Source organism: Phragmites australis, chromosome 2 (assembly GCF_958298935.1).
Source record: "Phragmites australis chromosome 2, lpPhrAust1.1, whole genome shotgun sequence".
NCBI classification, from domain to species: Eukaryota; Viridiplantae; Streptophyta; class Magnoliopsida; order Poales; family Poaceae; genus Phragmites; species Phragmites australis.
In genome coordinates, this window is record NC_084922.1 from 31,467,217 (window position 1) to 31,539,305 (window position 72,089).

The 72,089-nt window shown below is 44.4% G+C and overlaps 2 protein-coding genes and 1 pseudogene across 2 annotated transcripts; all 3 read left to right on the top strand.

Moving 5' to 3' along the window:
- The first annotated feature begins 24,949 nt into the window (after window positions 1-24,949).
- On the top strand, window positions 24,950-28,283 carry LOC133908382 (GDSL esterase/lipase At1g28600-like). The gene is made up of 3 exons (XM_062350379.1): window positions 24,950-25,545; window positions 26,785-27,432; window positions 27,883-28,283. The coding sequence occupies exons 1-3, from the start codon at window positions 25,278-25,280 to the stop codon at window positions 28,089-28,091; spliced, it is 1,125 nt and encodes a 374-aa protein (XP_062206363.1). The 5' UTR covers window positions 24,950-25,277; the 3' UTR covers window positions 28,092-28,283.
- A 163-nt stretch (window positions 28,284-28,446) lies between these two features.
- LOC133905426 (probable long-chain-alcohol O-fatty-acyltransferase 5) lies at window positions 28,447-29,909 on the top strand (annotated as a pseudogene).
- A 5,527-nt stretch (window positions 29,910-35,436) lies between these two features.
- LOC133910010 (phospholipase A1-II 3-like) lies at window positions 35,437-38,673 on the top strand. The gene is made up of 2 exons (XM_062352532.1): window positions 35,437-36,270; window positions 37,909-38,673. Exons 1-2 carry the CDS (start codon window positions 35,587-35,589, stop codon window positions 38,539-38,541), a joined length of 1,317 nt encoding a protein of 438 aa, XP_062208516.1. The 5' UTR covers window positions 35,437-35,586; the 3' UTR covers window positions 38,542-38,673.
- The last annotated feature ends 33,416 nt before the right edge of the window (window positions 38,674-72,089 follow it).

The following is a 72,089-nucleotide window of genomic DNA, read 5'->3' on the forward strand; positions in this document are numbered from 1 at the left end:
TTATTTGAGAGTTTTAGGGTGAAAGCTAACATAGTGAAAGATTCATAGACACCAGATACGGTGCTCGGACATGAAACAATACCCATTGAATCGGTGAAGTCGTCCTTGCTGAGCCGAGCAATGCACCGAGGTGAGGGAAGGTAGCCCTTCATCGATCATTGTGAAGAATGTTTTTCTGCTTGTAAGACATAAAAGTTCAGTACTCAGTAATGTTAAGGCTATAGACATCATAGGTTGGTTAAGATTGGTAAAACAAAGTATATTTTACCAAAGGTACATTGTGAATCTTGTACATTGCGCACATCCTCTTTAGCATTTCTTAGGTATTTATGGTGTAGTTATGGCTACAGATATGTCAAAAACTTTTGTTTTCAAGTAAAATGCTGACAGACAATATGTAATTTATTGGTAACCGAAAGTTATGAACCATTGAGCTTGATACCTTTTTTGTTGGTGAATCATTGATGATGCTTCTTGCGGATCCTTGATGAAAATGAATTAGAAGATCTCTTTATATACAATGTTTTTGGCCATATCTTCACTTGGACATTCTGAGTCGTCGATTAGCAAGGAAGCTCTCATCCCAACAAGAGTAACAAGAACAAGTCAAGTGAGTCAAGTAATGATGATATGCAAGCATAAGAAGAAGAGTCAAAACAAGAAAAAGAAGGAGCTCTTCAACAAGAAGAGTGGAGGTCATCAAGTCTACATTGTTGGTGAATGGGTCTTTAATGAGAGCTCAAGTGATAGTTCAAGTGATAATAACAATAAAAAATTTATGGGCCTCGTCATCTCTGTCACATCCGGTTTTAATGGATAAAACCAGATGCGGCTTATGTACACCTAGGATGTTTAACACATATAAGAATGTTACAGATGAAGTAACAAAAGCAATACCTTTAAGGAATAAATGTTAACTCTTACAATAATTGACATATATTATCTTCTATATAGATATCTACAACAGAACAGAAGCACTGGTGCCCAACAACACCGCAGACAACCAAATGGAGACACGTGCCTAGAACATCATAACTTCATCTTAATAATCTTCAACATCTTCACTCACTGAGTAACACCAAATATATCGCATGGTATAGGAAAACTAGCAAGTGTGAGGACATGACGCGCTCAACAAGTGTATAGGAGAATATTGATATGCAGGCTTATATCAATGATAGGCTAACACAAGAGTTTATTTGCATAAATACGAGTAAAGTAAACATTTGAACTTTATAATCATTGAGCAATCATTAATTGAATGTAACACAAGTAATCAAACCATTAAACATCACCTAAGACTAACCACCTTGCAAACCATAACCATCACTACACTGTAACCAAAACCATATCCATAACCATGATCACTTCACCACCATAACCAAAACCATCCAATCATGTGAGGACCTAAGTCTCTAATGACCGTGAGCACGACTCATATATCAGATTTTACACTCTGCAGAGGTTGTCCAGCTTTTCCCACGAGTCAGTGAATTCCATGTAACCATGTTTGCAAGACACACGTCAATGGTGTGCCGCCAAGAAATCACTATATGATATTTTCCACTAACCATGGTCTAATCCAGTATGCATCTACCCATTAGGTTTCACCGCTAGGGATTATAGAATTTCCTTCCAACCTAGAAGCCCCTTTTTGTGCTGATCCGACACACACTGGATAGAACTCTAACTAGTATCTAGTATGTCACGTCGTACCTATATCAATCTTGTAGTTGGCACGATTCTTCTTGGATTATCGCCCTACAAACCAGTCCTTACCTAGGTTACTTGAGCAAATACTAACCAACAATATAACCATGATCACTATCACCAACATCACTATGCTCAAAGCCTAAGGTTCCATATTGCTAACCATTAACAAATTAATCATCATCGTTGCTTATGTTCATGAATTAGGTATAAGATACTTCCCAACATCCTGGAAGCATGGCTAAGCACTTCTACCCACAAAAGACTCCTAACTATAAACCACCTAGGCTTCAAAGGATGATAAGGGAAATATCGAGGTAAACCCTAACATAGGTGACTACCCATCAAATTAATATTGCATACAATTTTATGAAACAAAAAAATTTAAAACATAGGAACAATATGATCAAGGAGTACACTTGCCTTTTACCCAATGCTGCTCAGTGTTGTTGAAATCTTGGTCTTGGAATCTCTCGAACAGACCCGAAGCGTTATTGACTAATCATGGATTCTATAGACAAACAAAAGCAACATCAAATAAACACCAAGTAAACTCTAAATTGCAAAAATAATAGGAATAGAATGATAGACTAGAATCTTGGATTAGGCTGGACAAGGAAAACATAATCGATTGAACTTCTTTCAAAGAAAAATAAAGATATAGGAACTAGGGTTAAGGTTTCACAAGAAATGATAGAAAGGATTAACTAAATCATTAACATGTGCGACTTACAAATTAATATATTATTTTAATATCATAAACCTATATTTGTGGTACAATGACATGTAGATCCGGCTAACACCTATATGCCAATGCAATAAACATAAATTTATTAATCAAAATAATATCCTCATGTTGTAGGGATCTAGATGTTAATAAGAAATAACTACTATAAAGATGTGATAATTAACACCTAAAACTGGCATGGTTGGTGGTGGTGGATTTGTTTCGGACACGACGGTGGCACGGCGTGTCTGGGCTGGAGATGGAGATGGTGAAGCCAAGCGCTAGCGGGCTGGCGCAGGAAGCAGGCCAGGGCGAGCGAGGAGGCGGCTAGGCGTGCGCGCGTGCGTGGCCCAGGCGGGAGAAGGAAGGAGAGGTCGACTCAGCTGGCTTGGGGTGGGAGGGAGAAGTGGGCTGATGAGTTGGGCTGACTGGCCAGCCCAGAGGGGATTGGAGTGCTAGGTTTACTAAGTTTAGGATTTTTTTAGGAATACAAAAAGGAAGAAGTAAATAGAATTCAAATAAATAAGAAAATAAAATCCAAAAAACCAATTAAAGCCTAAAAATTCTAGAAAAACTCCACCAAGCTTTTGAAAACATTTAGAAGCCAAATAAAAATATTTTGAGCTTATGAAAATATTTTGATATTTGAAAATTAAATATAACTCAAATAAATTCTAATAAACTCCAAATGAGCTTGAATAAAATCCAAGAAAATCCAGAGAAACTCAACAACTCAAAATAAAACCTAAATGCCTATTTCCAGGATGAATGCATTCAATAAATAATAACCCTAAGTCAAATTTGAATACAAATTTAGAAAATAGGATTTTCCTATTATAATTATTCAACCTATAATATAATCCTGGAAAATTTTAGAAAATTGTGAAAATTGAAAATTAGGGTGTGACAATCTCTAATGAGCATCCACCATATATATGCCTCATAGCAAAAGGTAACTACAAGGTGAGTAGTGAGGAAGATGATAGTAGTAGTTATGATGGTTGTCTTTCACCTAACGATCTATCCAAGCTTATGAATGACTACGCTACTATTATGGAAGAGAAGATGTCTTCCCATGAATAAGGTGCGGCGAGAGTCTCTTCTATAGAGAAGACTCAAGCTTGGAGAAGAAGTAGAGAGGAGGAAGAACTAAAAACATGTTGATCGTCCAAAAGATTTGTTCCCTAGCCTGATAATCATGGGTCTGTATTTATAATGAAATTCAGGGTGTAAATGGGCAAGCATGCCCTTATAGAGATAGCGATACAACCTATTACTATACCATAGGGGCCTAGAGCCAATCAAATTGCACATCATGGGCCTAGGTTGGATGCATTTACCCCTAATCAGAAGATATTATCTCGTAAGACAATGCAGTGGTGCAATTGGCCCTAAGGGCGTGGCACTCAGCTGGTTGTCTATTGCGGCGTTGCAGTGTCCAAGGTGTTAGCATGGCTCCCACTTGAACTGGGATGTTAGGTGGCCACCAGTTGCCTTTGGTGTTCTCCTTTTGCTAATATGGCTTCTAGAGGGTAGCTTCTTCCCCTATCTCGAGAGGCAGTGGCCGGAGGGGTTCACAGCCTCTGGAAGCCTTAGCTTCTATAGGGAGTCTGGAGCCCAAGAGCTCCGGAGAAGCTCTTTACAGCATCACCTTAATATTATCTGTGGATTGGGAGATTCCCAATAGGACCCCCTTATCTGCTGGCCCCGAAGTGTGGAGGGGCGGGTAGATGTAGAAGAAACTATCTTTAGACTAGCCTCATAGTTAGGATATTCTAATATAGCTTAGTCATTGAAGAGCCTCTCGGTGATGATCATAAGAGATTGTGAAGAAGCCAGATTGATATGGTGTAACTCTGAGGAAACTATGTGGTCTAGAGTCCAATGATGAGAGTTAGAGACATGGTAGATGTTGGAGCCAAAGGCCGTCGAAGTTTGAACGAACGCGATGCACTCCGGAGCCCATGCTGAGGCCGGAGATGTAAAGGTCTTAGAGCTGAAGGTCGTCAAAGTTTGAACAAAGGTAATACGCACCGGAGCCCATGCTGAGGTCGGAGGTGTAGAGGCATTGGAGCTAAAGGTCGTCAATATTCCAACGGAGATAATGTGCTCCAGAACCCATACTGAGACCGGAAGCGTAGAGGTGTTGGAGCCGAAGGCCATTGAGGTTCGAGCAGTGACAATGTGCTCTAGATCCCATGCTAAGGCCAGAGGCGTATAGGCGTTGGAGCCAAAGGCCATCGAGGTTCAAGTGGAGGCAATGCGCTCTGGAGCCCATGCTGAGGCTGGCAGTATAGAGGCATTGGAGCCGAAGGCTGTCGAGTCTCGAATGGAGATAATGCGCTCCAAAGCCCATGCTGAGGCCAGAGGCATAGAGGTGTTGGAGCTGAAGGCCTTCAAGGTTTGTGTGGAGGCAATATGCTCTGAAGCCCATGCCGAGGTCGGAGGCGTAGAGGTGTTAGAGTCGAAGGCCGTCGAGGTTCGAGCGGGGGCCATATGCTCTAGAGCCCATGTTGCGGCCAGAGGCGTAGAGGTGTTAGAGTCGAAGGCTGTCGAGGTTCGAGCAGAGGCCAAGTGCTGCAAAGCCCGTGCTGAGGCCAGAGGCATTAGAGCCGAAGGCCGTTGAGTTTTGAATAGAGATAATACGCTCTGGAGCCTATGATGAAGCCCGAGGCCTAGAGGCGTTGGAGCCGAAGGCCGTTGAGGTTCGAGTGGAGGCAATGTGCTCTGGAGCCCATGGCGAGGCTGGAGGCATAGAGGCAGTGGATCCAAAGGCCATCGAGGTCCAAACGGAGGCCATGTGCTCCGGAGCTCATGCTGAGGCCAAAGGCTTAGAGGCATTGAAACCGAAGGCCATTGAGGTTCAAGCGAAGGCAATGTGCTATGGAGCCCATGCTGAGTCCGGAGGCATAAAGGCATTAGAGCCAAAGGTCATCGAGGTTTGAGCGGAGGCCATGCGCTCTAGAGCCCGAGCTGAGGCCAAAGGCGTAAAGGCGTTAGATTCGAAGGCCATCGAGGTTCAAGCAAAGATAATGTGCTCCGGAGCCCATGCTGAGGCCAGAGGCATAGAGCTGTTGGAGCCAAGGCCGTTGAGGTTGGAGTGGAGGCAATGTGCTCCAGAGCCCATGCTGAGGCGGGAGACATAGAGGCGTTGGATCCGAAGGCCATCAAGGTTCCAGCGGAGGCCATGTGCTCTAGAGCCATGCCGAGGCCAGAGGTGTAAAGGTGTTAGAGCCGAAGATCGTCGAGGTTCGAGCGGAGGCCATGCGCTCTGGAACCCATGCTGAGGTTGGAAGCATAGAGGTATTGGAGCTAAAGGCCATCGAGGTTCGAACGGAGACAATACACACAGAAGCCCATGTTGAGACCGGAGGCACAGAGGCGTTAGAGCTGAAGGCCGTTGACGTTCGAGCGGAGGCAATGTGCTCTGAAGCCCATGCAGAGGCTGTAGGCTTAGAGGGCGTTGGAGTCGAAGGCCGTCGAGGTTCGAGCGGAGGATATGCGCTTCAGAGACCATGTTGTGGCCGGAGGCATAGAGCTGTTGGAGCCGAAAGCCGTTTGAAGCCATGTGGTGGCCAGAGCTAGCTCTTTAGCTTCTCTAATGGCGAGCCTTTTCACCATTTGAACCGTCATAATGGAGATCGCATGTAGAGGCAAGATATTCTCCTTGTTTTTTGAAGCGCTTAATGATGCGTGGTAACATCAGTGCGTCTGACAGGGTAATACGTCGGTTCTTGTAGGGTCTTGTGTCAGTTGCCCTTGCATGCGCCAAAAGGGATTCATCTAATAAATGCGACATGATGTGGATACATGAAACTAGTGCTCTATCGCAGGGAGTTGCCGCTTGTGCGTGGGATTGATCTGGATGTGGCCACGACCCCTTAGGATAATAATTGACAAGGCCATGGGACATTACCTGTCACGCTTCCGTTTCCTTCTCTAGGTGTACGCAAATAATTGGCCCCGCTATAAAAGCTAGGGTCAACCCAGTTGATCCTACATTGTTGTGTAAGGGAGCAATTCTTCTTCAGCTTGATTATGACATCCTCCTCCTCATCATCAAAGATATCGATGATTTCAACTGGCTCAACTAGAGCGGGGTCACCTTTGAAGCTGGCGCCAGTTTCACCTGTCGTGGTGCCTCCGGGGGCGAGTGGTACTGTAAGCATATTTGCAAGGTTTGAACCGACCACCATCGTGCTTCCATCCTTGCATAGAGAGTGTCCCCTGTCACTCCGTCTCAATCTCCAATCCGCTTGGTCGCTCTAGAAGATATTATCGATATCTCTGACGATGAAGAGGATGTTGATTGGGATCTTTTAGAGAAGGAGATTGATGAGGAAGAGAAGGAGGAAGCGAAGAAGGAGGCAGCCCAGGCAGAGAAGAAGAAGGCCAAGGGGGAAGGAGAGAAGGTCGTGGAGGAGTCCTCTTCATCGTCATCCTCGTCCTTTGACAGCGCGGGGGCTGGCTACTTCATCAGCCTCCACAGCGGTAGGCCGCAAGTGAAGCGCATACGCTGCTTCATGTGCCACTGTTAGGGCTTGTAGTTTTCTCCCCCATCTTTGGTTAGTGCTTTTGGCCCCAAGTAGTCTAGATACTAGGAACTCAGGAAGGCATGTAAGCATCTTTTGGATGTGAATTTTATTAATATAGCTAAATCCTTGGGTCCATTTAGCGTTTCTTCTTCTCTTTTTTTTATCGAAGTGTATGACGATCCTCCAAGCATGCAGCTAGACATGTTTTTTTGTGTGTGTACCTAAGCTTCAGTGCCTTACCTTCCTCGACCCCCTCACACGCAGCGATTGTTAGTGGTCGGAGAGTGTGATTGTAGGTTTTTTTTGTGCTTTAATGGCAACTAGAGTGACAAAGTCTTACATAGGTTTAAGCCTCAACGCAAACAAGGTATGTGTCATTGACGTGCGAAGGGTTTGGACCCCCCCCCCCACACACCTTTGGCGGGGGATAGTGACCTCATTGTTCCTGGCGGAGGAGGTGTAGCTGATAGTGAGGCCATGAGACAAGCTCTTTGATGGAGGTGAGGTAGTTTTGGAGTCTAGTGGCGGCGGATGGAGGCGAAGCCAACGATTAAGGCCTAGGGAGGAAGTTGCGACCCCCTCAGCCCTGGTCACCACTAGGTTCTAGCATGATATAAATATTCTTCTATCTGATGCCAGTACAGACTCCTCTCCAAATTTGTTCCAGATTTCTGACTCAAAGCAATCTATTCAAAGCTCGACGGTAGTTGGAGGAGGTGAAGCCGATGGCTAGGCTGAAAGAGGTAGTGTGCAACCTCCTTGACCCTTAGCCGCAGCGAGGCTCCAGAGGTAATGCCATCTAGAGCCCAACGGAGATTGCCAGAGGTGACACCAATGGCTAGGCTAAGGGAGGCAGTCCGCGACCCCCTCGACCCTTAGCCATGGCAAGGCTCCGAAGGAAAGACCATCAGGAGCCCAGCAGGGGTTGCCAGAGGTGAAGTCGATGGCTAGGCTGAGGGAGGTAGTCTGTGACCCTTTGAGTCGGGCATCCCCAAGGTGAGGAGCTCAGACGAATAAAGCCTTTCTCAAGTAACTCCTTGAGTTGTTTCTTTAGCTCCACCAATTCATTTGGAGGCATCCAATGTGATCTTTTAGATACCGGGGCCATTCCGGGTACTAGATCAATAGCAAACTCAACTTCCCGGTTGGGCAGCATTCCCGGTAATTCTTCTAGAAATACATCTGGGTACTCACACACCATGGGAACTACATCAATCTCTGTAGTTGTGATGCCCTCCAAGACATAAAGATGGGAACCGCCCTTATCAGGCTTAAGGGAAATTTGAACACTAGACAAATCCTTCAGTGTGATAACTCTTCGGACACAATCGATGAGGGCCCTATTCTTGATTAGCCAATTCGTCCCTAATATGATATATATCCCTCTAGTGTCAATCATGATTAAGCTCGCAAGAAAGGTGACCTCATCGAGCAGAATCTTTGCTGTTGGAATAAATTGGTGGGCGTGTAGTTTGGTTCCTGGTGCTTCTCTGCGGAAATGCGTGGGCAGCAATTGAGTGATAAGATTATGATGCATGACATAATATTTCTTGATAAAAGAACGAGATGCACCAGAATCAAAAAATACGGTTGCAGGATGAGAGTTCACGAGCAACGTACCCACAAGAACGCTACCATCCTCTTGAGCTTCTTCAGCGGTGATGTGATTAACCCGGGCCTGAGTGTTCTCAGGTGCTTGGCGTGGTGGCTATGCTGGAGGTGGTGTTGGCTACCTCGGGGCATTCACCATACCGCCTTGTTTGGGGAAAGGACACTCTCGAGTAATGTGTCTGGTATGACCACAATTGTAGCATGGGCCCCTTGGGCCACTGCCCGGGTTGACTTGATTCTCAATGGGCCTTTGTGGTTGTCCTTGTTGAGGAGGAGGGTGTTGAAAAATCCACATAGGCTATGGAGGAGCCTAAGACGATGCACGGGTTGGAGGAGGAAACCCCGTGTGTGGACGTTGTGAGCTACCGCGTGCCGGAGGAAGCGGAGCTCTCTTGCGCTTCTTCTCCTCTTGGTAGTTCTTCATTTTGTACTCCACTGTGATAGCCGTGTTCACCAGCTGGTTGAAGTCGGTGAACTCACGAACCAAAAGCTTATCTTGCATCTTGCTTTATAGCCCATTTATGAAGTGACCTTATTTCTTGGCGTCAGTGTTAACTTCCTCAAGGGCATACTGAGCTAAGTAATTAAACTCTCGCCTGTACTCCATCACGAACTTATCCTTTTTCTAAAGATCCTCTAATTCGCGCCTCTTAATATCCAACACCGCGGTAGGGATGTTGTAGGCAAAGCTTCATAGAACTCTGCCCAAGATACACTATGATTGGCCAGCTGCATGGTGAGAGTTTGTCCACCATGCCCCAGCTGCTCCCTGAAGTTGGTGCGCAGCATAAAGGGCCTTCTCATGGTCCTCACACTGAATAAGGGCAAGCTTTTGCTCGATGGTGCAAAGCCAGTCATTAGCATCGAGGGGGTCCTCGGCGCGAGTGAAGCTGGGTGGATGAGTGCGAAGAAAGTCAAAGTAGTCGTTGTGACGATTGGCTCCACCTCCACCATGAGGAGCCGTATTCTGAACCAAGCTTTGAGAAGTTGGGTTTGGTCATAACTGTTCTGTTCGATTCTCATCAACACCCCCACCATGGTCGACGGTGGGGGTGGGTTCTGTTCACCTGAGCCTTCTGGTTCATCATCCTCAGAATTGTTGTGGGTTCTCATCCTGTCGCCAAATCCCAAGTTAGTGGCAATGAGGACGCTCTAAAGGGTCGGTATAGGAGAAATAAAAATAGTAACCAACAAGTGGAAGAATCATTCCAACTTGACAGTTATGCATGCATGTACAATGAGACATGAAGATGATCATGACCCTAAACTATGCATCACTCACATATCGATAAGTTTACGAATATGTTACACTTAGGGGCATAAGATAATGGATTTAAGCATTCGACAAGTTTTCCTTCTCGATCTATTTTTCTAAATAAAAGAGCTATACACCTTGGGAATATACCCATACTTATCCCATGAAAGAAAAGGTGAGTCAGAGATCGACTTTTCCATATTAAGGGTGAAGCAATAAGAGGAGAACAACTCTAGAATAGAGAAGGAATAAAATAAAGCAACCATGCTAAATTTCAAATTTTAGCTCTGGTTTGTGAAGTTGTCAAATTTTAATTAACCCACTTACTAACTATGTTATGGTTAACTGTATCCACCTTGGTTCTGATACCATACTGTCAAACCCGACCAAATTACACCAAGTTTAATCGACAATTAAGTCGATTAAAACGGAAATAATCTTGGCAGTCTTGATATATACTCAACAAAGCCCAAGATCACAGCATATACCGTTTACAATATAGTTTCATCATAAGATATGAACAGAGTACAAAAGTTTTAACTTTTATTACATATCTTGTTCCGAGTTCCAGTTTCTAGTTAGATCAAAGGTTTCATTACGTAGCAGAAAGATATTAAGAAAACAAAAGAACAGTGTCACCATTGCCCATAAGGCACCACCGAGACTAGCTCAGATGTTCGATCTCTACTCCTGGCCATCTCCAACATTGGCAGGATAAAAATACTCGTATACGAGTTCATTGTTACATGCATCAACTTAAAGGCAGCACCCTGAGTACGAAGGTACTCGCAAGACTTACATAATATGAGTATATATATTCCCGACTCCAAGGATAATACTTTGAGTTGGATAGCAAGGTATAGTCACAAAGTTAAGTTGACTCAGCGAAAAGCAATTTAACCAATGTAATGACGTGAACTGCTAACAGAAACCGACAATAAACATAAACTTCAACAAAGTAAACTTGACTAACTCAACTTAGTACCAGCACAGCTTCTCCTGAAAGCCCACATACTTTCCATTTCTTTTTTCCAAACTGAATCGAAACTCTACGACTGATGCGGATGAAACTCAAGATGCTCATAACCGAGAGCACAATAATTCGAATTAATCTTATACCCTGCAGGGGTACATTTTTACCCATATGACTTAGGTCCATCCTCTTGGCCCTCGAGAAAACCAATCTCATACCCGCAACTACCCACTTATACTTGCCCCTATGGCACAGGGGTTACCGCGAGCGTGTCCAGGACACCTCTAACTCCCCACCACCTTGCATCTCCTCGTACTTTTTCTACACGTCATAGGGACACAAGGCAAGCGTCAGCACAGTATACCATAATCGGCTTATCTTACCATTACATTGACATGTGGAAATACGGAAAGTGCTCAAGACAACGGCACCAACGGACGGTGCTTAAATGATGCAAGCGGTTTATGGCACCCAGGTCTGCTCTCCCGAAATACCCCTAATACCCGCTCACATATCGTCTTAATTTTTTCCAACTCATCATCCCAACATACCATTCTTTTGTAACAATAGTTGAATTTCCTATAACTCGTGAATGATGGTGACTTCCATCGCTCGACTTCTACTGATGACCTATGCAAGGCTAAGCAATTATTGTATCACTTTTAAGTTGGACCATATCATGAAAATACCTAGGCTACAAGGATCAGGATTAATAATTTTATCAAGGTAGGTATGATGCAACAAATAAGTCCTACTCGATTCCTGACATCGACTCCTAATCACATGCATCTACGACATATAGCAAAATCTAACATATTGACCAACTGTTCACCAAAATATAGGAGAGATATGATAGATGCTTGTCTGGTGCCTACCTGATGCTTCCTGCGCAACACTCACAAAATTCTGCTTGTTCGTTCTCAGGTTCGATCACATGACATTTTGAAGCATCGGTTTCTAAATAAAGACGACAGTGCATCGCAATGAGCATGATGACATGCAACGAAAGGTGCTCCACAATGAAAGACCAAGGTGGAGAGGCAATGTACCAAAGCATGAGTTTAAAGCAGTAGGGATTTCCTTAATTTAAATTATTGTTGAATATTTAATAATTTATGGATTTAATTAAGCTTAACCAAGCTCAATTCCATTTAGAAAATGAACTATGTTTAACATGAGTGTGAGTATTTTTTATAAACAGAGCACATTATAAGAAGATTAAAAAAAATTGGATTCATCAATTATGGAGGTGCTAATAATTAGTTATGAATTAATGAAGCTTAAACCCATTTCCTTAATTGAAGAAAACAAAGAACATATTTCATGACTCATTGTATTTTTTAATATGTAGAGCATGATAAAAAAAAAATAGCAAAATTGGTTTCACTATTTTTAGAACTCAACATAGTTTTCTATGTATTTTACAAGTTTCAATTGAATTAATAGTTGAACAATAAACTAATTTTGCATTTTTTGATTTAACCGAATATTTATACATCCTAAATCTTTTTGCACCGGGGCGAGGCTAGACACAGTGGATAACAGCGGGCCCGAGCGCGCTGACTCTGGTCAAATGGCCTAGAGGCCGAGCTACACAGCGATGACAGCTTGGCTGGACTCGCTGGTGGTGAGCAGCGGCGATCTCGGCCTGGCTGAGGCTACCACAAGAAAGAGCACGACTCACGGAACTCATCTGAGGCACTCACTGCAACTGGCAACAACCGAAAGATGGCCGGCGATGGCACACGGCGACGAGGTCCAGCACGCCGGTGATGAGCAGAGGTGCAAATGGGCTAAACCAAGGATACATAGGGCTTATACGCATGCTAGCGAACTCAACGGCGTGACTACTAGCCGATGAGTCCGGTGGCGTGCGCAGCGGATCAATAGCGCACGGTCGCGCAATGGGAGGCATGCCGGCCACGGGCTAAGCCCAAATTAACATGCGCGAATGGTAGAAAGGGCAGTGGGGAAGCTCACCATGGTGTGGATTTTGGAAATGGAGCAGCGACACGGTGGCTCGATGGTGAGGTACGGAAGGAGGCCACCGAAGAAGAAGAAGAGGACGGCAGCGTGAGCTCAAATCTGGTGGGGAAGAGGGCAAAATCAGTCGGGAAACATGGCAGGAGCATAGGGAGTGCCTCCACGGGGCTTCACACAGCTGGCCTAGAGCTGAATGGAGCTCAGGCAAGGTGGATTTAACGTCGGCGGTGCTGGTGTCCTGTGCTCTGCTCTTGCGAAGCTCGGTTGAGTGGGAACAGGAATAGAGAGAGCAAGTGAGGGAGGGAGACAGAGATGAGAGGGAAGGGGATAAGGCGTGGCTGACATCTCTGGAACACGCTCGATGGGCAGTGATGTGGCTCAGCTACCAGCCTCGTCAGTCCACAAAAATGGCGGTGACGCGAGCAAAGAGAAAGATGAGGCCGATGAACATTAGCTCCAATCCAATCTCCAACTCAAAAATAGGTCTTCCTAAGGTCCGAAAATTATGGGAAAAATTTTGTGTGAAACTATAATTCATTTTCAACCCATTTTAACTTGTTTGACTCAAAAATCCTGAGCCAAATATGAATTAAAATTCTTTAAAAATTCAACCTTTTCTAACTTGCCAAAAAATTTATGCCTTTAAAATAATTCCAAAATTTTGGGGAAAATTCACTAATATTCCTCACATGGTATGGACAAATTTCTAAAATTATTTCCAACCCTATGTTGCATAGAAATTTATGAGTTTCTTTACAGAGTACCACTTGACATTAACTTTAACAATTTAGGTTCAATTTAAATTATATGCCAAAATTTGCTTAAAACAAATAATCATGATGCTAATGATGCTCATTTGTGATTAATGACAATTTAAGTATTGTGGGCTATCACAGCCACCGAGGCTTGGCCATCGGTGGGGAGGTTTTTAAGACGTCTCCGCCACTGAGGCTAGGCCATCGGTGGGGAGGTTTTTAAGATGTCTCCACCACCGAGCCTAGGCCATCGGTGGGGAGGTTTGTAAGATGTCTCTGCCACCTATGCTAGGTCATCAGTAGGGAGGTTTTTAAGACGTCCCTGCCACCGAGGCTAGGTCATTTGTGGGGAGGTTTTTAAGATGTCTCCGCCACCGATGGTAGGCTATCAGTGGGAAAGTTTTTAAGATATCTCCACCACCGAGACTAGGCTATCGGTAGGGAGGTTTTTAAGATATCTTCACTACCAAGGCTAAGCCATCGATGGGAAGGTTTTTATGATGTCCCCGCCACCGAGGCTAAGCTATCGTTGGGAAGGTTTTTAATCTCTATGAATTATTTCAACGAAGGTATAACTTAAGTTTTAACTATATATATATATATAACTTAGGTTTTATTGTTTATTGCTAAATGGAGATATAACCTAAGTCTTATGATATCCTATTGCTACCTAGCAACTACCTGTCGTAGAGACTTTCAATCAAATAAGCTAGCTACTTTCAGAATACGCTAACTTTGTCGTATAAATACTAACTAGTTAGGTAAGCTGTTGATAGGTGGCCATAAGCAGGTGTACCTTTGCCAAAATGAGGCCTCTATAGTAAGGTTGAAGGCCAAGAAGAACTCCCCAGCTTGAAGGCGGTGGAAGGCATCTCCAGCCTAGGCTACCTGCCGAAGGGTCTAGGCTGCGTGGGCATCCAAAGGACTCAGAGCCCTATTGCCGAAGCCCGGCACCTCTTCACCATAGCCAATCCCACCAGTGTTGAACCCAGCGGGGAAGGCATGTTGTGGGCCCCAACGGATCTGGATGCTCAGGCGGGGCCCCCTACGTTGGAGGCTTGCCAGACTCTGTTTATGTCTACGACCTTTTCGTGACTTGGTCCTCATAACGGGTCGAGGGGGCTTGGTAAAGCCTGGCCGCTCACCTGGTGGCCCGTTGCAGGCTTGCGAATCTTGGGTCGCCTGTCACTGGCTTTTTTCCCTTACTGGGCATCTCGTTTGTTTCTTGAGGTAATCCTCCCGGAAAGCTATGACGGTTCGGCAACCATCTGTATTGTGGCCATGTCCAGGTTCGTGCAAGATGCACCAGTACCCTTTCAGTGGTTCCGTAGCTTATGGTTAGTGCCGAGGATGTTGGCGGGATCTGCCCCCCCCCCCCTAGACCGATGGTCTCCATGGAGCATGCTTCCTTGCGGGGAGGCTGTCGGGGCCACCGAGCAACTAGGCTCTCAGAGGACACTGGCTCGGTGAAGGTGTCCAGAGTGTCGTCATAGGAGGCGTATAGGGGTCAGGCCCATGCATGAGTGCCCTTGGGCTCGAGTGTCCAGAACCATTAGAAGGCAGCCTTTTTGGCTACGGCCTTGGCCATAACCCCCTGTGGTGCGACGGGGTCCTTACTGTGCCACTATTGGAACGTCCCTGCTCTGGCTTGGGCCTCTATGCCAACCCAAGCTGTTGGGTCAGCAATGGTTGGATGGTCGCTCCTCCGCCCAGCCACGGGGCTGGTGGGTGCACATGGTGTGCCTGGTCATGACTACCATACATACATTTGCATCGATGCGGCGATAGAAACGGCTGTTTGGCGTAACACCTTAGTGGTCTTTGGTGGTGTCCTACATCCCCTTGTACTTCTATGTTCACCCTCCCCCCCCCATGGACGGTGCGCTGTTGTAGGAAGATGAGATATCTTCTTACGAATAAGGTGCAGTGAGAGTCTCTTCTAGAGAGAAGACTCAAGCTTGGAGAAGAAGTAGAGAGGAGGAAGAACAAAAAATGTGTTGATCATCCAAAAAATTGGTCCACTGGCCTGATGGCCATGGGTCTATATTTATAGTGACGTTTAGGGTGTAAATGAGCAAGCATACCCTTACAGAGATAGCGATACAATCTATCACTATACCACATGGGTCTAGGGCCAGTCAAATCGCACAGCATGGGCCTAGGTAGGATGCATTTACCCCTAATCAGAAGATATTATCTATTATGGCAATACAGTGGTGCAATTGGCCCTAAGGGCGTGGCACTTAGCTGGTCGCCTATTGTGGCGCCACATTGTCCAAGTTGTTAGTCCGGCTCCCACTTACACTGGGATGTTAGGGTGGTCACCACTTGCACCGACATTAACTGTTGGTCACTTCGTGTCAGGCCAGTTACCTTTGGTGTTCTCCTTTTGCTAATATGGCTTTCGGAGGGTAGCTTCTTCCCCTGTCTCAAGAGGCGGTGGCCGGAGGGGTTCATGGCCTCCGGAAACCTTAGCTTTTGTAGGGAGTCTAGAGCGGAGAAGCTCTTGGCAGCATCCCCTTAGTATTATCTGTGGGCTAAGATATTTCCCCTAACAACTACCGTCATCAAGAAGCAAAAAGCTAAACTCAAATCCCTTGAAAATGTACATGCTAATCTTAGCTCTAGCCATGATGAGTTACTTGCTAAATACAATAATTTTCTCAAAAAGCATGATAAAGTAGTTGTCCTTAGCAAGTCACTTAAAGAAAGCAACAAGAAGATTAAACTTGAGCAAGTAGATTAAAAGTGCAAATACCAAGAGATTAGATTTGCTTATGATGCCATTGATCCTAGTAATAATAAGTTTTCTAACATTGATATACTTAAGGTCAATGCATCTACTTCTTGTGAAGATCTTCTAGATGTACCATGCTCTCTTTCATGTGATATTATTGCATCTTCTAAGACTAACCATTCATGAGAGTAATCAAAAATGAGGTTGCAAGACTCAATTCTTATGTGGACCGGTTGATTAAGTGGGAATACAAGCACAAGGAAATCCTCATGAAAAATATGATGTACTTCAACAAGAGAGGCCTTGGGTGCTTCCCCGAGCTCGTGGAAAACATCACCAAGTCACCGAAAATCAAGGATTGCTTCATCAAGAAAGTTGGTTCATATTGTCAATAATGTGAGGTCACCAGCCATCACATAAGGGAGCGTCCAATTCTTACTCAACCCCTCCCTACTTTGCCTCCTAACTACAAGTCCATTTTTAATTAAAATTATTTCTTGTTGCATAAGCTTAAGAGTGGCAAAGTTATGACAAAGTTTATTGGCACTCAAGCTAAGAGTAAGCTTCCTAGGTAACTTTGGGGTGCCTAAAGCTCTTGTATCTCACATCAAGGATACCAAACTTGTTTGGATACCTAAACAACAATCTTGATCTCCGATGTGTAGGTGAACTACATAGCCAGTGCCAAGCTTTGGGTGCTTGATAGTGGATGCACATAACATATGACCGACAAATATAGTATGTCTAGGGAATTCAAGATGTCGATGATTGGCGCGCTCAACTACTTCATTAGATTTCAAATCAAGCAATTAAAGGAAGGAATATTCATCCATCAAGAAAAGTATATGAAGGAGATCCTCAGGAAGTTCATGATGGATAATTGCAAGCCAATCAAGACTCTCATGCCTACAAATAAATATCTCTACAAGGATGAAAATGGCAAATCGGCTAACCAAAAGCTTTATCGTTCTATGATTGGGTCACTTCTTTATCTTACTATATCTAAACATGATATTATATTTAGTGTATGCATATGCGCTTGTTTTCAAGCTAATCCTATCTTAGTGCAATTAAGAGGATCCTTAGATAACTAAAGCATACACCTAGCATAGGTGTGTTCGTCTAGAAAAGGTTCCACTCCTTTGTGACAAATATTTTAAACGTCATGTGATGCCTTGTCATATAGGTTCTTGTCTAACCATCTAAAGATAGTAGTGGACATGGGTTTTACTTGAGTTGGTGGCCTCCTCGTTTCACTTAAGGTATGTAGTTGGGTTCACCATGAATAAGTTTAAGAAGGGAAGTAATATGATAAGATAGATTTATTTTATGTCATGCATTCACTTGTCATATACCTTGCACTCATGTCTACCTTTATGTATTTGTTTGGCATTGCTTGTGAATTCGGTAGTAAGATCACAACGTAGGATATCACTCTTTGAGAATGTTGTTTGCTCTCAATGAGAACATACAACTCTACAAGTGTACTTAAATCAATATTTATGCTTAATGCCAATTGAGGTATGTCCTAGCAAATTTATAGCTTCAATATTTTTAAGTTCATAGGCAATATGGCTCATACATTTTCTTAAATTTTTCCTCTCCTCTAGCCCCGATGGCTTAGACAACTTCCTTTTCAGTGCTTTGATGCCAAAGGGGGAGAGAGTTAGGGGGTTAAATTAGGGGGAGTGGTAGTAGAGGCAGGGGAGCTTGGGAGTATGTTGGATCTTTATGGTTTTTGATGTAATGAAAAAGTCTTTTGTTATCTCTTTTGGTGTATTTTGCTTGCCATATCATTGTGGTTTAATTCATACTTGGCTTAATTCTCTTTAAAACTAGCATGATAGGTTGTTCTAGTGCTAGGTTTTTCCTTGCTTATCGTTCTATGTCATTGTATGCCTAGTATGATATGATGTATTTTATTCAAATTTCTCTACTTATTTGTGTTATCATCAATCATCAAAATGGGGTAGATTGTAGCATCTAGGCCTCTAGGTAAGTGGTAAGTATTTTGGTGAGGACAATAATATCATTGCAACTAACAAGTTTGTTTTGAAGGACAGTTAAAAGATTAGTTCACAATATTGTTGGATGATCTTGGTCCCTTAATTGAATAGTTGAGCGATCAAAGATTAAGGACCTTCTAGTTCTAAGTGTCATAAAAAGATGAAGAACACTTAGAATAGCATAGGCTCTCTTTTGTTCTTTAACCATACTATAAAGAGGAGCTTAACCTAGTTGAGTCTAGATTTAGTTAGATGCACACTTGTGAAATTATAGTACTAGGTTGCTCAGATAATCCCATGAATGAGTTATGCAAAAGATAGGACTTAAAGAAGTTTGAATTGGATAAGTTCTAAAAACTCTAAACTCATCGGGTGGTCTGACGATGAAGGTGTTATACATGTCAGAGCTTTTATCTCAGCACTCTTGTACACGCTAGATGATCCAGTGAAGAGAAGTTGGCAATGCCAGAATATTTTTCAAGTTGAACACGTCGGACGATCTAGCGTACCATCAGAGGATTTGCCATAGTAAAGTCCAGAGGGTTTCTTTGTGTTCACTGGAAGACAGACTTATACACGCTGGATGGTCCGGTGCATATATCGGAGGCGTCGCCAGAGTAAAGTCTAGAGGTTCTATTCACTAGAAAATGGACATATGCATGCAGGATGGTCCGACGTATACATCAGAGGTTTCGCCGGAGCTTTTAGTGCAGTAACGGCTAGTTTTGGGTGGACGATTCACATTGAATGGTCCAGTGTTTGGAGCCTATGCACGTCGGATCATCCGGCGTTCACAAAAAATGTGGGTGGTTAGGCAATGGCTAGATTTGGACCTCTAGCCTCTATATACCCCCTCATTTCATCTCATTGGGTAACCTTGCGATTCAAAAGAGCTAAAACACTTAGTGTGTGATTAAGAGGAAAGTGAGTGCACTAGAGTGATTTGCAAAGTTCTTCATTGAAAATTAAGGACATCATTAGTGCAAGGAGAGTAGCAAGTGTGCATCTAATTGTAGTCTAGGCTTAATTTGGGTCAAGTAAAGCTATTAGTTTGTTACTCTTGGTGGTTGACAACATCTAGCCGGTCTTGGTGATTTGAGATATCTTAGTGAGCTCTTAGAGTTCTTATGGGAGCCTCAAGAGGAAGCTTTGTACTTGGTTTGAAGGTCGCTAATCCAGAGATGTGAAAGTGCATCTAGCTCTTATGTATGGTTTTGATAATTAATGATAATACCTATGGACTAACAATATTATTGAGTTTATTAGTAAGTTATTCCATAAGTGATATATGGAGAAGACATATGCTTCAAGATGAATGAGCTCTTAGTGTTGCTCATAAGAAGAAAGAAAAACTCATATAAGATTAGGGATAACGTGAATGCTAAGTTACTTATGGAGATCAAGTAACTAAAAGTATGTTATTATCAATAGATTTTTATGGACTAACCTGCGTGCTTTATGCTTAAGAGTGAGTTGGGGTTCGAATACATAAGAATGCATAAGTTGAATTGAAATCTAATATGCTAAGAGTGAAGAACAAGATTTGACTCTATATATGATAAAGTGAATTTATTGAAGATATCGAATACAAAATGGTTTTCTACGATAAGACGGTAAAGGGTAAGCAAGACTCAGCTGCGATGAACCATCCGATGGTGATGGGCAAGCAAATGGCTTGGTGCCAAAGGACTAAGGCGATGGTGAAGAGCGAGTCAAGGATTTGCGCCAATACTGTGCAAGGCCATGGGAAGCTATGGGTGATTCAAATCAATCACATAAAGAATCAAGAAGAGATGGAGTGAATACGATATAGAAGTTGGCAACCCTCAAGGTTTGAAAGAAAGAAGCGGTACTTGAAGGTATTCAAATGCTCAAATTGGTTCAAACGAGTTTTTAATTTGAATTTGAGTATAGGTATGCCGCACTATTAAGAGAGATGCAACGTAGAGGTATTTATCATGTCTCAGTGCTCAAGAGTTTCAAATCAACCTAAAGTGAGAGTTCGCTTTAGGAATCTGGTGTAGAAAGTGTAGAAGTGTTTGAATTGGGTTTTAGAGTATTCCTGGTTTGATAAAATATGTTTGGGATCATGAATTCAGTTGGGATGTGTAGCCCTCTGAATGAGCTTTCCGTAGAGTTCAAAATTGTCGAAATCGGACTTCGAGATCAAAAGTTATCGCCGTTTTCAAAGGGTCAGCTATGCTGAACTCGAATACTCCGGGTTGACCCGGATACTCTGAGTTGGCTGGAGCCTCCGAGTTTAGCTCTGAGCCTGATAGTCTGTTAGGGCATAAGTGTTTCACCCAGATACTCTGGGTTGACCCAGAGACTCCAGGTTCTGATAGTTGTCCGAACCCTCTGAGTTGTACTACGACCAGGGTTCTCGGTTACACGTTCAAGTGCTAACCCGGATACTCTGGGTCGATACACAAAGCTGTGTAACAGATAATTTTTGGGAGAAGGATATAAATAACCCCTCACCCTCACCCTTGTTTGTCGCTGCTTGGGCACGAAAGAAAAATATTCTAGAGCCAAAAGAACTCCTTTCCACTCTATTTTAGTGTGAGATTTGAGAAGAAAAATGAGTTGGGATGAGAGATTGGAAGATTGAGTGCAAATGAGCTAAGTCCCATCTTGAGTACTTGAGTTTATCGGTAAGAAGTTTATCGTCGCGTTTGTTACTCTTGGGGATTCAATCCCCTAGGCGGTTAAGCGTCACCGACGAGCACCCAAGGTTGTGGTGTGCCACGAAAAATTTATGAAGGCTTTGATTTCATCTCCGGAAGGAAGAAATCAAGAGTGAAAACACAAGCTCAAGTGTGACCGAGCTTAGGGAGGAAAAGGGTTGAGAGAGACCCGGCTCAAATGTGACCGAGCCTCTCAACGGAGACGTAGGAACCTCTAGGGGAGGTATCTGAAGTTCGAGAAATAAATCTTGTCTCTCCTCTGTTGCATCCTTGTTCTTGAGTTCTTGCTCAACATTTATGCATATTGCTCGATCCACTTATTTGTGTGAAATTGAATGTAGGTTCTCCATAGATCTACTTAGAATCATCACTTGGAACACATGACTTTATTTAGTTTGAGCTAGAACTCTTTAGACATATTTTAATTTCAGTTTCAAATTTATTCTCTGTTGAACCCGGAAGTTCTGGATTTAACCCGGATACTCTAGATATTGTACAATCAGCTCTGAACCTGGAGGTTCTGAATTCAACCCGGAGTATCCGGTGACCAGTGTTTCAAGATTTTCAACTAGAATTTTCTTGCATATCTTTTTGTTAGTTTTGAATAATCTTTGTCACCTTGGATTGTAACTTTTATACTTATTTAGGCTGATTGTGCACTAGTTGAGCCTAGCATATTTAGTATTTTCACTTGTAAAAAATATATTAGTTTATTTTCTACTGCAAGTTTAGATCAACGGTAAAAGGGGACAAATTTTTGTAGAAGATGCTATTCAACCCCTCACGCAACATCATTGTCCTTTCAAGATAAAGAAGTTGCTATCACTAGGAAGCACTTCAGTCTTGGTAACAGAGGAGCGATATCCTTAGTAGATGCTCTAATAAGGATTAGAGGGAGTGTTAACTCATTGATACCTTAGAAAAAAAATTTGGTGTCTTCTTACCCATCTTTTTACTTTACCGCTTTGACCCATCTTGCAAGTTAATGTTCCACAATTCTCTTACTATTGTAGCTTGCATGTTTTATTACTTAGCATTCTATCAAATTTGGTCGCTGTAGTTGCTTTACTATTTATCTAGGATAAGATTTTACTTATTTTAGAGTTTGATTGAAATAGTTTTAATTAGAGCCTAATTCATCTACCTCTTAGGTCATTCGATCCTTTTAGCTGGCTATTGTGGCGAGGTGTGGAGCTGTTCCAGGATGATCCCTTGGTCGACAACTCGCTCGTCACCATTTACGGCTAGTGCGGACATGTCGAGAACTCCCATAGGTTGTTCGACATAATGCCGAGCAAGAAATTATAGTTGTTGCATAATTTTGTCCTGAATCTCGCACCTGAGGATAATCTGGTATCTTGTACTTGGGTTTATTTGTTCCTTTTGCTCTGTCATTCTCATTCTTTCATGAAATTTTGAAACAACGTGGAAGTGATTTGCCTGTTGCGGCTGGGTCCAAGTGTATTCGTGTTCTATTTTGATCAAAAGAGGTCAAAAGGCAAAACAGCATGTGTCAGACAGGTGATGCCGAGATAATAGGAGCAGCATGTTTTTGAGGTGGAACAAATATGCTTCGTAAAGTGGTCGTTGCCTTCCTTGTCTACACCGCCCTGTACCTCGCCTTCTTCGCCTACTCCTGTCGACAAGTATGGATTTCCGCAATCCAGTTTGTTTGATTGGGTTTAATTGTTAACATGTTTGACGGTCTGACTAACTATTTTTGATTCCTAAGTTAGCTCATATTGATTAGTGTGTAGAAAAAAAGGTGCAATTATTGTGGATTTCTAAATTATTCTGATTTTTTCTACGGCATAGTTGTTCTCATATGTATAGTACATGAATAAGCTATTGAGAGTGACTCTGATCTGAGCATAACAGACCAATAATGAGATATATGCTTAACCATTCATTTATTGCTTCACTTCAATCAGCATAACAACAAAGGTTTTCATGTTCCAGTGTCAAAACAGTGTAGGTAAAAAAAGATATATGTACAAACTCCCGAAGCAAAGATGTGGAATTTTTTTTTCTAATACTATGCCCCGTCCTTTACAAACAGTATGTTAATGTTGTAGGAAACTTTTTTGGCCCCTAAACTAACAATACATGATTATTATATGTAGTACATGAAGAAGAGGTAGCATGGAACAATATTGAACCTGACATGAAGAAGATGGAAAATTGTAACGGCGGTACGATTTGGAAATCTGAAACTTTAGCGTCATTGTAGGTGATTCCGACAAAGAACTTTGGAGGAGGTGCGATTTAGAGATCCCGGCAAGAAAATTAATCTGACAGAGGTGAAGAAAAATTATACTTGATTTTAACAATATATTTGTGTTGTGCATGCACTTAGCTGCCACCTTTTGCTTGATAATGCAGGTTGCAAAAAATGCATTTGTCATATTCTACTCTGAGGAGAGAGCCCAAGCCAAAATTCTGAAGATATGTGATGCTTTCAATGCAAATCGTTACCTTTTTCCAGAAGATGTTGCTAAACAAATTCATGCTATTCAGGAGGTTAGCCCTTGAAATACACCGTTTGTTGATATTCTTGATTTGATTTCTTGTGACATGTGAGACAAAATTTCCTTTGCAACTGCTGTCCTTTTTGGAACAACGCGCCGGCGGCCACGTGGATGGCAACGACGTTGCATCCTCCAAGTTGTTCTGGACCAGCACATAGTCCGCCATCTCAATGGCGACGTTAGTTTCCCTGTCAATGGCCATCCTGACATTGGCGGCTACCATCGACGGGGAGTCGTCGTTGATGCCATCTCCGACCATTGCAACGATGCTGCCTTCCTCGGGTTTTCCGGCCATCTTCCTGGTAATAGACTCGACGACCACGGAAGCCCGACGGCGGACTCGACGGTCCTGGTGGTAGACCTGACGACCTCGGCGGCGAGCGTTTCTTCTTCAATTGCGAATGCAGCAAGCACTGCGGCTCCACTGCCTGACGAAGCTAACTCGACGACCTTGATAGACCAACCACGGAAGTAGACACAATGGCCCCGGTGGCTAGCGCATGTTCTCATGACGAATCTGACGGTAAGCGTGTTTGTTCCGCTCTTGTTGAGCATTTATCGGTAGCGTATATTAAACCAAATAGATAGGTACATACAACATGGACTCTTTGTTTACGGACTCTGTTTAGGTATTTTACTTTTCGGTCCATATAGAAATAGAATTGGTATTTTTTATAATTTTTAATCGTATTTGATGAACTCTTTATTTTAATCTAGACGGTTAGATATTCGTAACAATCAATAGTAAAGATTATTATTTTTTTAAATTAACATGGTGATTTCGTGGCTTTAAGAATAAATGTGATGGCTCCTTTTTTTTTCTCTTCAAATATTAAGATAATATATAGATAGATGATAGCCATTTATTTGCAAGCCAAAATTGAACAGAAACTGAACTCTGTCCGAGCTGCCGGAAAATCTCTGTGGCCAAGCTAGCGCAGAGAATCTATCGCCTTCCCACTGAAAACGACTCCGCACATGCCGTTGCGCTCAGGCGACTAACGTAGTGACAACTGAAAAACCTGCCGATGATATTCCACACACATCCTGGGGCTGGGCTTTGCCCGGCGACACCTGTGTTAGCACAGATAGAAAACAATATAGAAAGACCCAGCGAAGGGCTAGAGTCCATGAACAACGGATCCGAAGGACAGCAAATCTGCATCACGCAAATCCGAAGGGCTAGAGTTCATTGTGCCTGTCTGCTCTTGCTGTACGCACGACACAGGTGGTCTTTTCATGCGAGGGACATGTGTGAAAACTGCCGGTACTACATTCTGTTTTGCTCGTGACCATCGTGTTGGTCACTTTGGGAGGTAAAAATGTCGTGAATGTTACTAGTAGTGTTCAATGCACAGAAATGTTCAGACGGAACAAGTGGAGCAGTATAACTGTGACTTTATCAGATAGTTCAGGCCTTCAGGGTTTCACAGGCATGCTGTATGCTTGTACTCCGTATTTATTTATGCATGGGGCAGTGCTCTGTCTGTTTCCTTCTCGATTGTATGTCCTTCAATCCTTGGATGGCTACCTGGCGATCTGGCGTCCATCCCTTCGCCTGCAAGCCTCAGTTTATGGGTGTGGAGCTCACCACAGACGCTCAACTAGAAATACCGGCTACCTACTGTGCGCTCCATTAGCCCATCTTGCTTACTGACACACAAACTTAAAGCCTTAAACCTGCGTACAATTCTCTGTGCTCTTAATCAGCTCCCTCTCTGATTCTTCGGAGTAGACTCGACACTCACTACTCACTAGCAGGTGTTTCCCATGAGGCTCCTGGGACACCATTGCTCGTCTTCGCTGGCACTGGCTGTGTTGTGGTCTCTCCTGGTTGTCCTTGCGGGCAGCAGCTCGCTGGCACTCGGCTGCTTCACGCGCATCTTCAGCTTCGGAGACTCGCTGACGGACACCGGCAACTACGTCCGCCTGACGGCGAACAACAGAAGTCCCTACGGTGCGCCGCCGTATGGGAGGACGTTCTTCGGCCGCCCCACCGGCCGCGCAAGCGACGGCCGCCTTGTCATCGACTTCATCGGTGAGCAAACTGCTTGCCTTTCATTTCGAGCATTTTACCAGCTTGCGCGTTTGGCATGAGCATTAGTGTGTGTCCAGTGTCCACTCGCGCCTTCCCTGAGCTGCTGCGTGCATTCTGCAATTAACGTTAGTTTTCCTGCCTCAAATATCCACTCTCTGTTCTATATTTACGTCAGTGTCGACTCCAAATTGCGTCCTATTATTCTCCAAGAATAGGGAGACCTTTGCGAACTGCCGAAATGCGCGCAAGTTTCTGCTTTCTAGTAAAAGAAAGAGAACGGATGTCTGAACTCATCATAACCCTCAAATGAACATTACTGATTTTTTTTTTAGGACCAAACGAGCATAAATGTCAGATTGCCATTCAAGTAACTCATGCAGCACAACTTAAGAAAGCTGAAATGAGTCTCCACATTTATATTTATATTTACTTATGCTTATGTCTTATAACGCATGACCTTTTAGTAATTCATGGCTTTTCGGTCCAGACTCACCGGAAAAGCATTTTAAAGCTGTTTTATTCCGTGACATGGTTGTTACAACTTACAAACCTATCTAACTAGTGCAATATTTGTATGTATTTGTGTGTTTGTATGTACATATATTTATATATACCCTGTGGCTGTGGGTGGCGTAGGTCCCTAGTGTGGCGCTTGTTGCAACTCACGAGAGTGATCGAGTACTGTCCTGTTCAGGTACAAGCGTTGTATGTGTGAACGTGCTCACTTTAATTCGGAGTAGTGGCGGCCATGGCCCCCTGAACTGTGCGTGTTTATGGTAGTCGATTTACGCACGATGAATTCAGAGGTAGCCCTTTCGCCTAGAGAGACAGTGAGTACAAGCTCCTGATCGTCCAAAAACTTGGGGTCAAGATCAGCCGCTGTACGTACGTCCAAGATTCTGTCATCAAACCCATCGCGCGCATAGTTGCAACTTGCAAGATGTTGCGTTGCATGTCATTGACCCATGGATGACATTCCAAAAAAAATGGCAGCTTGAGTTGAAGGCTAAAATCGATCGTTTACCTGCCTTTATTGCCACTTTCTGATAGTTTGTGCCGTGCGCATTTTAAGGCACATAGTAGTCACCGAAAGTGAAGTGTACCGTGCAAAGGAAGCCGTGATCGTCTCCTTCACGCACACCGTGTAACTGCTACCGAATCGTGTGCAATGTAGCTATTCTATTCTATCAACGCACTGTAGCTAGCTAACTTCGGTGCTTATTGGTATGTGCGTTGCAGCGGAGGAGTTTGGGCTGGCGAACGTGACGGCCATCCAGGCGGGCTCGGCGCCCGAGGACTTCCAGCACGGCGCCAACTTCGCCATCATCTCGGCCACCGCGAACAACGGCTCCTTCTTCGCCGGCAACGGGATGGACATCACCCCCTTCTCGCTCGACACGCAGATGCTCTGGTTCAGGGGCCACCTCCGCCAGCTCGCGCAGGCGCAGCAGAACGGCAGCGTCGACGCGCTGCTGGGCGGCGCGCTGGTGGCGCTGGGCGAGATCGGCGGGAACGACTACAACTTCGCGTTCTCGCGGGGCGTGCCGCGGGAGAAGGTGCGCGCGTTCGTGCCGGCCGTGGTGGACAAGCTGGCGGGCGCGGTCGAGGAGCTGATCGTGATGGGGGCGCGGGTGTTCGTGGTGCCCGGGAACCTGCCCTTCGGGTGCGCCCCGCTGTACCTGCAGCGGTTCCGTGCCAACGGCTCGTGGTGGGACTACGACTCCAAGACGGGGTGCCTGGCGTGGTTCAACAGGTTCGCCGAGTACCACAACCGGGTGCTCACCGCGCGGCTCGACGGCCTCCGGCGGCGACACCCGGACGTCACCATCGTCTACGCCGACTGGTACGGCGCCATGATGAGCATCTTCCAGGCCCCCGGGAAGCTAGGTACGTCCCACGTCATACCTGTGCGTGCAGTCGTATCGACCGTGCGCCGCGCGCTTCTTCTCTTTTTGGCGCTGTTTGTTGCGACGGCGACGGCGCACCAATCAGCGTTCTACCTTTGTCGATTTGTTTGGTACATGGACGGTAGACCCCGTTCCACTGGAAAGACTGTAGGGCAAGCACAGCACCCACAGGGACACAGGGTACAGAGCTACAGGCCAGATAAGCAGCACCAGCAGCAAGCCAGCAGAGCACGTCGTGTCGTGGGCTCGTGGCCAGTTTGCCAATCGTATTTGAGCCTTTGGGTTCACGCGCAACTATGGGCCCCAACTTCACTACCCGACCACTTTTGGGCTTTACGTCCACACAACTGTTGTCAACTGAAAAATTGCGCCTGTGAAAAATTGCAATTTTTCGAAGGGTGACGCTGGAACTGCTGCTTCAATTATGCAGGGATCACCAACGCTTTGCTAACCTGCTGCGGGAACCAGAAAGTGGAGTGCGGCAGGCCTGGCTGCCCCGTCTGCGACGACCCATCGACGTACGGGTCGTGGGACGGGACGCACCCGACGGAGGCGGTGTACAAGGTGATCGCCGACGGGGTGCTGCACGGGCCGTACGCGTCCCCTGTTCCTCTCGCCAAGACTTGCCCTCCCAGCTGAGGAAACCTCTGCCCGCTCTGCTGATTCTTAAAAGATCCATTCTTTTAAAAGCTGTAGAATAATGATAACATCTTTATCGTGTATTTACTCCTAAGTACGGCATAAGTATAAGCTCGTCTCAGAATAATGGTAAGGTTCGCTTCAGAAGGAAATAAAGATAAGGCTTACACTTTACAGCTCCCATGTAGAGAAGAAAAACATCAATGCCCTCCTCTGATGATTTACTGATCATAACCTAAGAATTGGGTTCGTGCAGACATTTATCCTCGCATGAAAGCTCTTGCATAAGAAACATCACGCCAACCACCCCCTGAAGGCATAGTTTTTGCATGAGAAGTCAGTGCTACCCTCGCTTAGGAGTTTCGATACCATGACCATGTTGCGTTTTTCTCATTGCCGTCACGGTATTTTCGTGAGCAATGGCGCGCTCCTGGGTTCATGTGTGCCTCACGTATCCCAGTTTCCCACGATTCCTTCCAACTTGCTCTGTATCCTGGCATCGCTCTGCCGCGATCCACATGAGCCCGCACCGCAGAATTGACGTGGACCAATTCTCTCGTGTGTCAATGACGACGTCACCGGTAACATTACGTCAAAGAATCTCTCCGCACCACGCCACACATCTTCCTACCTAGGGCGCACGTATTTATACATGATACATGTTTCCATCCCAATCAGGACCCTTATCGGCTGATCGATCACCAGGCCGTGCATTTTGCAAGGCCTTGAGGCACGGACGTTGAGGCAAGAACCGGATCCGATTAATGACAGGCGCCGGCGTGCACTGTACTCACGCTCCAGCCATGCAAGACCTCGGCCAGCCCACGATGGAGTCGGAGTTGAGGGCGCTCGCATGGGCGACGATCCTCACCCCGGCGTGCGCAGTGTACGCGCGGTTTGCCTCTCGCCGCCTCCGGCCGGGCCTCCCGCGCCTGGCCGCGCTCTTCCCGACGTTCCCCCTGTTCGTCTACCTGCCGTGCATGTTCAACTCCCTCCACCTCCGTCTCTTCTCAACGTTCTTCCACACCTGGCTCGCGATCAACAAGCTCATCCTCCTCGCGCTCGACCTCGGCCCGCTCCAACCCAGCCTCCCTCTCCTGCCGTTCGTCCTCTGCGCCAGCCTCCCCATCAAGGTCCGTCTCGACCAGAAGCCCACCAAGCATTCAACGTCAGCGCCGCCGCTGCCACCTGTCGCCGATCAACTTCTTCAAGCCCTGCGCCCGCAGCGTCCTCCTCCTCAGCTGCTTCGCCGCGGTATACCCTTTGCACGGAGTGGCTCCCGCTCTAAGCCCTCCACTATCTCTATTGCATCCAGATGACCAGATCTTCCTCACGTTCGACCTCGTCCTCTCCTCCGCCGCGCTCGTCTCGGCGGCGCTACTGGGCACGAGCATGGAGAGGCAGTTCAGCGCGCCCCTCGCCGTCACGTCGCTGAACGACTTCTGGGGCCGGCAGTGGAACCTGATGGCCGTGGACCTCCTCCGTGCTCGGCGTTCCTCATGTCGGGCCTGCTCCACGAGCTCCTGTACTGATACATGACGCTGCAGCAGCCCAGGGGCGAGATTCTGCTCTTCTTCATGTTCCACGGTGTGTCCCAGATCGCCGAGCGGTGGGCCAGGGCGGCCGCCCAAGGCGGCGGTGTACCTCATCGTCAGCTTCTTCATGGTGATCACCATATCGGAGATGTTCTTCGGGCCGTTCGTGAGTGTGAGCACGGACGTACGCCTGACGGAGGAAACCAGGGCGATGGTGGAGTTGGTGTGGAGCACCGCGACAAATCTGCTCCGTCCGTTTGGGGTGGTTGCATTTTCAAACTAGAGGCCTGTATGCCAGATTTCGTTCCGGCCGTCAGATTGATTTACGGATGGCACGTAGCATCAGTGCGTGAACGTATACAGGTGTACATATATGCTTGGTGCAAATTGGTGGCCAGGTTGGTTGCTAAATAACGTGTTGCCACATAATGCAACAAGGACCATATTTTTACCTTGTGATTGGTCAAGGGCAGACTTAGCACTTCTGTCCTGATGAACCAAGGAATCTGATACCTGTTAGCACATGTCTACATTTGATCCTGCATGTGTGTTGATTTTATCGTTAAATTGTTTGAAATGGTTGCATTAGTTGTGAACAATAGCGTGGCTGAAACAATTTACAAAATAGACACCCGGTTTGAGATATAAGGGCACATACTATGTAAGGTGGCTAGGCAGTAAGCAGAAGTGCCTAATAAAATAGAATATTGCTACGTCATTAAACTTGTAGAAAAATCCTTCTCTCACATACAAATGAGTGTTTAAAAAGGTTCAACCAGCTTGTTAGCGTATTTTAAGCACATGAAGCAAACTTAAGCACATCTTTCTCCCTACAAACACCCACTTCATGTGACATGGCATAAATAAGCCAGTTTGCTTCCATGATGCACTGAGTAGAGTAGTAATTGTAATCTAATTGTTTACATTTCTTAAGATATGTTAGGTCTAGAGGTGGTATATGGCTTCGTCATTAGTAAAATATACCGCATATGTCATCGTATCTATTTGTCGGAGGATTAACTCCTGTCGCAGGGATCCCGAGAGACCCCTTTTTAAAGATTCGGCCAGGGAGATGATCCTGAATAAGTTCGTCGGAGAAATAAATGGAAGTGGAAGTAAATGCAACGGCCGGTGGTGGGGGATGATCGACCTAGTGCAAAGGGAAGTAAATACACCGGAGTTTAGACAGGTTCGGGCCGCACGGGAGCGTAATACCCTACTCCTGTATGGATGCAATAACTTACCCTGAGGGGGATCCCTCAGGGATATATCTGGTTACAAGGATATATTGTCTAACTAAGAGCTTGAGGCTCCTTGTTCTAGCTCTGCTCAGGCTTGCTTGCAATGTTTTCGTCTGAGTGTGGCACGGTCGACTGCTTGGGCTTGTCTTTTTTCCAATTGTTCTCTCCTCCAGTATTTCAATCCCATCTCCCCTTCTTTCTGTATGCCGATCCTTTTATGCACTCGCCGGCCACAACATATCCGAACGGGAAGGAAGGGCACAAGTTCCAAGACGCCACGACTGAGAAAGGCATCATCATTTCCTCTGGACGAAGTGACAGGGGCGGTGGAAAAACGCGGCGCGCGTCCGGTCACTCATCACTGTGGACGCCCTGGCGACGGGCGCCGTTGAGAGGGCCCACCGGGCAGCCACAGAGGCACCCGGCGTGCCCGCCCTGTCTTGTCCCTCTGCCACGGCAGGGCGGCAGGCGGAACGCCTTGATCCTGGTAACGTTATCCCGAGATACACCGGATGATACGGGACGGGACCCGTGCAATTAATGGCCCCACGCCTCTCTGCCAAAGCATGGCAGGGACTGACACTGCGGCGGGAGCAGTTGGGAATGTCAGGCCGCGCACGCCCATTAAATACGGCCTCGGACCTCTGACTGGTTGACACTCCATCGGCGGGCCCCTCGGGGGCCCTTCTGGGTCGTCGGGGCACCGAGTGCTCGGGGGTACTGTTCACCTCCCCGATCACTCTCTCCCGAACACTCTCGCACGAACCTTCGGGGAACCGAGTGCTCAGGGGCTGCCACGTGCAACCCCGAGCACTCTCTCCCGAGCACTTTTGCACTGACCCTCGGGGAACCGGGCGCTCGGGGGCTGCCGCACGCAGCCCCCCGAGCGCTCTCTCCCGGAACTTAGCTCTTCTGATCGTCGGGGGACTAGGGTGCTCGGGGGCGACCGGGCACCTCCCCGAGCACTTTCTTCCCGGTACTTGAACTCTGCGGGTCATCGGGGAACTGGGGTGCTCGGGGACCAGAGGCTGTGGCCCCGAGCTCCTTCTCCCGAAACTTAGATTTTCCTCATCCAGCCGGAGGGACCTCGCGGGTTGGTGACACGTGATGGATGGCTGGCCTGGCCTTGAGACTCAGGGACCCCCGGTTCCTGATACACCGACACTATTGGTTATGCGAACAAAATTGTCATCTTCTACTCTTTTTATCCGATTATTCAACATAATAAATTATCTAAAAACAATGAATTCTAGAAATCATAAAATTCTATTTTAAAAATCACAATTTTCTATTTTAAAATCACAAATTTCTAAAAACAAATAATTTAAATGGATGACATGAACCTATTACTACAATTGCAGCATTCAAAATCATAACTCTGCACAGGAACATATTGCCCTTTAGCTATCGCATGTTGGACAGGACGACATGAAGTTATGGCCCTTTCATTGAACAACACAGAAAGGGTGTCATGTTAATCCAGAGCCACAATAGCATGCCACGTCAACCTACTGCCAGTTAGAAGTCTGATAGGTTCCTATCACCCTTACAATTTGTGATAAAAACCTATTATTGCTACTTTAAAAATGGACACATATTTTTCTAAAATTTTAAAAATGGAAATATAAAAATAAAAAATCCTCTCCCTAGTCCCACAAGCGTTCTAGGTAGTACAAGTCAGCCAACCTGCGGCACAATGGTATCCTGAAGTCCAAAGGACTCCCACAGCCGCCGAAGTCGTTGCGTTTCAGTCACAGGTGGCCCATTAGCAAGCCAGTCGTAAGCCTGGTGTCGATGTCTATGATTAATTTTTATATTCCAAAGTTTCAAATTTAGAAATTTGAGATGCCTATTTGAAAAAATAGCATGAACAGATGTCTATCCCCAATTGAAAGGGCTACATGTGCTTGTCGTGCCTTCCAACGAGTGACATGTTTAAAAAATAAATATGTCGTTTTTTCTAACGGGTGATAGGTTAAAATATAAAAATACAACATTTCATTGTTCTCAAAATTTAAAACACTATGTAAATGGTAATATAAATTTCTAAAAATAAATTATGGTGTACATGATGCTACCATCTAGCTCTCATAAAAAATTTAGCTCAAAAAGTTAATTGCACAATGAGAAACAAAAAAGATGTACATGTAACATTTTGGGCCGAAATATTTGTGAGAGCTGGATGATAGCATCATCTACACCATAATTGTTTAGAATTTTTTATAAATATTTACATAGTATTTTGAATTTTAAGATTAATAGAATATTGTATTTTTATTTTTTACCATGTCATCACTTGGAAGGCCTATAGGTTTATTTCTTATACCTGTCATTGTTGTAAGGGCGACAAGTAGTTATCACACTTCTAATAGACGACAAATGTCTATAGGTGCTATTTTTCATATTGGACGTCTAAAATTGCTAAATTTTAAAAAATAAAAATAAAATAAAAAAATCACTGCTAAAAAAGGCATATCAATGTCGATTATAAAATAGCTCCACTATCGGTTTTTCAACCAGCACTGATGACTATCAGTACCGGGTTGGGCACCGGCACAGTAACTCGATATCAGTATCGGTTCGAGCTACGAATCGACATTGATGGTATTTTTAAAAAATAAAAAGAAAAGAAAAGGATGACCTGCGGGCGCGGCACCGCCGCACCCGCTCGTCACCGGGGTTGCTTGACCACGCGCGCCCTACAGAGAAAAATGTGGCTGCACGAAGGCCGCCGCCACAGAACCGTCGCACACGCATGCAAGCTGAGCCTGAGCCCCCGCCAGCCCCGGGCTCACCGTGCACGACCGAGCTCCCTCCACTGCCCGCAAGCTCGCCTGCACATCATATCGAAGATGATGGGATGGGATGGGAACAAATCAAGGTATACCATTACCACCACCAGCAAATCCAATCCAATCTAATCCAGTCTAATGAATTGCTAGGAGACGACAAGAAGAGAGAGATTGGGTACTCACATCTTATCGGAGGGGAAGGCATCGATAGGGGATTGGAGCCGAATCCACCCTGCAACTCCAGCACCACCCGCTCTTCCTCTGTAGAGAACATGCAGTCGTTGTTGTAAAAATGTTGATTGCATCAACATCATGATCAACCATGCACAAAATACAGGTGATAACAAATTAATCAACGCAAAGCTCTGCACTAGTGGATAGATAATGAGGGATGAATCGGGATCAATGTAGCCTAAACCCAAGTAAATACTAAACACCCAGCACAAAATGGCCACTCGAGAAAGCCAAGTGTTGTGGGACCCTTCCACACCGCCTCCCTTGTCATCGCGTCCCTCCTACCGCCCCACCGGCGAGCGCCGCAGGTGCTCGAGCCATCGCCTGCCAACCCAGAGCAAAACGCAACACGATCCTGCAGGAGAAGTGTTCCAAGAGAGAGGGCAATGGGGCGAAGCAGGAGTGAGGGAGGGAGGGAGAGGAAGAGATAAGGTGGAGAGAGACGCTGTCAGCCGAATGGACTCTACGACAGCCAAAACACGATTTAAGAAAATTTTAGATCTAGTTACTTTCAATGGCGGTTGTAGCTGGAATCGGCACTGATAGTCGACTATCAGTGTCGGTTCATGTTACCAACCGGTGCTAATGTATCAGTACCGGTTTTTAACACCTCGATCACTGTTCGGGTGCAGGAGCTTAAGAACTAGCACTGATACATCTTCAGTGGTGATTTTTATACAACCGACACTGATGTGCTATTATTTTTATCAGTTCTGTAATAGTGTATCAGTCGTGAAGAGGTCGTGAAGAGGCAGGAGGATCAAGTGGAAGTGGCGAATGATATCATGAAAGCTTGAAGAGATTAGAGCCAGTCACTTGATTTCGTTTGCATCGATCTTTTGGTTAGAGGTTGTTTGACTTTGAATACAACCAACTCTAGCTAGCTATATCTATCCCACTAATGTTGTTAGCATGGTACACATACCGCAGAGTGTGAGTGACGTGCATGAGACATGCACGAGAGCAGGTGTTGCAACATTGACAGTGAGTGTCTTCATAACACAAAAATTATTTTACAATGGTTTAAATTATTTTCTTCGCCTACAAGAGCTATATTTCTCATAGCTGAAATTTATAAATTTTTGCTAAAAACGGTTTTTATGAAAGTTGTTTACGATTTTTGGCTTTTGGTTATTGGTTTTTACGATAATTGTTTAGATTTTCAGTAAAAAAAGAAAATTCACTCTAAGCCAACAGCTTGTAATTAATTTCATTAGACCCTAGATTTTTTAACTTTTTAAAAAACAACAATAAACTAGCCTATTTATTTTTCTTTTTGACTTCTAAAAACAAAAGCTAACCATAAGCTAAAACAAATATGCAAAGCTCTATTAACGTTTTCTAAGCACGCAAGCAGAGCCTATGACGCCACTGTGACTCTCGCTTCGAGATTCGCAGCTTCTGCATTCCTCTTTATGTACAAAATTTATTGTATGTAAGGATCCTCGCTCAAGGCATGCACACTGTGAGAGCTAGCTAGGCCATCGTCATTTGGTCCGTGAGAAATGGAATTTTGTTTTTTTTCAAAAATAAATGTACCGGGTTAAATTTTTTTTTGTCTCGTGTGCATATTCCTTCCTTGATTCTCACTTTTCCCTCCATCTGTTGTTTTCCCTCCATCTGCAGCACGCTGCACAGTACACACCCTGTAGCTCTGCCATTCACATGCATCTCCATTCTCCAGAGCTCCATAATGCACCAGTTGCGAGCAGAAGTTGCCAAAATGCACCATCTGTTTCGCTTTCTCCTCGCCTCCATACTGGTAGTGGTAGCCACCACTCTCCCTGGCGCGGCCGTTGCCAAGAGATCATGGGCTGAGCTCAGCGGCAAGGGCAACTGGGGCGGCCTCCTGGACCCGCTCGACGTCGACCTCCGCCGCGCCATCATCCGCTACGGCGAGCTGGCGCAGGCGACGTCTGACGCGTTCATCAGCGACCCGGCGTCCCCCTACGCCGGCGCGTCGCGGTACGCGCCCGGCGCGTTCTTCCGAAAGGCGCAGGTGCCGGCCGACCCGGACGCGTACCGCGTCACGAGGTTTCTGTACGCGACGTCGAGCGCGCGCGTCCTCGACGCCTTCATGACGCGGCCCGCGCCGCCCGGCGCGTGGAGCGCGGAGTCCAACTGGATGGGGTACGTGGCCGTGGCTACGGATGCCGGGGCCGCGGCGCTGGGGAGGCGGGACATCGTGGTGGCGTGGCGAGGGACGAAGCGGGCGGTGGAGTGGGCCAGTGATCTGGACATCACGCTGGTGCCGGCCACCGGCATCGTCGGCCCGGGGCCTGGGTGGTCTCAGCCGTCGGTGCACAGGGGGTTCCTGTCCGTGTACGCGTCCAAGAATTCTACGTCGCGGTTCAACAAACAAAGCGCCAGAGAGCAGGTAAACTAGCTTTGACTCCTTTCACTGCTTCCTTGTCCTTCCATGGCAATGGAGAAGGCATTTGACATGGTCTTCAAGTTATCTGACTGCTAATTTTCTCCTGCTTTTCATGAAGTATATTGTTACAAACTAGTACACTGGCAGCTAGTGTTATCAGTAATACTACCTTTGTTTTTGTTTACTTATCATCAATTTTTTACTGTAGTAATTTTGATCTTATATTTTTTCTGCGAAAAATTTACGAATACTTAAAAATATCTAATACTAATAAAGTATATTTCATGATGAATCTAATAATACGAAAGTTTTAGTTATTTCTATATCTTTTATAAAAAAGTAAGATCAAAATTACTACAGTAAAAATATGTGTCAAGTAAAAAAACGGAGATAGTATTTTAAGAAGCGTACAAAATAGGAGCACACTGATTATATGTTGCAGATCACATCGTTCCATGTGAGCTGTACTGTACTCGAATGTGCTGATGTGCCACTTTGGCGCCATTCGTTCGCACAATTGCATGAGGATAGGTCAAATGTTGGACTTTTCTGCCTCGTCTCAACTAAGGTAGAATGTGACAGTACATACAGCTAGCTACTGGTAGTATGGTTTTAAAGTCTTTTTTTAATTGTTTCTGTTATAAGTCTAGAAGAGAGAAGTCAATCAAACGAGTTTGCTGAAAAGTGATTTATAGAGAAGCAAGAAGTTAGAAGTCTGTTTCTAAGGAAATAAATTAGAAGCTAAGAAATTAGCTGAGAGTAACTTTTTTAGAAGTAGTGTGTCGAGAAGAAAAAAATATTGTAAAATTCAACAGCTAAAATCCAAAAACATCTTTTCAGAAGAAAAAAACATAACTTTTCAGAAAAATCAGAAACAAAAACCCAAACAACAGACCATAAAAATAACGACATTGGTATTTACAGATAGCATGAAAACTGCAGTGTGCACAGCGACAGGTTTCAGAGTTCCACACACTGTAGGGAATTGGCAAATGATTTGGCACTTTATTCTCCATTGTACAAGTGGTGTTGATAGGGAAAATTGTTTTTTTTTCTAGGGTAGGAGAGCCGTAGAATATGTTAGGAAAATCTAATGTGCATAGGAGTTTTCGAAGGGCCTGTATGCTACAGTTTTTTTATCTAAAATTTTTAAAAGTAATTTTGTAACTGGATTTTTTAAGTAAACTCTATTTAGAAAGTGAATTAGAGTAAATTGATTTTTTATTCTTAACATCTAATTAATTTCAAATGATTATTTCTATATAATCACTTTATGAGTTAAAAATTTCAAACTGCCGTCTAGGAAAGCTTGAACCAATAACGCGATATTATCTGAACCGAGTCGAATTAATGATAGGAGAAACGGCAAAGCAGCCATAATTGAAGGAAAAGATGTAGTGGTACTACAACTTTGCTTCTAAAAAAAAAAAAAAAAGTAGTACTACTTTCCTTCGTCAATTGGGCTGGGCCAAACATCCCAGTGGCTCATTCTATGTTCACATTTGGAAGCCCAACCTAACGTGACAGCCCAACTTTCATAGCCTTCCCGTTTTCTTCATGCAATCTTTTCAACTAGTTTCCCAAGTGCGTGCTGTTTTCCTGAAGGGCATTCTCAAATGAACTCCAAATTAATCTACGCAGGTGTTGGCTGAAATCAGAAGACTACTGGACGCATACAAGAACGAGAAGTGCAGCATCACGTTAACCGGCCACAGCCTCGGCGCCGCGCTCTCCACGCTCAACGCCATCGACATCGTGGCCAACGGCTTCAACGCCCGCGCCGCCTCGCCGTCCAACGACACGGGCACGGTGCCCGTCACCGCCGTCGTCTTCGGCAGCCCGCGCGTCGGCGACGATCAGTTCAAGAAGGCCTTCGACTCGACGGTCGGCGTGAGGCTGCTCCGCGTCCGCAACGCACCGGACATCGTCCCCACAGTCCTGCCGTCCGCGTTCTACAAGGACGTCGGCGTGGAGCTCCTCGTGGACACGCTCAAGTCGCCGTACCTCAAGAAGCCGGGCCCGGGCCCCTCCGCGTGGCACAACCTCGAGTGTTACCTGCATGGCGTCGCGGGAACACAGGGCGCCGGCGACGGCGCTGGGTTCGGTCTGGAGGTGGACCGCGACGTGGCGCTGGTGAACAAGGAGGTGGACGCGCTCGTGGACGAGTACCCCGTGCCTGCGGCGTGGTGGGTGGAGAGGAACAGGGGCATGGTGAAGGACGCGAGCGGGCGTTGGGTCCTCCAGGATCACGAGGAGGGTAACCTTGCGATGTGATGAGTTTTGGTGGCTTTAGGAATCTAAATTCTAAGCTTCAGCTTCTTGAAATATATTTTCCTACGAAAATAATGGATAGAATGGGAAGGGAAAAAATTTGTAGGATTGAGAATGGTGTCTACAGAGAGTAAATATGCGTATCATAAATTTCATTCTAAACTGATGATTTTATCCTATTATAGTTACCCAACATATCTCAAAACTAAAGCGTAAACGAAACATGAGAGAAACAAGCTACTATAAAGACCACTAAGAAATCATGACTCATAGTTAGAATTGAACGCTATGTTTCATTGAAATCCAATCCATATGTCATCACATGTAAAAGCTTGCAAGTTGAAAAACGAACACGCAGATCCAAATTGATAGACTTCAGATGAAGAAATTCTCTTAGTTGATAATTCAGAGGTAAGTGAATTTAAGACCACTTGTATATATTTGTATGTGAATTTTATGCCCTTAGCAATAAAAAACAACTTCAACAATAGATAAAATTTTAGTCCTTAAGTAAAAACAAAAATCATAACAAAAAAAAAAACTCATAATAAAGCAAGAGAGGTAAAAGAAAGAAACTAGAAGGAGATGAACATGAGCATTAGGAGAAACATGCACTTCATTTCTAGCAAATGTCAGCCCTCTTTTTGACACATTACAAGATTGTTTCCTCACAAGAAGCTCTCATCTATTACAAAGGCTAAACTCCTCTCTCCTTTCCTCTAAAACCCTAGCATACAAACTCAAATGGATGGTTCAAACCTCTTCTATAGTACTACCCCTCTATTTATAGGTCTAAGGAGGTTACTTAGCTCTTAAGCTTTCTTGTTCCCAAAATACATATCTCTTCCACTAGCATTCTAACTACCATAGGGGTATTTTGGTCTATTTTTCGCTTCATCCATCGAACGGTCGTGGCGCCTTCACGACTTAGCTTTGCCTTGACACAAGCTTCGCGATGATGCAACACGCACTATATCATTCCACGGATTTGAGACCAAACAACGAAACCGCCTTGCACGCTTTGAAAAATGTGAATCACTGCCATTTGCTTTCACCTCAAGCAAGCATCCCGATGTTGACACGTGTACTCCATCTTGTAATCTTGATCATTGACAAATCTCTCCCGCTGCTAATCCTTCGGCCCACCCTATCACCTGTACCGACATCCCCTTCGCTTGACTTTATCAACATGTCATCCTCATCCATCTTCTCATATTTTGCTTGACCTCCATGTGCACAGTTAAATCACCCTTTACTCCGTCCGGGCTCCTTGATAGTCCGGCATCAAGCACTCCGCTTGGCCCTGATCATTCTGCCGTCGACCGTCAAGTTGCATCCATTACCTACATATCATGAGACACACAAACACATTTCTCCAACTCCAGCTCTAATTAGTCTAAAATCAAAATTCTGAATCGAAATCACGTCCCAACAAGGATCGTGAACACCGGATATTTGAACTTTAACTTAGGTACCCAGAAGTTCCAGACAATGAAACTTTTGGGTTCAATCCGGACAGGGGCTCTCTATTTCAGTTTTCCCATGACACCGAAAGTTCCAGTTTTAGACCAGAAGTTCTGGGTTGGCTGCCGAAACTTAACTCCGGAAGCTCCGGCGAGACAAAAACTCTGAACACCGGCTATTCAACCGAAAGTTCTATGTTTGGAATGTGACAGCCTAAAATCTTTGAACCTGTCATTAAGCTTTAATAAGCATCATTTGCATCATAATTAAGGTTTTGAGTAAGGAATTGAGTGCATTCAAACTCAAACAAGAATTGTTAAATTTAATAATAAATGATGCATTGTGAAGGAACTCAAAAATTTTCTATGCAACATAGGGTTTGAAGTAATTTTATAAATTAGTCCAAGCCATTTAAATAATATTAGTGAATTTTCTTGATTTTTTGGGAATTAAATTGGAGCCTTAAAAATCATTGCAAGTTGCAAAAGATTGCAAATTTGGGGAATTTTAATTTTAAATTGACTCAGGTTTTATGGGTCAAACAAATCAAAATAGCTTGCACATGAATTATAGTTTCACAAAAACTTTGTCTCGCACTTTTTGGACCACAGGAAGATTTGTTTTTGAGTTGGAGATTGGAGGGAGATCATTTTCTTTCGGTCGGTCATTATTCACCGTGGCCCACTCGTCATCCTCGCGCTCTCAGCCTCTCTGCTCTTTGTCAACGCGGTTGTTGACTGTGAGGCTGACAATCAAGCCACACCATCAAGTCATGCCATCGAGCGACTTTCAAGGACGTCGATTGCTGCCCTTATCCCCTCCCCCTCGGTCTCTCTCTCACTCTCTCCCTCACACCTCTCTCTCTCTCTCTCTCTCTCTCTCTCTCTCTCTCTGTGTGTGTGTGTGTGTGTGTGTATGTGTTCCGTCTCTCACTCCGTCGAGCAGAAGTAGAGCACGCGTAGCACCGCACCAACACAAATCCGCTGCACCCCGATGCTATCCCTCAAGACTGAGGCGCAAGGATCCTAGAAGGAAGGTCACAGAATCTTTCCCCGAGCCTCCGTGCTGGTTTCCTCTTCTCTCCGAGCCAGATTCGGTGTGCAGGCCCCTTCTAGTTCTACACCAGCACCTTCCCTTCGCCTCTCACCGACGAGCCACCACGTCGCTGCTCCGCTTCCCAAATCGACCCCTTGGTGAGCTTCCCCGTGACACTTTGAAGCTTTCACACGCGTCCTTTCACTTTCGGCCTGTCGCCAGCGCGTTCATCCATGGTGGCCAAGCCGCCGCCGCATCTCACCGCATGCCATTGGCCAAGCCGCCGTCAGGCCCTCAGCCTAGGAATCCACTGTCCAATTTCCCCGTAGCACGCCGTAGCCCACTGGCTCCTCGTTTAGCTGAAGCCCGCACTCCTCCGCCCTGTCCTCGTGTGTGTGCCACCACCACCGTGCCGCCGCTGTGACGTGCCATCGCCGGCTACCTTCAGGCCATTGCCACCATCCACCTGTACCCTAGATAGGTTCCTCGTGTCGCGCTGGTTCCATTGGTGTCCTCGGCCGGCCAAAACACGCCGCCGTTCGCCGTCGGCGTGATATCCCGTGCGCCGGCGAGGTGCCGACCATGGCCCGTAGGCCATTTTGACCGGAGTCAAGCACACGAGCCCGCTGTAAGCCTTTGTGGTTAGCCTGTCTTGGGTGTAAAAAGTATTTAGGGCTTTTTAAATCAGTTAAATCGGAGAAATGCAAAATTGATTTATTGTTCAATTGATAATTCGACTGAAACTTGTAAAATGCATAGGAAATTAAATATTGCTTCGAAAATTATGAAACCAATTTTATTAGGTTCATATGATTATGCTATACATATTAAAAATACTAGGATCCACGGAGTATGTACTGGTAATTCTTTAATTAATGAAATATGTTTAAAATTCATTAATTAATGACTAATTATTGGTAAGTCCAAAATTGATGAAACCAATGTTATTAATCTTCGTGTTTTATGTAATATTCAATAAAAATATTTACCCTCATGCTAAGCTTAATTAAATTTCTAATTAGGTTTAAGCTTTTTTAAGCTTAATTAATTCGGGAAATTAGTAAATGATTAGCACTAATCTCACTTGAGGAATCATTAATGCTTTAACACTCGTGCCATGATGCATTGCATCTCCACTTTGGTCATACACTGTGGAACATCTTTTATTGCATGTCATCATACTCATTTCGATGCAGTGTCATCTGTATTTAGAAAACGACTCAGGGAAGCACTAGGCAAGTACATATCAAATCTCTCCTATGTTTTGGTGAATAGTTGGTCAACCTGTTAGATTTTGCTATATGTCGTAGATGCATGTGATAAGGAGTTGATGTCGGGAATTGGGTAGAACCTATTTGTTGCATCGTACCTACCTTGATGAAGTTATTAATCCTGATCCTTGTAACCTGGGTATTTTCATGACATGATGCAACTTAAAAGTGATGCGGCAATTCCTTAGCCTTGCATAGGTCATCGGAAAAAGTCAAGCAATGGATGTCACCGTCGTTCGCGAGCTGCAGGAATTTCAATTACAGTTACAAAGAAATGATATGTTGGGTTGATGAGTTGGGAAAATTGAGACGAGATGTGAGTGGGTGCTAGGGGTAGTTCGGGAGAGGAGACCCAGGTGGCATAGACCGCTTGCATCATTTAAGCACCGTCCGTGGTGTCATTTGGCTTAAGCACTTTCCGTACTTCCACATGTCGATCTACTAGTAAGATAAGCCGATTATCGTATGTCATGCTGACGCTTGCCCTGCATTCCTATGACGCGTAGAAAAAGTACAGGGAGATGCAAGGTGGAGAGGAGCTGGAGGTGTCCAGGATATGCTCGCGGTAACCCCGGTGCTATAGTAGCAATTGCATGTGGGTAGTTTTGGGTATGAGAAAGGTTGTCTCGCGGGCCAAGAGGATGAACCTGAGTCGTGTGGATAAAGATGTACCCCTGCAGGATGGAAGAACAATTCGAATTGCCGCGCTCTCGGTTATGAGCATGCTTATATCCATTGGAAAACATCATAGAGTTTCATTTAGTTTGAGAAATGAAAAGTATGTGGGCTTCTGGGAGAAGCATTTGTTGGTACTTATTCGAGTTAAGCAAGTTTACTTTATTGAGTATTATATTTATTGTCAGTCAATGCTAGTTGTTCATACCAGTATATTGGTTAAATATCTTTTCTACTGAGTCAACTTAACTTTATGGGCATTTCCTTGCTACTCAACTCAATGCATTATCCTTAGAGTCGAGATAGTATATACCCATATTGTGTAAGTCTTGCAAGTACCTTCGTATTCATGGTCCTGCACTTAAGTTGATGCAGGTAATGAAGAACTGGTTTACGATTACTTTTATCCCGTTGGTGCTGGAGATGGCCAGGAGTAGAGATCAAATGTCTGAGTTAGTCCTGGTGGTGCCTTATGGGCAATGGTGCCACTGGTCTTTTGTTTTATTATCATCTTTCCGCTACATTATGAAACTTCTGATCTAAGTAGAAATTGGAACATGGAGCAAGGTCTGTAATAAAAGTTAAAAATTTTGTACTATGTTCATATCTTGAGATGAAACTATGTTGTAAATGGTATATGCTGTGGTCTTAGGCTTCGTTGAGCATATATCGGGACTGTTAGAATTACTTCCGTTTTAATCGACTTAATTGTGGATTAAGCCAAGTGTAATTTAGTCGGGTCTAACAGCGCGATATCAGAGCTAAGGTGGATAGAGTTAACCATAGCATAGTTAGTAAGTGGGTTAAATAAAAATTTGACAACTTCACTAACCGGAGCTAAAATTTGAAACTTGGCATGGTTGCTCTATTTTATTCCTTCTCCATCCTAGAGTTGTTCTCATCTTATTGCTTCACCCTTAATATGGAAAAGTCTTGATCTCTAACTCACATTTTCTTTCATGGGCAAAGTATGGGTATATTCCTAAGTAGTACGACTCCCGTATTAAGAAAATTAGGTCGATAAGGGAAACCAGTCGAATGTTTAAATCCGTTATCTTATTCCCCTAAGTGTAACGTATTCGTAAACTTATCGATATGTGAGTAATGCGTTGTTTAGGGTCATGATCATCTTCATGTCTCATAGTGCATGCATGCAAAACTGTCAAGTTAGAATGATTCTTCCACTTGCTGGTTACTGGTTTTGTTTCTCCTTTTGTCTGGAATTCTTTATCTGTACTAACCCTTTAGAGCATCCTTGTCGTCACTAACCTTGGATAAATGACAGGATGAGGACCCGCAGTAATTCTAGGGATGGTGAACAGAGCCCACCCCCGCCGCCGACCATGGTGGAGGTGTTGATGAGAATCGAACAGAACCGCCAGGACCAAATCCAACTTCTCTAAGCTCTGGTTCAGAATACGGCTCCTCATGGTGGAGGTGGAGCCAATCGTGACGATGACTACTCCAACTTTCTTCGCACTCATCCACCCATCTTCACTCGCGCAGCGAACCCCCTCGATGCTGATGACTGGCTTCGTACCATCGAGCAAAAGCTTGCACTCATTCGGTGCGAGGACCATGAGAAGGCCCTTTATGCTATGCACCAACTTCAGGGAGCAGCCGGGGCATGGCGGATGAACTTCCTCGCCATGCAATCAACCAATCATCATGTATCTTGGGCAGAGTTCCGCGAAGCTTTTCACACCTACCACATCCCTACTGGGGTGTTGGATATCAAGAGGCGAGAATTCAAGGATCTTAAGCAAAAGGATAAGTTCGTGATGGACTACAGGTGAGAATTTAATTACTTAGCTCAGTATGCCCCTGAGGAAGTTAACACTAACGCCAAGAAATAAGGTCAATTCATAAATGGGCTATCAAGCAAGATGCAGGATAAGCTTTCGGCTCGTGAGTTCACCGACTTCAACCAGCTGGTAAACAAGGCGATCACGGTGGAGTACAAAATGAAGAACCACCAAAAGGAGAAGAAGCGCAAGAGAGCTCCGCCTCCTCCGGCAGGAGGTAGCTCGCAACGTCCACAAACAGGGTTTCCTCCTCAACCCTATGCACTGTCTCAGGCTCCTCCACAGCCTATATGGATTGTTCAGTGCTCTCCTTCTCAATAAGGACAACCGCAAAGGCCCGCTGGGAATCAGGTCAACCAGAGCGGTGGCCCAAGGGGCCCATGATACAATTATGGTCATACTAGACACATTGCTCGAGAGTGTCCTTTCTCCAAGCAAGACAGTATGGTGAATGCCCCAAGGCAACCAACGCCACCTCCAGCACAGCCACCACGCCAAGCACCTGACAACACTCAGGCCCCAAAGAGTGGTTGGGTTAATCACATCACCGCCGAAAAAGCTCAAGTGGGTGGCAGCGTTCTTATGGGTACGTTGCTCGTGAACTCTCATCTTGCAACCGTACTTTTTGATTCCGGTGTATCTCATTCTTTTATCAAGAAAGATTACGTCATGCATCATAATCTTTCCACACAAATATTGCCCACCCAAATATTGCCCACGCCTTTCCGCATAGAAGCACCAGGAGCCAAACTACACGCCTACCAATTTATTCCACTGGCAAAGATTCTGCTCGATGAGGTCACTTTTCTCATGAACTTCATCATGAATCAATACTAAAGGGATAGATGTCATATTATGGATGAATTGGCTAACCAAGAACAAAGCCATCATCAATTGTGCCAGAAGAATCATCACACTGAAGGATTCTTCTGGTGTTCGAGTTTCCCTCAACCTTGATGAGGGTGGTTCCCATCTTTATGCCTTCAAGGGTGCCCCAACTATAAAGATCAATACAGTTCTCGTGGTGTGTGGGTACCCAGATGTATTTCCAGAAGAATTACTAGAGATGTCACCCGACCGGGAAGTTGAGTTCGCTATTGATCTAGTCCCCGGAACGGTCCTGGTATCTAAAAGATCATATCATATGCCTCCAAATGAATTGGTGGAGCTGAAGAAACAACTCAAGGAGTTGCTTGAGAAAAGCGTTATTTGTCCGAGCTCCTCACCCTGGGGATTCCCAGCTCTCTTTGTCAAGAAGGAGGACCAGAGTTTGCGGATGTGTGTTGACTACCATCCGTTGAATGAGGTCATCAACAAGAACAAGTACCCTCTTCCTCGTATTGATATCTTGTTTGACTAACTCTTTAGAGTCTGTTTCTTTTCCAAGATGGATTTAAGGTTAGGCTATCATCATATCAAAATCCGAACAGAGGATATTCCAAAGACGACTTTCTCTACTCGTTAGGGGCTTTATGAATATACTGTCATGTCCTTCGGTGTAACCAATGTTCCGACCTTCTTTATGACCTTGATGAATACGGTCTTCATGGAGGAGCTCGACAACTTTGTCATGATCTTTATTGAAGATATGCTCATTTATTCCAAGACCAAAGAGGAACACGCTGAACATCTGCAGGTTGTTCTTGAAAGACTTTGGAAGCATCGTCTGTATGCCAAGTTCAGCAAGTGTCAGTTTTGGATGAAGGAAGTCTCCTTCTGGGGTCATGTGCTTTTCGAGAATGGCATCGCATTTGACCAAATCAAGGTACAAGATGTGCTTAGTTGGGTGCATCCCCGAAGCGTCACAGACATCCGGAGTTTCCTTGGACTTGCGGGTTATTACCACCGGTTCATCGAAAACTTCTTCAAGATTGCAAAACCTATGACTGGATTATTGAAGAAGGGCGTGGTTTTCAAGTGGTCTGAGGATTGAGCAAGCTTTCCAAACCTTGAAGACTCTTCTCAACACCGCACCTATTCTAGCTCAACCGGACATCCAAAAGAGTTTTGATGTCTATTGCGATGTTTCTGGCATTGGGCTCGGGTGCGTCATGATGCAAGAAGGTCGAGTTGTTGCTTATGCCTCTTGCCAATTGAAACATCATGAGGAAAGCTATCATACTCATAACTTAGAGCTTGCGGCCGTTGTGCACGTCCTAAAGATTTGGCGTCATTATCTTCTTGGGAATCATTGAAACATCTATACCGATCACAAAAGCCTCAAGTACATCATCACTCAAACTGATCTCAATATGAGACAACGAAGACAGCTTGAATTGATCAAGGACTATGAGTTATAGGTTCAATATCATCCTGGTAAGGCTAGTGTTGTTGCAGATTCTCTGAGCCGAATGTCCCAATGCAATTGCTTTATGATCCAACCCAGAGTCACCACCCTGTGCGACGAGTTCTGTGGACTTGGTCTAGAAATAGTCAATGAAAGAATTCTTGCAAACATTGAGATAAAATCCACTCTTTTGGATCAAGTCAAGGAAGCCCAAAAGACTGACAAGGGTATGGATCGAATTCGGGACAAAATGAGGGAGGACAGGGCTAGTTGTTTTTCCAAAGATGATCAAGGTGTCTTATGGTTTGGAAAACGGCTAGTGGTTCCTAAGGTCCATGAGTTGATAAGAACAATATTGGACGAAGTTCATAATTCATTGCTCTCCATTTACCCCAACACACAAAAGTGTATCAAGACCTAAAGCGAAGGATTTGGTGGACTCGTATGAAGCAGGAAATTGTTCGATATGTGTCTGAGTGTGACGTTTACCAAAGAGTGAAGGCTAGTCATCTCAAACCAGCTTGTACCTTTCAACCATTGTTGATTCCCTCATGGAAATGGAAAGAGATTGGCATGGACTTTATTGTCGGACTACCCAAAACCTCTTAAGGGTACGATTCTATTTGGGTCATCGTTGATCGCTTCACCAAGTCCGCACACTTACTTCCCGTCAAGACTCTCTACTCTGCAAAGATGTATGCATAATTGTATCTCTCTCGCATCGTTTGCCTTCACGGTGTTCCGAAGAAGATCATCTCCAATCGAGGCTCATAGTTTACCTCTCAGTTTTCTAGGAATCTTCATGAAGCCATGGGCACCGATCTTTTCCATAGCACCGCCTACCATCCCTAAATCGATGGTCAAACGGAGAGGGTAAATCAAATACCAGAAGACATATTGCGAGCTTTTGCAATCACATATGGACAGAAATTGGAGGTTTGACTGCCGTTTGCAGAGTTCTCCTCTAACAATAGCTATCAATCAGGCATCAAAATGTCAAATTTTGAAGCCCTTTATGGAAGGAGCTGTAGGATGCCCCTCAATTGGTTTGAGTCTGGTGAAAGACCATTCCCTGGTTCGAACCTGGTCAGGGAAGCGAAAGAACAAGCCAAAAGAGCTATGCTGACTGTCATCGACGTGAACTCTTTTTCAAATTGGGAGACTACGTCTACCTCAATGTTGCTCCTTGCAAGGGAACCCAATGTTTCCAAGTTAAGGGATAGTTGGCACCTCGATATGTTGATCCTTTCCAAGTCATTGCTAGGTATGGAGCAGTGGCCTATCAATTGGAGCTGCCTCCATCCTTCTCCGATGTTCACAACATCTTTCATATCTCGCAATTGAAGAAATGCCTTCGAGTTCCAACCGAAGCCATGGAACTGGACAGCTAGGATCTCCAACCTGACCTTTCTTATCGCGAGCATCCGATTTGCATCCTCGATGAAGCTGAACTAAAGACAAGACGTTATTCAGTTAAGTTTCTCAAGGTTTATTGGAACAATCATTCTAAAGATGAAGCAACATGGGAATGTGAAAAACCAGCTTTGCACTAATTTTCCCGAGCTTTTCTCTAATATATAAATGATGCTATAGCAATGTAGACGCCATAAAACTCATTGCTTATTGTTGAGATGAGTTCACTTTTGAGAAATAAAAGTTCTATCATCCCACCCACACCACCCTTGCTTTTGTTGGAATCTTGTATTCCTACCTTTCTTTGATATGCACACAATCACCATCAAAGAAACCAAGGAGACCACCCTTACCTTTTTCTCTCATGAATATGAGAAGAAGTGGTTACTTTGTCATGTCAGCGAACTGAGATGAGAAAAGGTGATGATATCACTAGCACTCACACCACACCTACATTATCTTGTAGAATCCTTCTTGAAGGATTAACTTGTATAGGTGAATATGGCACTAAGAAACCTAGGAATCGTGTCATCTTTTGGATACCTTTATTGTTTCATTCACGGAACTCCAAAGCTCCTCGCTCTCTTCCCGAACCTCACCTGAATCTCAGGACAAGATTCTTTTAGGGGGGGAGTTTTTTGACAGCCCAAAATCCTTGAACATGTCATTAAGCATTCATGAGCATCATTTTCATCATAATTAAGATTTTAAGTAAGGAATTGAGTGCATTTAAACTCAAACAAGAATTGTTAAATTTAATATTAAATGATGCATTGTGAAGGAACTAAGAAATTTGCTATGCAACATAGAGTTTGAAGTGATTTTAGAAATTACTCCAAGCTATTTAAAGAGTATTAGTGAATTTTTCCAAATTTTTGGGAATTAAATTGGAGCCTTAAAAATCTGCTCAATTTGTAAAACATTGCAATTTTGGAGAATTTTAATTCAAAATTGACTTAGGTTTTATGGGTCCAACAAATCAAAATAGGTTGCACATGAATTATAGTTTCACACAATATTTGTCCCATAATTTTTGGACCACAGGAAGACCTATTTTTGAGTTGGAGATTGGAGGGGGTTCTTTTTCTTTCAGTCTGCCACTGTTCACCATGGCCCACTTGTCATCCCCTCGCTCTCTCAGCCTCTCAGCTCTCTGCCACCGCCGTTGTTAATTGTGAGGCCAGCAATAGAGCTACGCCGTCAGTTCACACCACCAAACGACTTCCAGGGACGTCGGTTGCCGCCCTTATCCCCTCCCCCTCGGTCTCTCTCTCACTCTCTCCCTCACTCCTCTCTCTCTGCTCTGTCTCTCACTCCGCCGAGCAGAAGCAGAGCACACATAGCACCAGGCCAACACAAATCCACTGCACCCTAACGCAATCCCTCAAGGCGGAGGCACAAGGATCCCAAAACGAAGGTCGTAGAATCTTTCCCTAAGCCTCCCTGGTGGTTTCCTCTTCTCTCCGAGCCGGATTTGGTGCACAACCCCTTCTTCTCCAACGCATGCACCTTCCCTCCACCTCTCACTGATGAGCCGCCATGTTGCTGCTGCTCCGCTTCCCAAACCGACCCCTTGGTGAGCTTCCCCGTGACCCTTTGAAGCTTTCACGAGCGTCCTTTCACTTTCGGCCCGCCGCCAGCGCGCTCGTCCACGGTGAACAAGCTGCCGCCGCCTCTCGTCGCACACCGCCTAGGAACCCACTAGCCATTTTCCCCGTAGCACGCCGTAGCCAACCGGCTCCTCGTTCGGCCGAAGCCCGCACTCCTCCGCCCTATCCTTGTGCTTGTGCTGTCGCCGCTGCACGCCATCGCCGGCTACCTTCTAGCATTGCCATCATCCACCTATGCCCTAGATGGGTTCCTCGCATCTCGCTGGTTCCATTGGTGTCCTCGGCGGGCCAAAACCCGCCATCGTTCGTCGTCAGCGTGATATCACGTGCGCTGGCGAGGTGCCGGCCATGGCCCGAAGGCCATTATGACCAGAGTCAAGCGCTCAGGCCCGTTGTCAGCCTACGTGGTTAGCCCGTCTTAGGTGTAAAAAGTATTTAGGGCTTTTTAATTCAGTTAAATCAGAGAAATGCAAAAATGATTTATCGTTCAATTGATAATTTGGCTGAAACTTGTAAAATACATAGGAAATTAAATATTGCTCCAAAAATTGTGAAACCAATTTTTTTAGGTCCGTATGATTATTCTATACATATTAAAAATACTAGGAGCCACGAAGTATGTACTGAGATTTCTTTAATTAATTAAATGTTTTTAAATTCATTAATTCATAATTAATTATTGGTAATTCCAAAATTGATTAAACTAATTTTGTTAATCTTTTTGTTTTATGTACTATTAAATAAAAATATTTACCATCATGCTAAGCGTAATTAACTTTCTAATTAGGTTTAAGCTTTGTTTAGGCTTAATTAATTCAGGAAATTAGTAAATGATTAACACTAATCTCACTTAAGGAATAATTAATGCTTTAACACTCATACCATGATGCATTGAATCTCCACTTTGGTCATACACTGTGGAGTATCTTTCATTGCATGTCATCATACTCATTGCAATGTATTGTCATCTGTATTTAGAAAACGACGCTTTGGAGTGTCGCGTGGTTGAAACCACAAACGATCAACCGGAGTTCTGTAAGTATTGCGTAGGAAGCATCAGGGAAGCACCAGGCAAGAATCTGCCATATCTCTTCTATGTTTTGTCGAATAGTTGGTCAACCTATTAGATTTTGCTATATGTCATAAATGCATGTGATAAGGAGTCGATGTCAGGAATCGGGTAGAACCTATTTGTTACATCGTACCTACCTTGATGAAGTTGTTAATCCTTATCTTGTAACATGGGTATTTTCATCACATGGTGCAACTTAAAAGTAATACGGTAATTGCTTAGCCTTGCATAGATCATCGGTAAAAGTCGAGCAATTGATGTCACCGTCATTCGTGAGCTATAGAAATTTTAACTACAGTTACAAAGAAATGATATATTGGGTTGATGAGTTGGAAAATTTGAGACAAGAGGTGAGTGGGTGCTAGCGGCGGTTCGAGAGAGAAGATCCGAGTGTCATAGACTGCTTGCATCATTTAAGCACCGTCTGTGGTGTCATTTGGCTTAAGCATTTTTCATACTTCCACATGTTGATCTAATGGTAAGATAGGTCGATTATTGTATGTCGTATTGACGCTTGCTTTGCGTCCCTATGATGCGTAGAAAAAGAACGAGGAGATGCAAGGTGACAAGGAGCCAGAGGTGTTTAGGACACGTTCACGGTAACCCCGATGCCATAGGGGCATATGCAAGTGGGTGGTTTTAGGTATGAGAAAGGTTATCTCAGGGACCAAGAGGATGGATCTGAGCCATGTGGGTAAAGATGTACCCCTGCAGGGTGTAGGAAAATTTGAATTGTCAGGCTCTCGGTTATGAGCTTGCTTATGTCTATTGGGCAACATCGTAGAGTTTCATTTAGTTTGGAAAATGGAAAGTATGTGGGTTTTTGAAAGAAGCATGTGCTGGTACTTATTCGAGTTAAGAAAGTTTACATTATTGAGTATTATGTTTATTATCAGTAAATGCTACTTGTTCATACCAGTATATTGGTTAAATTGCTTTTCCGCTGAGTCAACTTAACTTTGTGGCTATTTCCTTGCTACTCAACTTAAGCGTTACCCTTGGAGTCGAGATAGTATATACCCATATTGTGTTAGTCTTGCGAGTACCGTCGTACTCAGGGTGATACCCTTAAGTTGATGCAGGTAATGAAGAAATGGTTTATGATTACTTTTATCCTGCTAGTGCTGGAGATGGCCAGGAGTAGAGATCGAATGTCTGAATTAGTCCCGGTGATGCTTTATGGGCAATAGTGTCAGTAGTCTTTTGTTTTATTAACATCTTTCCGCTGCGTTATGAAACATCTGATCTAAGTAGAAACTAGAACATGGAGCAAGGTTTGTAATAAAAGTTAAAATATTTGTACTATATTCGTATCTTGTGATGAAACTATGTTGTAAACAGTATATATTGTGGTCTTGGGTTTTGTTGAGCATATATCGGGACTGCCGGAATTACTTCCGTTTTAATCCACTTAATTATCGATTAAGCCGGGTGTAATTTGGACAGATCCAACAGGAGTGGAAGTTTCAGGCTCACCAAAATCAGCACATCAAAACTCATGTAAAACTCAAGTCATCAAATCAAATAAATACCAATATCGATCACTCATTATATATAAAACAAGGCACATTTTAACTTAGTTTCTCAAAATATCCCAACTAGTAGGAGGGGTAAGGGGCAATTTTTGGAATTTTGGACGAGTTCAGTGCAAGTTTGAACCGAATTTCATCAAAATTCCTCTCAATCCTATGGATGCTTTGGTAGGAATGAAATGCGCCAGACACAGGGATGATCTTGGGGGATCAGGGCGGGCGCTAGATGCCTCGAAGACCTGCGGAAGCGTTGAAACACACAACAAAGTGTTCGGTTGTAATATATCGCGCAATGTACAACCTCATGAAACCTTAGTGGCGGGTGTCTAAATGTACCACTTTGTTACGAACTATGTAACTTGTTTCTATCTTAATGGAAATAGAAGCAGCTCTCATACGTATTCTTGAAAAAAAAAAATCAACTCAAACAGAAAAGCACATGTTATGACATGTTGAGCTGATGGACCTAGGTTTCAGAGTCATTTTGAAATGTCAGTTGGGCTGCTAGCTGAGCCGACAGTGTTACTGTGAAACTGTATGCAGTGGCGGATTTAGAACGGTAGATAAAGATAATTTAATTTAATATAATTTAACATGTCAATATATTTCAGATAAATCTGAAATTTGCTTTTAAAAAATTTACACACATATCTGAATCTTAGACTAAAGCAAATTCTTAAGGCGATTCACAGCCCCCGTGCTAGCCAACTGAATCCGCCGCTGACTGTATGCGTGTATATTGGCAATTTTTTACTACACCGTCAAACTGTACCTTGTCTAATGTCAAACATTGAGTTGAATAGCCTGAATTCTTGAGAAGTGGTGGACACGTCAGAATCAATTGGACCAACTCGTACTCAACCGGGCCACTCGCTTAGTCGCTCTCGGCTCTCGGCTCTCGGCTATAGCTAGCAAAAGCTATGCACATGTAGCGAAAATAATTTTATTAGATTATGATCTGATTTTGATGATTAATAATAATATAAGTTATTGAGATTAATATATTTGTTAAAAATAAATATTAGTAGGTTTTATAAAAGCAATATATCAAAAAGCCACTGCAGTCGGGATAAAATTTGATTGAAATGGAGAAGTATAAGAGAATTGATCTCAGCAGATGGTCCGGTGTTCAGTGGTTGAACTCACTGGAGTATTTTGTCCAGAGGCAAAGTGAACGATGATGACTTCACCGAATGACCCAATGCTCTATGTGTTAGACTCGCCGGAGTATTTCTAACAAATGGGAAGAATACTGAGAACCTTACTAGATAGTCCGGTAATTTGCATTGGGTAACACCAAAGTATTTTCTAAGAGAAAAATGCAAGTTCAGAAGATTGAAGATCAACCCACCGGATGATCGGTGCTTAGTTTGTGCACACCAAATTATAGCATCAGAGCATTTCTTACAGAGGCGACTGCAAGTGTTGGAGAATGAAGAACAACCCATCAAAAGGTCTGGTGCTCTGAAGAGAAATGCACCGGAGCATTTTACACAGAGAGGCTACAAAGACTCAGATGGCTAAAGATAACTCACCAGATGATCCAGTGACGAATTTGAAGGTACAACGAAGTGTCCGGTGTTCACGGAGGCATTAAGTGGAGTTTCAACGGCTAGTTTCTGAGGTTGTACTCACCGGATGATCTAATGTTAGTATTATTGTTCTCACTGAATCATATGGTGTTAACAGCTGTTTCGAGCCATTGGAAAAATAGCTAGTTGGTGGATTTGAGATAATAAATACTCCTCCACTCAATCATTTGAAGGTGTGGTATATTGCTGGAGTCTAGAGGAAGCTCATATACACTTGAGAAGATATCCAAGTCACTAAAGTATTTAAAGTGATCCAAGACGATTAAGTATAAGATTAGAGAGTGCTTAGTGCTTATAGGCCTAGAGTGAGTTTTAGCTATATGTTGCAGCTTAAAAAAGGGATCAAGAAGTGATCATAGCGAGTACCGAGTGGTACATCGACGCATTGGAGTTTTGGTGACTCGCTGACATCTTGGGCCTTGGTGGCTCAACCTTGTTGACCCTCCGACTTAGTATGGAGTATGAGGAACCGTACAAATTGTATTCTAGTTAATCACCAAGTTGATCATTTACATAATCACAACTTCAACGATTAACTAGAATATCATCCCAGTAATCCCGGCACGTGTTTTGTGCCTAAGATCGGAACACATGCCTTTCCAACATAAGCAATCACAACCAAACTTAATAAAGAGGGAGTAATTTAAATTATATTACAAGATCTCAAGCATTAACAAGTTTAACAATTTACAACAAAAGAGATCTAGGAGGAAACTAAAACTGATCAATTCTTAGCCAAAAGAAAACTACGCAGTAGAAACAAAAGCTATAGACCACAAAAAGTAGGCGAAGCCATATGCCCTTAGACTTCACCCCAAAAGCGTGACCACCGAGCAGTGCCTACTCATGTTTGCCACCCTCGGTAGGCATGAAGTAGCCAAACACCGCCTCTTCCTCACCTGCAAAATATGTAGAGTAGTTGAGTATGAAGGTACTCGCAAGACTTAATCCATATAGGATACATATAAATAACCCGACTCCAAGGATCATGTATTGAGCCATCAGCAAGAAGAATGCCATAAGGTTAAGTATATTAATATGCTTAAGCAACCTAGACATATATGTGTGAGCACCTATGTTTAACAAACATAACCTGTTACCAACAACATGCATATAAATGTAAATAGAAACATAGCAATACATCAACATTTCCCAACAGACCATCCATACCATCGTCCCACACTCGTAACTCTACGACCGATGCGGATAGATAGAAGCATACTCATGACCGAGAGCGCGGTAACTCGAATTGTTTTTACACACTGCAAGGGTACTCCTTTACCTACACGACTTGAGGACCATACGGCTCACGTGCTCATACAGACCCACGCAAGGGGTACTCAAGTCAACCTTTCCCAATAAGCCCTAGCCGTTTGCTCATACGCGGATAGGTGCGCGTGTTATCCAGAACTACTCCCGGAGCAAACTGGATACCCCTACAAACCTGCCTGCTCACACCATCGACTCGCACGCAAAAAGGTCATAGCTACAAAGGTATTCGGCTTGTCATTCCCATAATACGACATGTAGTAAGTACAGAAAGTGCTAAAGCCAACGGCACCGACGAACGGTGCTTAAATGATGCAAGCGGTCTATGGTGCTCGAGCTCCTCTCCCGAACTACCCCAAGGAACTCCTCCGGTACAGAAAACACCCTTAACACCGCACATATCTTGTCTCATCCTCACCACTCATCCAACCAATATCATCAATATTATCATCGTGAACCGTAATTAATCAGCTCACGAGCGATGGAACACTCCACCAGTAGACTTCTACCGGTGACCTATGCACTGCTAAGTATTTCGAATGACCTTGTAAATTAGACATCAACAATATTGCCAAGGCTACAAGGATGTGGATATTCAACAACTCAATGTAGAGGTAATGCAATCAACATAGGTTCTACCCGCATAAACCCGATATTGACTCACTATACATGCAAACATACATAGAGCATATCTTATCAATTTTAGACTCCACACTCCAATTCAAAGGGTGCAATATGCTTAGATGCTTGCCTTGCTACTCTGGTGGTTGCCTGATACTCCCCGCACAACACTCGCAGAACTCCAGGAGGTTGGCATCGCTTTCAACCACGATTACGCCACACTCCGGTTCTTCGTTCACTAAAGAAGAACGCATACAATGATGAGCACAAATGAAGTGCAACAATGCATGCTACAATATGTATGTGATGAAATGCCATAAAATATACTTTAAAATGTATGAAAATATTTTTTCTAGCTAGAAAAAGTCATAAGAAAACTAGCAAAACTAGTTTCACACCAATTTTTGGACTTGTAAAGAATTAACGGTAAATTAATGAAGCCTCAACTTAATTAATTTATATTAGAAATTTAATTAATTATTTCATGCCTGGGGATATTTTTAACAGGTATATTATGGTATTATGAAACCAAAAAAATTGGTTTCATAGGTTTTGGAGCTTCGGAGAATTTATTATGAATTTTAAAAGTTTCAGCAAACAGTGAACTACGTTGAAACGGTACTGTCTGAGTTGACCGTGTTCAGACCACCAATAGGGCCGATCAGACTGCCGGGAGTGGCGGTCAGATCGTGGGAAAACGTGGTCAGAACGCCGGCATACAGAGAGATTTGGGGTCTGGCGGTCAGACCAGCCCAGGGGGCTATCCGACTCTTGGAACAGCGGTCAGACCACTGTGCACGGCCGGGGGAACTTGGTGAGCTCACCAGAGATGATTTCGGTGGCTTTTGGGTGAGGATTTTGGACCTAAAGCATCATCTTAACTTCCTCTACCACGTAGGATAACAAGCACATGCCAAAAACGACTGAAACTCGGCTATTACCTCTAATGGTGGTGGAGGCCATTGTTGAGCTCGATGAGATCAAATCCAGTCGATCTAGCCATGCCGAAGGAATGAGAGGGGTTCTAAGGTGCTCACCACATCCTAGCAAGCCCTTGGTTCGGTCGTGGAGGTTGGGAAATCGTCGGAGCTCAAAATCACCATCGGGGAGGTGGTAGACGACCTGAGGAGGAAGAAGACGTTGTCGAGGAGCTTGGGCTCGATGGGGAAAACCAGGGGGAGCTCGCCGGAGACCTCCTCCTTGGCCTCCCCTCCTTGCTCCTCATCTCCTCCTTGTTCGGTTGGGAGAGCAAGAGAGAGAGAGCACGTGAGGGAGAGGGAGTGGGTGGGGGTGGGAGAGAGAAAATGAGATAGTGATTGCGTGAGAGAAGCAATCGACCACCTTAAGTCGAGCCTCTGTGTGTCAAACCACGAATGGCTCCGATCGAACCACGGGAAATCCATGTGGTAGCTCACGTGACAGGGTACCTGGCAGTTAGACCGCGAGGGGTTATTTTGCTAAAAAATTTCTAAGTCTCCCATCATCAACCCCCTTCTATTCTTTTCCTTCTCCAAGGTATTTAGGGATTCTCCAAAACGCTCTAAACCATCTCTAAGGTATTTGAAACATGTTTAACTAGTCTTTGATAGGCAAACATGTGTAAGCACATGCGATAACAATTATGCATGCTTAATTATGTAATTAGAATTTTTGGGACATGACATGGAGCGGCGGCAAGACACGTGTACGGAGACACGAAGACCCTTACCTTGGTGGCTCAAGCTCCAAAGTGATCACGACGTTAAGTGACTGGAAGAGAGACTAGTGGTGAAACCTCCCTTTGGTGGCTTGGTGGCTCATCTGGCTTGAGACCTTGTCTTGGTGGCTTGGTGACTCAAGTGTCATGACATGGTGCCAATCGAGAGCATATTTGTCGGAGGGTGAACTCCTGTCGCAGGGATCCCGAGAGACCCCTTTTTAGAGATTCGGCCGGGGGGATGATCCTGGATAAGCTTGTTTGGGAAATAAGCGGGAACGGAAACAAATGCGATGGCTGGTGGGAGATGATCGCCCTAATGCGAGAAAAATGGGTGCACCGGGGTTTAGACAGGTTCGGGCCGCACGGAGGCGTAACACCCTACTCCTGTGTGAGCGCTATATTTATCCTTGAAGGGAATTCTTCAAGGATGTATCTGGTTCCGAGGGGAGAGCCGTTTACAAAGAGCTTGAGGCTCTCGTGTTCTAGCTTGGCTTGAGCTGGTTCGAGCGTCTGCGTCCTCTTCTTTACACACTTCCGGTCCCTTTACGTGTTCTTCATTCTTTCCTTTTATAGGCGCGCCGACCTCGACATATCCTGAATGGGAAAGAGGGGATGCGAATGCCAAGGTGCCATGGAGAAAGGCGTCATCATTTCGTCTTGGCGAAGTGACAGGGGCGGTGGAGAAATGCGGCGCGCATCCGACCACCCACCACTGTGGAAGCCTCCGGGTGCCATAAAGGGGGCCCACCGGGCAGCCTCAGAGGTGCCCGGTGCGCCCACCCTGTCTTGTCTTTCTACTAGGGCAGGGTGACCGGCGGAGCGCTTCGATTCTGGCAACGTTATCCCGAGGCACCCGGGTGAAACGGGACGGGACCCGTGCATTTAATGGACCCACGCCCCCCTGCCAGTGCATGGCAGGGTCTGACACTGGGGCGTGGGCAGCTGAGAATGTCAGGATGTCAGGATGTCAGGCCGCGCGTGCCTATTAAATGCGGCATTGGGCCTTTGACTGGATGACACCCCGACGACGGGACCCTTCGGGTCGTCGAATGATCTTGCGCGAACCTTCGGGGAACCGAGTCCTCGGGGGCTGCCACGTGCAGCCCCGAGCACTCTCTCCCGAGTACTTTGGGAGGATCTTCGGGGAACCGGGTCCTCGGGGGCTGCCACGTGCAGCCCCGAGCACTCTCTCCCGAGTACTTCGGTGGGACCTTCGGGGCACCGAGTCCTCGGGGGCTGCCACGTGCAGCCCCGAGCACTCTCTCCCGAGCACTTGGTGGGACCTTCGGGGAACCGAGTCCTCGGGGGCTGCCACGTGCAGCCCCGAGCACTCTCTCCCGAGCACTTCGGTGGGACCTTCGGGGCACCGAGTCCTCGGGGGCTGCCACGTGCAGCCCCGAGCACTCTCTCCCGAGCACTTGGTGGGACCTTCGGGGAACCGAGTCCTCGGGGGCTGCCACGTGCAGCCCCGAGCACTCTCTCCCGAGCACTTCGGTGGGACCTTCGGGGCACCGAGTCCTCGGGGGCTGCCACGTGCAGCCCCGAGCACTCTCTCCCGAGCACTTGGTGGGACCTTCGGGGAACCGAGTCCTCGGGGGCTGCCACGTGCAGCCCCGAGCACTCTCTCCCGAGCACTTCCTTCCCGATATTTTGGGCTCTGCGGATCATCGGGGAACTAGGGTGCTCGGGAACCAGAGGCGGCGACCCCGAGCACCTTCTCCTGGGACTTAGCTTCTTCTTACCTTGCAGGGTGGTGACATGTGGCGGATGGACGGCCTGGTCTCGGGACTTAGGGACCCTTGGTTCCGAATACACCGACAATATCCTTGATAAAGCTCCAACATGGAATAGGGGTGACATTCATAGCATCGATACCATGGGCATAAAAATCCACTATGCCGAGTTTGTCTCTATACCTTCTTTACGTTTCCGTATTTACATATTTGCAATTTACCTTTCTAAAGTAGATTACAATCCTCTTGAGCGGTAGAGTAGACACACTAGATAAATCTATAGCATATTTAGATAGAAATTGAGATAAGTTTATGTTGTCGAGTTTTTGGAGCCAATTTGGTTTAGGTTTCTAAGTGTCCTAATTCACCCCCCCTCTTATGACGTCATTGTTCCTCACAATTGGTATTAGAGCCTCGTGCTCTTGATAGTCTTAACATCCTAGAGTTGTGACGTCCGGAATTAGGATGGATACGCATAGCGCTCCACTTTTCGATGACATAAATTTTCACCGTTGGAAAATTCTAATGTCTTGTTATTTGCAAACCAAGTGTCTAGATGTTTGGAGAGTCACCGAGGAAGGGATGAGACCTTGCGTCACCAATAATAAGAGGAAATTAGATGCATTGGCAAAGAGTTTTCTTTTATCATCTTTAAATGTTGATGCATTTAATCGTGATCAATGCACATGATATTTGTACTAGTCTCATTGAAATATATAAAGACATAAAAGATGTGTGCAATGAGAAATATCATGTGTTTGTGACTAAGTTCAATAGCACCAAGCAACTACCCCATGAAAGTGCTAATGATATGTACCAAAGTTTAAATATTCTTAACAATGAGATCAATAGATTAAGTTTGATACCAATTGAAGATGATCAAATAGTGAGACGAATACTTAAAGCTCTTCTTCGAAAGTATAAATTGATAGTCTCCATCATCTACGAGAACAATGACATCAAGAAGATAACTCCAAGTCAAGTGCTCGGCAAGATCACCGCCCATGAGATGATAATGAACATGGAGATGGTAGCTCATACCTCATCCAACACCAAGAATCTTGCCCTCACAAGTAAAAAGCTCAATGCTCACACATGAAAGCGAAGATGAGGAGGTAATAGTAAGAGTAAAGCTCAAGCAAAGGTGATGGTGATCAAGATGAAGAGAGTGATGAAGAGGATGATCAAATCATATCAAGTGATGAACAAATTGATCCTAAGATGGTCAAGCTCTTCTCAAATATAGATAAGAATATGAAGAGATCAATATTAAGATTGATCATCCTATTTGCATTAAAGATTTGGTCAAAACATTTGATCATATCAAGGAAGAGAAGAAGACGAAGAGCAAAAGGGAGACAGGGAGAAGAGCCAAAGCATTTGCAAGTATGGGAAGATGAGTGAGTGAAAATAAAGATTCAAGCTCAAGTGATGAGAGCTTTATCACCCACTCCAAGAGAAGCTTTTCCTTAAGGTCATCATCACGCCAGTCGTCATCATGCAAGTCATCACACAAGTGTCTTATGACCAAAGGTATGGATAACAATGTAAGTGATTATTAATCTAATGAGGATTCTCCCTCCTACGATGAACTCCTTCATTTGATCAATGAGCAACAAAGGGACTTGAGAAATAATCAAAAGAGCTTAAGAAATTCAATACACTTAATGACATTCATGTTACCTTTGTTTCTAATTATAAATAATTATTGAGAAATTCAATTTGCTAAATAAAGAACATGATGAGCTTAAGGCTAAATTTGAGTGTATTGAATCTCAAACTAAGGTCCCTTTGGAGCAATCTACCTCTCTATTTAATTTCAATCCTATAGTAGATGCTTGCACTTTTTATGATGATTTAATTGATCGATCTAGCTCACCCCTCTGCAATGATATATGTGTTAAGAATATTCTTGTAAAACCATCTAATGAACTCATTGCACAATAAAATGATGCACAAGCAAAAAGTGTAAAATCTTAAGAATGACTTGGCAAGATTAAAGGGCAAGAATCATATCCAACCTTCTCAAGATAACCATACTACCATGGTGAAGAAGCTTGTGAAGTGGTCTACCGTGACATGATTAAAATGTCATCAAGAAGACCACAAGTCCTTCCAATACAAGAAAGTCATGAAGGAGATCAAGGAGAAGAAGAAGATCATGAACCTCTCCACAAGACCGTCAACATCTACATCAAGCCCAACTACAAGATCAAGACCAAGAACAACCACTACAAACTCAAGAAGAAAAACAATGGTAAAGTGGTTGCACAAATGGTTGTGAGAAAGGACCAGGGGTGGAACCAACTCACTTAGGTGCCCAAAAAGTTATCACCAATATGAAGGGGCCCCAATCAGTTTGGGTTCTAAAGAAGACTTGAAGCCCAATACAACTATGGAGATTTGGAGAGTTGGCTCATAAAATAAAGTAAAGATTCAAGTAAAGAAGCTAAGTGTATAAGATTGGACGCTTTTATTAAGATCATGATCACCATATACCCAAATCTCAATCCAAAGATAAAAAAAGTAATTAAGCTAGATGCAAAATCTTTCTATTATTATAGCTCATTTGCATTATCTAAGATTGCATGTGCATATTTTAATTTATTGCAATGACTAGTGTAGGCTTTCATATGATAAATTGCTTGTATTTTTTTAATTGATATCAATGTCTCCTATCATTACAATTGGTATATCTTTTCAATTTGTATCATTTTAGTGAATCATGATTTATGAAGCTCTCTCCTATGTCCTCTAACACTTTTTCTCGAGCTCAACATGTGTTTGTAGTCCTTTTTGAGATTGTTGACAAAGAGAAAAATGTCTGATGACCAAAGTAAGAAGCAAGATACAAGATATCTAGGAATACCAAAGTTGATAAAAGGGGAGAAGAAGAAAATACAAGAAGCAACATGATGTACCTAGTTTGATAAAGGGAGAGAAGTTCTTACATGGGTCGATTAAGTGGGATAGTGGCAATGGAGAAAGGGGGAGCCACAACAAAGAGGGACTAAATGATAAGAACATGCATCCAAACAATGTGGTAAGGTTTTGTGCTCTTTACAATTGGTATAATTTATTATTCACCACTTGCTTTGGTTGTGTTGTCATCAATCACCAAAAAACGGAAGATTATAGCAAAAATAACCATATTAGGCCATGATTGTGATTTTGGTGATTAATGACAATATAGTCATTGGGACTAACATGTTTGTCAAGAATATATGTTAGTAGGTATCATGGATACAATACATTAAGAAGTCATCGCAGTTGGGACAAAGTTTGATTGAATTGGAGAAGTCCCGGGAGAATTGACCTCACCGGATGGTTCGGTGTTTAGGGGTTGAACTCACCGGAGTATTTTGTCTAGAGGTAATGTAAAGGCTGATGACTTCACTGGATGGTTCAGTTCTCTGTGTGTTAAACTCATCGGAGAATTTCTGACAAAGGGGAGAAGGCTGAGGACCTCACCGGATAGTCTGGTGATCTGCACTGGGTAACACCGGAGTATTTCTTGCAGAGAAGAATGCAAGTGCAGAAGACTGAAGATCAACCCACCGGATGGTTCGGTGCTTGGTTTGTGCACACCGAATTATAGCACCGGAGCATTTCTTGCAGAAGCGACAGTAAGTGTTGAAGAATGAAAAACAACCCATCAGAAGGTCCGGTGCTCTGAAGATAAATGCACTAGAGCATTTTACACAGAGAGACTGCAAAGCTTCGGATGGCTCAAGATAGCTTACTGGAAGGTCCGGTGATAAATTTGAAGATACACCGGAGTGTCTAGTGTTTATAGAGGCATTGAGTGGAGTTTTAACAGGTAGTTTCTGAGGTTATACTCATCGGATGATCCGATGTTAGTGCTACTGTTCTCACCGGATCATGCGGTACTAATAGCTTTTCTGAGCCATTGAGAAAACAATTACTTAGCGGGTTTAAGGCTATAAATATCCCTTCACTTAATCATTTGAATATGTGGCATGCTGCTGGCGTTTAGAGGAAGCTCATATACACTTGAGAAGTGATCATCCAAGATAATTAAGCATAAGATTAGAGAGTGTTTAGTGTTTATAGGTCTAGAGTGAGTTGTAGCTAGGTGTTGCAGCTTGAAGAAGGGATCAAAGAATGATCCTAACTTATATCGAGTGGTATGTCAGTGCCTTAGAGTCTTGGTGATTCGTCGGCATCTTGGGTCTTAGTGGCTCAAGCTTGTTGACCCTCTGACTTGAAGTGGAGTGATGGTAAAATACGTGTACGGAGACTTGGAGACCCTTGTCTTGGTGGTTTAAGCTTCGAAGTTATCACGACGGCAAATGATTGGAAGAGAGGGTAGTGGTGAGACCCTGCCTTGGTGGTTTGGTGACTTATCCGGCTTGAGGCCTTGCCTTGATAGCTTGGTGGCTCAAAAGTCATGACCGGGTGCCGACCGGGATCATATCCTTGGTGAAGCTTCAACATGAACTAAAGGTGATATTTATGTCATCGATACCATAGGATAAAAAACCCTTGTACCGAGTTCGTCTCTTTACCTTATTTACATTTACGTATTTACATACTTATGATTTATCTTGCTAGAGTAGGTTATAATTCTCTTGAGCGGTAGAATAAACATATTAGATAAATCTATAGCATATTTAAATAGATATTAAGATAGATTTATCTTGTAAAGTTTTTAAAGTGTTCTAATTAACTTCTCTTAAGACATCACCTTCCTCACAACGTCCCTTTCAACGGTTGATTTCGGCATCAAATCATCTCCGTGTTGTAGATTCTCCTGTGATGGTGAGAAATAATAAATATTGAGATATATTGGATAAATCTAAAGCATATTTAAATAGATATTAAGATAAATTTATTTTTATAAATTTTTTAAAATATTCTAATTAACTTCTCTTCAGACATCACCTTCCTCACAGCGCCCCTTTCCGCGGTAGATTCTCCTGTGATGGTGAGGAATGATAAATGATGTCGCTAGCTTTCTAGTTGCCGCTACACGTACCAAGAGATTAAGCGATCCATTACTTCGAGGATACGCCCTTGCCGGTTTCGGCAACCAAAGCCATCACCCCTTTACGATTAACACTCGGTTCAGGATGTTCTACTTCCAAAGGCAAAAGGAAAAAGAAAGCTGGTTTGTGGTTTCGCTTGGATAGAGGCTAGAGCGCTAGACTTGGCACCACAGAAAGGGTGGTGTTGGTGTATCAGTTTAGCTAGGGTGCGTTTAGTGCCCGAATGGTCCTAGCCTCGCTCGTTTCAGTGAGCTCGCTCACTTGACGCAAGCTGGGTGTATGCAGTACTATGTTATTGGGTTGATTGTATCTATTTAATTTGGTTAAGAAGAGATGATATTTAGTTACTTATTTGAATACATGTTGTATGAGGATAAACGCAAAAAAATAAATGTTATCACGATGTTATTTTAATAACTATACTCTAATAACCCTTAGCTTATCTATTTAGCCTTAATCAACCTCAAAATACACTAATATTATTTAATATATGCTAATCACATGTTAATAGCATCATTAGCAGTAAAGATGTTGCATCTCACGAGCCTGGCCCACCGGAAACGGTCAATTCCTATGTTTCTCCGCACCCAGGCTCCAGGGTACCTTTTGCGTAAGACAAACCAAGCCCTACAGGAAATACAGGCAATCAACTCTGACAAATGCATCCCGTGACACGGCCCGTGAGCCAGACTGAGGCAAAATGCAATCATACAAACGCACGCTCGTGCTTCCGCCTTTCAGGGTTTGTTGGCACCACACAAGACCCAATCATACATTCATACTAATGTTCTGCAGCACCACACGTCCCATCTACGTACAACTTTTGGTTCTTGGTCACGCTTTATTATGTTCACTCCGCTACGGATATGGTTGATTGGGTCCGACTGGGCACATCGTTCTCGTTTTTCTGGCAGGCTGGAAGAGTGTTAACCACTTAAAAAAACAGTTATCCGTACCATCTATTAGTACTGGTTAGGATAAAATTGAAAGCCGGATTAAATCGATACTGATATTTAATATCACTGTTGACTATTGAGAAAATAGCACTAATACTTTAATACCAACCGATAATCATGAGATGACACTAATATTGAGTATCAATGTTGGTTCATATTATAGTTGATACTGAAAATTTGATCGGATTCAAAATTTAAATTCACTCTGGTTTGCTCGTGTGTTGAAGTCCGATCCATCTCTCACTTCCTTATCTCTTCCACGCCTTCCTCTCTCTCCCTTATCTCTTCGGTTGCCCTCTCTCATTTATCTCTTCCGCACTGTTCCTCTCTTCTTCATCTCTTATAGTCCCTACCATCCTCTGCTCGTGGCTGCAGCACCCCACGGTGTCCGACCCCCCTTCCACTCCTTCCCTACGCGTCGCTTTGCTGCGCGACCCGCCTTGGGGCGAAGCGCTCAACCCATTCCCTCGCCGCATCGCGCCCAACGTGCTCCCCGCTGAGATCTTCCCCCACGCACTCCAACGTCGACGATGCAGATCCGTGTTCGTTGTGGAGGGGCAGGGACGATCACCACCACGATGATGACGAGGAAAGTCAGAATTGTTTCGTTTATTCTCCGATTGGGTGATGTGCGTATTGTAGTTTTTTCTCTGATTGGAAGTAGTTCTGTTTATTTTTTATTTGAATTGCTCACTATGTTTGTTATGATGCTTTGCTATTAAATTGAAATTAAAGTTGTCACATTTGTCTATCAACGTCAGTTAAGATTTTGTTTGGGCTAATATCAGTTAAGATTTTGTTTGGGCTAATAAAGTAACCACTAAATGAAATTGTTTGTATGCAGGGGACGGCCACGACGAGTTTGAGAAGGAGAGGAAGAGGAATAGAAGAGTGATGATGATGCATCCATTAGCACTAGTCATCACATTTGGAAATTTCACTGGTTGATCTTTTACACTTGTAATGATTGTTGGGATATCTCTAGCTGTTTGAGATGCTAATTTGTTTTTGAAATCTTTAAATATAGGTCTAAGATTTTTTATAATCTAATGTGACATAACTTTGGATTTATAGTAGTGATGCTATCGTGTTTGTGTCGATTTTGTTCTATTCTTGCATCACGTGCTTGCATTTGTGTGATCTTGTTTCGTTCTACGATTCAGTCACGCGACTCGTTGGATCAGAACAGTGGCGGCAACGGTGACCGAGCCAGTTCGTTTATTTTTTTGACTCTCTGAAACTTTTTCAGTGCCCGTTAGTAACTATGGATCGGTACTTATATTTATTATCAATGCTAAAAACCGACATTGATAATTTATGACTATTAATATTGAGTAATTAATGTTGATTTAAACTGATACTGATAACGTTTTTAAACCGATACGTAGTGAACACCGTAATGCATTCGCATAGGCGCAAAACACCGCAACGTCCAAACCAAGCAAAGCCATGTTCCGCCGCATTCATGAGTGTTCAGTGAGCTACAGCCTCCGCTGACGCCGGATTGCGCGTCAGAGGCGCCCAATTCCCCGGTGAACAGTGAGCCACGGCGCACGCCAGTCCATCGCGCGCTGCAACTGTTCACACGGGGAGACCGACCGACCTCTCTTTGCTATCTGCCAACGGCCTATTCCTTCGCCGCACAGACAGGCTGGCTGTGCCGGTCGATTGCGCGGCTCCGTCCGAGCTCGTGAGGAATCCAGGCAAGCGAGAGCGCCGATCGGGCAGGCTGCCGCACCCGAGACCCAGATGAGGACGGCGAGCTGGCCGGCCGGCCGGGTGTGTACACTAGGGCAGATAATTCTCGCGTCCCAATCCAACCGACCGCGGTATGTCCTGCATGTGTCCCGCCGCCGCAGGGAATGGGATGCTGGTTAACTGCGGATAATACCTCAGCACGGGCGCAGGCTCGAGGCTCGCACTCGCGTGGCGTCCTTCGCTTGCTCTCCAGCCCTCTGGCGTGTCAGAGCCACGCCCGTAAGCCATGGTCCCCGTCGATAATCAAGTGTGTTAGAGTGCCGTGGTACGAAAAAGCTCGCTCGCAAACGCGTGGGAAGTGAGGCTGCGAGAGTAATAACAGGTGGGCCTTGCATGGAACAGAAATAGGCGTGGCCCGCATGCCAGTCTCGGGTCCATGCAGCGTGCAGAGAGCAGAGTTCTACGTCTGGCCAGTGCGCGCATGCTCGTTCGTCTCAAGCAAGTTGCATACTACTCTAGATGTTCTCACCGCGCAGGTCAGCCTTTTACAGACGCGTGAAAAGAAGCTCCGCTCGCCAACGAGGTGATTCTGTCCAAATTTCATCCCGGACAGTTACAACGATTGGGCATGGGTATCCACTATTCCATACCGTGGGGGCTGGCGTGCACGCCACGCGTATATGGGCACCACCACGTTGACGGATCTGAGATGCGTCCACATTGATTGGCTGCTGCGGTCGTCTCCACCGCTAGCGAGCTCCCGTCGATCTGAACAATGTATTCAATTTCGTCGTTTCAAGGAGTACCAGCTGGTGAACTAGGCGCCGAAGCAATTCTGCAAGCAGCTCAAGCGCCAGTTGAATCGCCTGTTCCTTGCATCAGTGGCCGGCACAGAACAAGACCAATACAGGCTATGTGCATTGCAAAATGAGAGACTGAAATGAACCTTCCATTTTAGTATATACACAAGACCAGTATTAGACAATGCCCAAGGAATTTCCGTCGCGGGCGAAAATTTTATCATGAAAGTATTTTTGTTTCTTTCAGCGTTTCAACGGTTTCCCTTCATAGTTTTCGTCACGAAAAGATTATCAGAATCATTCCCTTCAGGACGGAATTCTCTCATTTCCTTTTATGATTCTGCTCGAAGAAAAACTGTTAAAGATGAGAGAAAATAAAAAAAATAAGAACAGAGAAGAAATTAAAAAAGAAACGAAATAAAAAGAATATGATCGGAGATAGCCTTACCGGCCCTGCTGACTGCACCTCCCTGCACCAGCCTTACGTTACATTCGATGCATTCATGGCGGTACAGTCAGGGATCACAGTGGCGCCGATCGAGGACGGTGGGTGGGTGGGTGTAATTCAGGGCTCGCTTCCAAACCCAGGCTCGCGAGGACGGCCTATCCTGCACCAGGTAGCGAGAACGGTCGCAGGCAGTCCTCACGAGGGAAGCGAACCCACAAGCTCGCTGTCGGGGCGCAAAGGACCTGCAAACGCAATGACAATACGGTGCCGTGCCCACCCATTTAAATCCGGGGCTCCCGTGCACCGGCTGCCCACTCGATCGTAACGCAGGTGCAGTTATAGGGCTGTACATGGACCATCGCAAGAGTCCGCTGCACGCGTCACATTCGAGTGTCGCTGCGCGTCGCCGATGGGTTCGAGGCTTTGAGCCGATACTGATTTCAGTGATAGCATATGGTCTCAATGCACGGCTCACACGTCCTGATCTCGATGGCCGATCGACTGTCGTCCAGACGGCTTTATTATCTCTTTAAGACGAAACAACGACTTGAGTCTACGTTCAAAAGGCAAAAGGAAACGAAGACCTCGAGTGTAGGTTCGGGTAAATGCAGGAACTAGGTAGCGGTGCTACAAGTAAAAGAGACTAGGAGTTTACGTTTAGGCTCCATTTGGAATTTTAGACCGCGAAGAATGGAGACTTTACGTTCTAAACTCTGGTCCATGGCAAAATTTCGTTTGGAGTAGGAGCGCTTTCTATCACGTTTCACGGCGGCGCTCATTTACTCGAGCGGGGAGAGCGCTGAAGGCTCTGCGCTCAACTGGTCCATGGCACCTGGTGCAGATCCCATGGTCCAACCTGCAGAGATGCATGTCACCTTCACGGTCCAAGCGCTGTCACAGCTTCCACACTGATAGGTGGGCCCAAAATTCTACTGGGTCGTTGTGTCCGTGGACGAGCTCTTGCTAGTTACGGCAGACATGTGTAACTCTGGCTTGGCTAGTCCAGTCCTCCCATTTTGTACCCAAGGGGTAACGCCAAGAGGAAGACGACAGGGGAAACCCAAACGTGTTAGTGTCATTTTTTTATTTAACCTGGCGCTTCCTAGTGCTAATTACCGGCGCATGGACCATGTGGCAATCATTACATGGGCTACGGTAGAACTACCACCATTGCGAGTTCCCTTTCCTTTTATAGCACTATTGAATTTATGTTTGCCGATTTCGAGTTCAAGGTTTTGGTTTCCAAGTTACAAGATCCGAAATTCAAGTTGGAGTTTTCTTTTTCCAAAAAAAAAAATTCAAGTTGGAGGGTAAAAACTTTCAAGTCAAATGTTGGAAGAAAAAACTTTCAATTCAAGTGCATGTTCCATTTCACTTTCGACTTCTATCTCAGGCCTCCTTTGGAACGGTAGTAAATTGTAGGATTTTGGGCGATCCAATTTCTATAGAAAAATTTACTATCAAGCTCTTTGGAACAAAGTATTGGTCTTATCAAACTTATGAAATTCACATGGAATGACTAGGAATTTTAGAGGATTTCTAGCATGAGGTTCAACCTCATAAAAAAATCCTTTATGTAATCTCTTTTGTCTAATTTTTATGTTTTTTCTCGCACAGCAATCAATGGTCATTCTTACAATCTTTCTTTATTTTGCAACCCTTTGATTTGCACTTTTATTCCAATCAGAACTCTATTTCTTATGTTCCAAAGAGACCCTTAAAATGCACACTGCTAACACTAGAAAGATCCATTTTCTTGTGCTCCGTTGAGATGAAAAAGGAGGTCACATGCTGCAAACTAGCAACCTACAAAATCACTGATGTAGTGATGTTACTTGTAGAACCTTACTAGTTCTGTTGATCTCATTAGAGCAACTTCAGCAGATTGGTCAAATTGACTAGTCATATCTTTATTTAGCTATCCACTCTAAAAGATTTATCTTCCATATTTCTACATATTTCAGCAGACTAACTAAATCACACTCTCTATTTAATTGTTTATTGCAACGGGTTTGTTCAATGACTATATTCTAACGGCTAGTTTTTTCAAATGGCTTCCCAACGGCTATATCTCCGCGCTATATATGGGCAATCATGTATTCTCCTCCTTCACATCATTCTTCCTCCTCTCTGCTACTCCTCCTACATCGATTCAAAAATGAGTCATCGCAGATTAGCTATACAACGTGTGTTGGACTTGTTGTCGTCGGATGATGACGATGAGGTGCTTCTTGTTGCAAGGCAGGTAGCCCGCTGACAACACCAGCTCAGTAACACTCGGCGCCATCGAGGTTTTGTGCCTAGATGGTAGGAACTTCAACGCGATAGAGTTTGAGGGCATGCAAGACTATACCAAGATTATTTTTCAGATAATCCAACCTACGGCCCAACGTTCTTTCGTCGTAGGTTTGCAATCTGTCCATGTACTTTTGTTCTAGTTTTGCAATCGGTCCTTGTAGTTTTGCAATCACACCAAGCTTCATATTAATCTAGTTGAGCACATGTGACAACTCTATGGAGAGAACTAGAATGTTGTATTTCTAACAAAGTATCCAGATCATTGTAAGAGCAGTTACCACACAAACATACATGTTGTAAGAATTTGTAAGAGCAGTTACCACACAAGCACATACGTTGTAAGAATTTGTAAGAGCAGTTATCACATAAGTACACGCGTTGTAAGAATTTATTAGAGCAGATACCACATAAGCACACGTGTTGTAAAAGCAGTTATCACATAAGCACACGTGTTGCAAGAATTTATAATAGCAGTTATCATACAAGCACATGTATTTTAAGAGCAGTTACCACTCTAATTTGTTTGTGTAACTATACCCACTACTTGCTGCAAACCAAACACTACCATAAACTCTTGCTAAACATTTTCCACGAACAACTAACTTGTGGCATGGCTACAATAAATACACGCATAACAGCCATTCACCATAACGGAGTTCACGGTGGTGGCGCGTGAGGCCAGCAAAATATTGTCCAGCGGCACATAAGGGACGAGTACATTTCTGGTGGCTGGGAAGAGATTTCGATCTTTTATAATAGCATATAACACTACGCCAGAACAGCACATTAGTGACGGGTGATAACCGTCATTAGTGACGGCTACCGCACCCGTCACTCTTATTGCGTCACTAATGATAAAATATTAGTGGCGGGTTGGGACCCGTCACTAAAATACGTCTCCTATAGCCTAAGAAGGTCTGTTGCCCATCACTGTGACTGTCATTAGTGACGGGTGTATGATACACTCGTCACTAATAATCGATCCCTAGAGACGGGTAGCTTTCCAACTCGTCTTTGGTACTCGGTAATTTGTGACGGGTTTTAACCACAACCCGTCACTGGTGACCGATTCATTAGTGACGAGTATATTTCCAACCCGTCTCTGGGACTCTATCATTAGTGACAGGTGCTAACAACAACCCGTCACTAGTGACCGAGTCATTAGTGACGAGTATATTTACCACTCGTCACTAATTATCTAGAACTAGTGAAGGGTAGCTACAACCCGTTACTGTTGACCGAGTCATCAACGACGGGGTGGGTG

Bases quoted from the DNA above. Each gene is read 5' to 3' on its own strand.
- LOC133908382 (XM_062350379.1), top strand. From the start codon at position 25,278: ATGAGGCTCCTGGGACACCATTGCTCGTCTTCGCTGGCACTGGCTGTG. The intron at 25,546-26,784 runs GTGAGCAAACTG...TGTGCGTTGCAG, and splicing joins CCTTGTCATCGACTTCATCG to CGGAGGAGTTTGGGCTGGCG. The intron at 27,433-27,882 runs GTACGTCCCACG...TCAATTATGCAG, and splicing joins CCAGGCCCCCGGGAAGCTAG to GGATCACCAACGCTTTGCTA.
- LOC133910010 (XM_062352532.1), top strand. From the start codon at position 35,587: ATGCACCAGTTGCGAGCAGAAGTTGCCAAAATGCACCATCTGTTTCGC. The intron at 36,271-37,908 runs GTAAACTAGCTT...TAATCTACGCAG, and splicing joins AACAAAGCGCCAGAGAGCAG to GTGTTGGCTGAAATCAGAAG.